The 60,948-nt window shown below is 42.3% G+C and overlaps 4 protein-coding genes across 9 annotated transcripts; 1 reads left to right on the forward strand and 3 right to left on the reverse strand.

Annotated features, from left to right (window-relative positions):
- Positions 1-7,303: 7,303 nt before the first annotated feature.
- On the forward strand, positions 7,304-27,771 carry LOC115159951 (uncharacterized). Of its 6 annotated transcripts, none has more exons than XM_029710093.1 (3): positions 7,304-7,882; positions 23,595-24,371; positions 26,415-27,771. In XM_029710093.1, the coding sequence occupies exon 3, from the start codon at positions 26,730-26,732 to the stop codon at positions 27,690-27,692; it is 963 nt and encodes a 320-aa protein (XP_029565953.1). In that variant the 5' UTR covers positions 7,304-7,882; positions 23,595-24,371; positions 26,415-26,729; the 3' UTR covers positions 27,693-27,771. The 6 variants fall into 6 exon arrangements, with proteins under 6 accessions (XP_029565953.1, XP_029565954.1, XP_029565955.1 ...); XM_029710094.1 differs by having other exon boundaries at positions 23,808-24,371; XM_029710095.1 differs by lacking the exon at positions 7,304-7,882 and having other exon boundaries at positions 22,950-23,915; positions 24,141-24,371.
- LOC115159949 (astacin-like metalloprotease toxin 5) lies at positions 11,227-19,435 on the reverse strand. Its single transcript, XM_029710091.1, has 11 exons — positions 19,279-19,435; positions 19,069-19,134; positions 18,867-18,923; positions 18,654-18,722; positions 18,464-18,513; positions 15,246-15,327; positions 15,022-15,136; positions 14,673-14,845; positions 13,533-13,614; positions 11,624-11,745; positions 11,227-11,512 (listed from the first exon to the last, which is right to left on the reverse strand). Exons 1-11 carry the CDS (start codon positions 19,313-19,315, stop codon positions 11,508-11,510), a joined length of 858 nt encoding a protein of 285 aa, XP_029565951.1. The 5' UTR covers positions 19,316-19,435; the 3' UTR covers positions 11,227-11,507.
- A 4,659-nt stretch (positions 27,772-32,430) lies between the features above and the next one.
- On the reverse strand, positions 32,431-39,980 carry LOC115159952 (astacin-like metalloprotease toxin 5). The gene is made up of 11 exons (XM_029710099.1): positions 39,878-39,980; positions 39,669-39,734; positions 39,467-39,523; positions 39,254-39,322; positions 39,064-39,113; positions 36,461-36,542; positions 36,237-36,351; positions 35,877-36,049; positions 34,737-34,818; positions 32,828-32,949; positions 32,431-32,716 (listed from the first exon to the last, which is right to left on the reverse strand). The coding sequence occupies exons 1-11, from the start codon at positions 39,912-39,914 to the stop codon at positions 32,712-32,714; spliced, it is 858 nt and encodes a 285-aa protein (XP_029565959.1). The 5' UTR covers positions 39,915-39,980; the 3' UTR covers positions 32,431-32,711.
- Positions 39,981-53,150: 13,170 nt separating this feature from the next.
- LOC115159953 (astacin-like metalloprotease toxin 5) lies at positions 53,151-60,699 on the reverse strand. Its single transcript, XM_029710100.1, has 11 exons — positions 60,597-60,699; positions 60,388-60,453; positions 60,186-60,242; positions 59,973-60,041; positions 59,783-59,832; positions 57,181-57,262; positions 56,957-57,071; positions 56,597-56,769; positions 55,457-55,538; positions 53,548-53,669; positions 53,151-53,436 (listed from the first exon to the last, which is right to left on the reverse strand). The coding sequence occupies exons 1-11, from the start codon at positions 60,631-60,633 to the stop codon at positions 53,432-53,434; spliced, it is 858 nt and encodes a 285-aa protein (XP_029565960.1). The 5' UTR covers positions 60,634-60,699; the 3' UTR covers positions 53,151-53,431.
- Between the last annotated feature and the right edge of the window lie 249 nt (positions 60,700-60,948).

A 60,948-nucleotide genomic window follows, 5' to 3' on the forward strand; every position in this document is an offset into this window, starting at 1 on the left:
TTCAGTTGAGAATTACTGCACTAAACTGATGTGTAATTGCGCGACTAAGACCTCCTCTGCAAAAACTTAAAAATTCTATACAAATTTCTTGATGTATCTATTTTGAGCAAGTGTTTCTGGCTATATTGTTACTACGGTGGCTCAAGAGAGACAAACAGTAATATTGCCTCTTTCTCCTAGTTTTTCAAGCCAAGGTCTTTAGGAAGTGTGAGCACAGAAGTTTGCATCGCCTAGCCGAGTTCTGCTAGGAGCAAACTGAACCTATGTATGGGGACGTCTTTACTCTAGAATAGTTATTGCAAATTTTATCAGGCTATGGTGTAAAATAGTCCAAATTAGAGCCATCTTATGGGCAAAAGTGCCATATTTTATTATCTATTGTTAACGTCTTTGATATGCTTATCAATGCACAAGCCCCTTCCTCCCCCACTCCTATCGATCTGATTTCATTGGTCCTCGCAAATCAGACACTTCATTCAGGATATATGAGAAAGCTCCGAGTTAGCCTACCCCAGAGAAGGTTTGTTTTAGAGGATTTGTTGCCTTGGAAATGTACACTGAACAGAAATATACACACATGTAAAGTGTTGGTCCCATGTTTCATGAGCTGAAATAAAAATCTCAAAAATATTCCATATGCAAAAAAAGCTTATTTCTCTCATTTTGTGCACAAATTTGTTTACATTGCTGTTAGTGAGAGTTTCTCCTTTGCCAAGGTAATCCATCCACCTGACAGGTGTGGCATATCAAGAAGATGATTAAATAGCATGATCATTACACAGGTGCACCTTGTGCTGGGGACAATAAAAATCCCCTAAAATACGCAGTTGTGTCACAATACAATGCCACAGATGCCTCAAGTTTTGAGAGAGTGTGCAGTTGGCATGCTGACTGCAGGAATGTCCACCAGAGCTGTTGCTAGATAATTGAATGTTAATTTTTCAACCATAAGGTTCCTCGAACATCATTTTAGAGAATTTGTAGCCACGCTGGGAGGGAGGCTGACAAGTATTTGCATATAATAATGCCTTTTTGTGGGGACAAACTCATTCTGATTGGCTGGGCCTGGCTGCAAGTGGGTGCGCCCTCCAAGGCCCACCCAATGGCTGTGCCCCTGTACAGTCATGTGAAATCCATAGATTAGGGACTAATGAATTCATTTCAATTGACCTCCTTATATGGACTGTAACTAAGTAAATTCTTTGAAGTTGCATTTATATTGGCCTTCCGAGTGGCAAAGCGGTCTGAAGCACTGCATCTCAGTGCAAGAGGCGTCACTACAGTCCCTGGTTTGAATCCAGGCTGTATCACATTCGGCCGTGATTGGGAGTCCCATAGGGTGACGCACAATTGTAAAAAAAAATCTGTAATGTTGCAATTATACATTCATGCAGGAGGAAATACAATGATTGCACTAGTGCATATGCGTGAAAGTGGTCTGCACACAGCACATTATCCCCGGAGATTCCAAACTCGGGCAACGTGTCCCCCATATGACATCACCGTGATGTCATAATGAGTGGGGGAAAAAACACCTGCATCAGAGACAGTGCAAAGGTTTTCATACTCTGCCACATCCTGAAGAGTTACCTTGTTGTACAATGTCTACCATTTACAACTGGAATCTACATTGAAATTACAACACATACAGTATTTATTATGAATACATTTCTTTCTTGTTGTCCCATGATTTTCACTTAGCAAAAAGAGTTAATGTCAACGCGAAACTGATTGTGAGGACGAACAAAGGTACTCTTTACATAGTCCTATATGCATCCCAAATCAACCCTATAAAGTACACTGTCAGCCATGGTCAAAAGTAGTACACTATGTAGGGAATAGGGTCCCATCAGAGGACAAACACTCATGATGCATCATGGACAGTAGCTGTGAAGTGATACACATTGCTACAGTGTGGTTTTTACTATGTTTATGAGCTTACTAGTACTAAATATACTGTATTTCAAACATAGAAGTGGATTAATTGGATAATAGGCCTATGTGGCTCTGGTGATTTGTTGTCTGTCAGGGTGGGTGTGGTCTCCCATGGCACCACATTACATCACAATCGTGATGTCATAAATAATTGTATTCTGATATGATGACAGCCTAAATGGTTTGCCATTTTCGGCAACACTTACAAGTTCAATTCAGGGTCAAAATCATTGCTATATTTTGGATGGTTATTTTTAAGTGATTGATTGGTGGTAAGTAGTTGTGACCACTTCTGATTTAGTGTAAAAAGGCCTACTTTGTGACAATTTAATTTAGATGATTTAAATAATCTAATAATATTTTTAAGCCATATTGTACCTTTTTCAGGATTACTGTAATTGAAGGAACTATGGGAAAGTTCTCCTTCCCAAGGCTCATCATAAGAATGGTTAGAATCTCTTTTCTCTCACCACCCTCATAGTCAAAACTCCAGTGATTTAAAATCATCACTTTGACATACAGGCCTATGAGCTTTTCTAAGATTGAAAATAACAATAACCTCATTACTGACTGCATGTTTGTCATCATTTTCATTTCTAGCCATGGGCAAATCGGACTGCACAGGACAATTTCTGCACAGGAACTACTGAACTCCACAGGCCCAGAACACACCAGCCTCACAACTCCTCACAACTCCCCAGTCTTAATGTAAGTCCCATCTGCAGGCTACATCTACGACCCACTAAGTGGTCCAGACTAATCATGTATGGACAATCAGTGTAAACGTTGTACTAACTACGGCTTGATCTAGTGTCAACATTATACCTTATTGATATTCTATATCAATGAAATACAATGGAAGGTACATAATAATCCAATGAGTAAAATAAAATATACCATGTTCTATTCTCAATATCCCTACTGCCCCAAAGGTGTGTAGGCAGGGCAAGGAGGACACCGATTCAACCCAGAAGAAGAGGAAAAAGAAGAGGCTAAATGAGAAGGGAACCCAGGTTGAACTAGGCATGCGGGAGGATATCCCGTGACCTTGACCTCGCCCATGGAGATTGGCCAAAGAGACATGGAGAACTGAGCGAGGAAACATGAGGGAGAATTAAGGCGCTGTATGGAGAATATTAGGCTGCACCAACTCTTGGAGAAGGTAACAAGAGCAGTTTTCTTCAATCAGACTTTCATAACAGTAGATATACTGTAGTTGCTTTAGATGTTCCCAATCCTGATACACAGAAATGAGATCTAAATAGATAGAATAGTGAAATAAGAATGGCAAGAAAAAACTGCCACATTGGAAGTATCTGAGGAAGGTCTGCAATCTGCACTGGTAGTATTCTGAGGAAGGTCTGCATTCTGCACTGGTAGTATCTCAGGAAGCTCTGAATTCTGCACTGGTAGTATTATTAAGAAGGTCTGCATTCTGCCACTGGTAGTATTCTTAAGACGGTCTGCATTCTGCACTGATAGTGTTCTGAGGAACGTCTGCGTTTTGCACTGGTTGTATTCTTAAGAAGGTCTGCATTCTGCACTGGTAGTATTCTTAAGAAGGTCTGCATTCTGCACTGATAGTATTATTAAGAAGGTCTGCATTCTGCACTGGTAGTATTCTTAAGACGGTCTGCATTCTGCACTGATAGTGTTCTGAGGAACGTCTGCGTTTTGCAATGGTTGTATTCTTAAGAAGGTCTGCATTCTGCACTGGTAGTATTCTTAAGAAGGTCTGCATTCTGCACTGATAGTATTCTTAAGAAGGTCTAGAATCTGCACTGGTAGTATTCTGAGGAAGTTCTACATTCTGCCACTGGTAGTATTATGAGTTCTGTCGGCATTATGCTCTGGTAGTATTCTGAGGAAGGTCTGCATTCTGCACTGGTAGTATTCTGAGGAAGGTCTGCATTCTGCACTGGTAGTATTATGAGTTCTGTCGGCATTATGCTCTGGTAGTATTCTGAGGAAGGTCTGTATTCTGAACTGGTAGTATTCTCAGGAAGCTCTGAATTCTGCACTGGTAGTATTATTAAGAAGGTCTGCATTCTGCACTGGTAGTATTCTTAAGAAGGCCTGCGTTCTGCACTGGTAGTATTCTTAAGAAGGTCTAGAATCTGCACTGGTAGTATTCTGAGGAAGGTCTGCATTCTGCACTGGTAGTATTCTTAAGAAGGCCTGCGTTCTGCACTGGTAGTATTCTTAAGAAGGTCTGTATTCTGAACTGATAGTATTCTGAGGAAGGCCTGCGTTCTGCACTGGTAGTATTCTTAAGAAGGTCTGCATTCTGCAATGATAGTATTCTTAGGAAGGTCTGCATTCTTAGAATAAAGTTGAAGAAGAATGGAAGAATTTCTGAATCGGAATGATTCCAAAAGTGTGGACCTTCCCATTTTCCTAACAGGCTAATATACAGTAATAAAACGTGTTTTCTTTATGATATTTATTACCCATACACATGTAATTGTTTTAAGATAGTAATAACAATGACCATCAAGCTATTAAGTAATAAAAATGTGTCTGTCATATTCTGAGGAAGGTCTGCATTCTGCACTGGTAGTATTCTGAGGAAGGCCTGCGTTCTGCACTGGTAGTATTCTTAAGAAGGTCTAGAATCTGCACTGGTAGCATTGTGAGGAAGGTCTGCATTCTGCACTGGTAGTATTATGAGTTCTGTCGGCATTATGCTCTGGTAGTATTCTGAGGAAGGTCTGTATTCTGAACTGATAGTATTCTGAGGAAGGCCTGCGTTCTGCACTGGTAGTATTCTTAAGAAGGTCTGCATTCTGCAATGATAGTATTCTTAGGAAGGTCTGCATTCTGCACTGGTAATATTCTTAAGAAGGTCTAGAATCTGCACTGGTAGCATTGTGAGGAAGGTCTGCATTCTGCACTGGTAGTATTATGAGTTCTGTCGGCATTATGCTCTGGTAGTATTCTGAGGAAGGTCTGTATTCTGAACTGATAGTATTCTGAGGAAGGCCTGCGTTCTGCACTGGTAGTTTTCTTAAGAAGGTCTGCATTCTGCAATGGTAGTATTCTTAGGAAGGTCTGCATTCTTAGAATAAAGTTGAAAAAGAATGGAGGAATTTCTGAATCGGAATGATTCCAAAAGTGTGAACCTTCCCATTTTCCTAGTAGGCTAATATACAGTAATAAAATGTGTTTTCTCTATGATATTCATTACCCATACACTTGTAATTGTTTTAAGATTGTTATTACTATGACCATCAAGCTATTAAGTAATAAAAATGTGTCTGTCATCATACAGATTGGGGTGGATAAAGGGGTGATCAAGCAGCGCTCCACCTCCTCCATTCTTTGTCCCGTCTCCCCGACACTGCCAGCTTTCCCCCGGTACAACCTCCACAGGTACCTCGCCAACAGCCATTCGGAGCCAGACCAGCATGCTGCCGGCACCCAGAAGGACCCATCTAAGAAACATTCAATCTTTCCCCCTCTGGACACACAGAGCTGCACCTCCCCTGAAAGATGGCCTCATTCAACTTCCAAGACGTCACACCCACACGCTTCACACCGATTTGCTGTCCCATCCCACCCCCTGGTTTCCGGCCCTCCTGCCCGGATGAGACAGACCCATCCGCATGTCCACCCCAGGTCCCCATTGACTGGCCAGGCAAAGGTCAAGGATGAGGTCAAGAGGCCAGAGATTGCAGCGTCTGAGGAATTGTCTGAGGAAGTTCAACGGAGAGGTGCAGAAATTGCGAATATGTATAAAGCACAGCTGATTGAGAGGATGGCCCAAAAGAGAAAGGAAGAGATTCTGAAGAAAAGGGTAAACAACGATGACAAGAACGATGACACTGAGGCCTCCTGCTCCTCTGCAGTAGAACAATCCAATACCCCTGCCACAGCCCCCGAGCGCCCAGCCAGCCCAGACGCCACGCCAGTGGCCGCCCGAGAGGACACTCAGGGGGACACCCAGCAGGACCTGGTAGAGGTTGTGAATGTGCTCAAGAGGCAATCATCTGATCTATACCTGCCTGACGACGTATGTGAGGAGTCACTCACATGGAAATCCATTTACGAGGAGCTGTGCCCGCTCGCTCACAGGGTGAACACAGAAGCTGACTACATCAAGGCGCTCCGCGTCATCACTGAGAAGGCTGTGACTCCCTCGTGCTCGTCTGAGGATGATGTGTCTCAGAGTGTGAGTGAGGACACAAGTCAGGAGGGGAGTAGTGAAAGTGAGGAGAGCATGAGTGGACAACAGCAGAGATGTCTACACAGAGATCCTTATGGTGAGAGGGACAGGAAGGAGATTGATAGTGGTAAAATGGAAGGGAGATATGCAACCGCCAATGCAATGTCTATGATGGCGAGCCGAGGGAAAGAAGAACTTAATGCCATGAGCTACGCAGACAGGATCAAATATTTCAAGGACGAGGCTAAGAGAAATGAAGAGATGATGAAGATCGAAAGGAGGAAGGAAAAAGCCAGGGACGAAGAGCTCAAGAAGTGGGAAAAGAGACAGAAGAAATTGAATGAGGAGGAAAGGAAAAGGACAGAAAATATGGAAAAAAAACAAGTTAGAGGAGCAGAGGAAAAGGGAGAAGGCAGAGATGAAACTAAAGATCGAACATGAGAAAAAGAGACGAGAGCAAGAGAAAAAGAGAGAGAAAAAAGAAAGAAAAAAGCAGGAGATGCAACAGAAGGCCCGTGAAAAAGAAGAGAAAAAGAGGGCAGAGGAAGAGAAAAAGATGGAGAAAAAGAGGGAAGAGAAGTTGAAAAAGATTGAGAAACAGAGGATGGAGGAGGAGAGGAACAGGGAAAAGGAGAGAATGAAGGTGTTGGAGATGCAGCAAAAGGCACGAGAGAAAGAAGAGAAGAGGAGGAAAGAGGAACAGAAAAGAAGATTGAAGATACAGCAGGAACAAGAGAAGGAGGAACAGAAACGGCAGACAAGGATACGAGACGAGGATAAGAAGAGAGCAGAGCTTCAAAAAAAAAAAGATCACGAGGCCAGGTTCAAGATGGAGATGGAGAAACTATATGAGAGAGAAGAGAGGAATGCACAGATTGAAAGAGAAAAGAGGCATGCGCTGTGTCAGAAAAAAGGGCAGACACAGAGAGCAAAACAGGTGGTGGTAAACGAGGTCACATCGTCTACATCTGACGCCTCTGTGCGGAGGGAAGAGAGGGAGCAGCGTCCAGAGACCGCTCTGCGAAGAACAAGGAAGAAGCAGAAGAAATTGGCGGACGAGTCAATGACAACTTTTGAGTAGATGACAAAAGAAAGGGAGCAGACAAAAGAAGAAATGTACAAGTCAATGCTCCTAGATATGTTAATATATGTAAATAAACAAAAACAAATTCGATTGTTTAAAGAGAAAAAAACAAAAACAAAACGAGAAAATGAGCAAAAGCAGGAAAAAACTATAAGGAAGCCAGGCATGAGGGTGAAGAGGAGAAAACATGAGAGAGGAGGAAGGGAGACCAGAGTGGTTTATCAGGAGGGAAGTAGGATATATAGAATAGTTCTGAGGACAGAATCGGTAGGACCATGGGATAAAAGATAAATGAGATCAGCAGTAAAGGAGAGCTGAGTGGATCAAAACAAAGTTATGGAAAACACAAGGGGGAGGCAAGATAAACAGAGACCCAGAGAAAAGAGGTAATAGAGAGGCGATGGAACTAGAATTCCAATGTACGAATGGCCAAAATAACTATCTAAATAACTAAGGATGAGCAGGAAAGGAGAAGACCAAGAGCACAGGAAAAAGAGCCAACAGACATGTCAAAAAGAAATGAAGTCTGCCTCTTCTACTTCTCTTTTAAAGTTGCTTTGGTTTCCTTTTGTCCTCTTTCTAAGCCTGTTCAAGTCTGAGATAGATGAGAAGAGCAGCCAAAGAAACAGATCTGTTGAAGCATCAATTGGAAAGGATGGGAGGGTTGGAGGAGGAGCACAGCTCCATGACTACATTAGGTAAGTGTTTACTATCAAAGCCTGTTCTCTGTAGACAACTGTATTAGTGTTGATAGAAGTTCATTTATGCAATGTCTTTCAACTCAAACACTACAATTCCTGATCTCATGTGATTATTCACCTCATGTGAGTGGGCTTTCGGATGTTTTTTTCTTGAAACAGATTGTGGCATATGAGGTCACTTTATCTGTTGAAGCATCAATAGGAAAGGATCAAAGGGAGGGAGGCAGGAAGAGGAAAACACAGAAGAGCAGATGAGGTAAATGCTTGGGCTTGTGATGAGAGGATAGGGGCTCCAGAACTGGGGTTCATGATTGAAAATGCTCAGACAAATGTATTACTGTGAATCCCATTTGTTCAATGACTATTTGATGAATTCCTGACGGGATAATTGTTTTACAGGAGCACTCTATGTTCTGCTTCCATGTGGATTGACAGCATTGCTTTCATGAGCTGCTGGAGGACACCCTGGAAGAAGAGGGAGAGGGTCTATGATAGGCAGTTTGCCATGGCCATAAATGGGCTTTTGGGTGTTAATTCTTCCTGCATTATATCATACAACTTTACAATAAAAATGAATTGCAAGCATCAGCCTTTTCTGTTTGAGTGTGATCAGCGCAGTGGTAGTAAGATTAGTGTAAACCCATGGAATATTCTGGCCTTCTAGGCAGAGTTCCTCTGTCCAGTGTCTGTGTTCTTTTGCCAAGTGTCTGTGTTCTTTTGCCAATCTTAATCTTTTTATTGGCCAGTCAGATATGGCTTTTTCTTTGCAACTTTGCCTAGAATGCCAGCATCACGGAGTCGCCTCTTCACTGTTGACGTTGAGACTGGTGTTTTGCGGGTACTATTTAAAGAAGCTGCCAGTTGAGGCATCTATTTCTCAAACTAGACACTCTAATGTACTCTTGCTCAGTTGTGCACTGGGGCCTCCCACTCTTTCTATTCTGGTTATTGCCGGTTTGCACGGTTCTGTGGAGTAGTACACAGCGTTGTACGAGATTTTCAGATTTTCAGTTTCAGTTTGAGACTGTAATCGAACCCACAAATGCTGATGCTCCAGATACCCAACTAGTCTAAAGGCCAGTTTTATTGCTTCTTTAATCAGAACAGTTTTCAGCTGTGCTAACGTAATTGCAAAAGGGCTTTCTGATGATCAATTTGCCTTTAAAAATGATACATTTGCATTAGCTAACAATGTGCCATTGGAACACAGAAGTTATGGTTGCTGATAATGGGCCTCTGTACAACTATGTACAGTTGAAGTCGGAAGTTTACGTACACTTAGGTTGGAGTCATTAAAACTCATTTTTCAACCACTCCACACATTTCTTGTTAACAAACTATAGTTTTAACTAGTCGGTTAGGACACCTACTGTGTGCATGACACAAGTAATTTCTCCAACAATTGTTTACAAACGGATTATTTCACTTATAATTCACTGTATCACAATTCCAGTGGTTCAGAAGTTAACATACACTAAGTTGACTGTGCCTTTAATAAACAGCTTGTACAATTGCAGAAAATGATGTCATGGCTTTAGAAGCTTCTGATAGGCTAATTGACATCATTTATTCAATTGGAGGTGTACCTGTAGATATATTTCAAGGCCTACCTTCAAACTCAGTGCCTCTTTGCTTGACATCATGGGAAAATCAAAAGAAATCAGCCAAGACCTCAGAAAAAAATTGTAGGCCTCCACAAGTCTGGTTCATCCTTGGGAGTATTTTCCAAACGCCAGAAGGTACCACGTTCACCTGTACAAGCAATAGTATGCAAGTACAAACACCATCAGACCACGCAGCATCATACCGCTCAGGAAGGAGACGCGTTCTGTCTCCTAGAGATGAGCGTACTTTGGTGCGAAAAGTGCAAATCAATCCCAGAACAACAGCAAAGGACCATGTGAAAATGCTGGAGGAAACATGTACAACGTATCTATATCCACAGTAAAACGAGTTCTATATCAACATAACCTGAAAGGCCGCTCAGCAAGGAAGAAGCCACTTCTCCAAAACCGCCATAAAAAAGCCAACTGCACACGGGGACAAAGACCATACTTTTTAAAGAATTGTCTTCTGCTCTGATGAAAAAAATAAATAAAACTGTTTGGCCATAATGACCATCATTATGTTTGGAGGAAAAAGGGGGAGGCTTGCAAGCCAAAGAACACCATCCCAACCGTGAAGCACGGGGGTTGCAGCATCATGTTGTGGGGGTGCTTTGCTGCAGGAGGGACTGGTGAACGTCACAACATAGATGGCATCATGAGTGAGGAAAGTCATGTGGATATATTTCAGCAACATCAAGACATGTCAGAAAGTTAAAGCTTGGTCGCAAATGGGTCTTCCAAATGGACAACGACTCCAAGCATACTTCCAAAGTTGTGGCAAAATGGCTGAAGGACAACAAAGTCAAGGTATTGGAGTGGCCATCACAGAGCCCTGACTTCAATCCTATAGAGAATTTGTGGGCAGAACTGAAAAAGCGTGTGAGAGCAAGTAGGCCTACAAACCTGACTCAGTTACAACAGTTCTGTCAGGAGGAATGGGCCAAAATTCACCCAACTTATTGTGGGAAGCTTGTGGAAGGCTACCCAAAATGTTTGACCCAAGTTAAACAATTTAAAGGCAATGCTACCAAATACTAATTGAGTGTATGTAAACTTCTGACCCACTGGGAATGTGATGAAAGATATAGAAGCTGAAATAAATCTCGATTATTCTGACATTTCATTCTTAAAATATAGTGGTGATCCTAACTGACCTAAGACAGGGAATTTTTACTAGGATTAAATGCCAGGAATTGTTTAAAACTGAGTTTAAATGTATTTGGCTAAGGCGTATGTAAAACTACAATAGTTATTTACATTGTCGACACCATTTCTGATCAAGTTGATATTTAATGGACAAAAAAGGCGTTCAAAAACAAGGACATTTCTTAGTGACCCCAAACTTTTGAACGGCTGTGTGTATAAATCTTTATGTATATTGGTTTAGCATTCCTTGCTAAAAGGTGGGCCACTTCCATGGTACCGGTTATCCTGAGTTGAGCTCAAGAGTTCACCCAAGTTACCTCGCCAACTCAAGCCTGTTTCGTAGTACACCCTTCTAGAGGGCGAAATTGTTATTTTGGTGAGTCTATGATCCCTGCTGTCTAAGTCCTGTTACAGCATCATCGTTAAATAATTTGTTGCCTAGGTAGTCGGCCAAGTTTAAGGAATAACTCACCATTAATTTAAGTCTCTCCTGCTATGCTAGATCTACTTCTTCTCTGATCCCACCTTGGGATGTATGATGAGCATAGCTGAGAAGGTCCATTATAGAATGAAACAGAACACTGCAAGCAACATCACACTGACTGGATTCTTTTCAGTCTAGGTCATTTTATTTATTTCCAAGACAAGTGCAGTGGTATAGGCCTAATTCAAGGCAGCAAGAGCACACAGGAGCAATTAAACTACTGCCAGACACACGTATAATCCATCAGAAAGCTTTAAGGGACTTGTTCAACTTATTCATTGTTGAGAAGTTAAAATGTCAGTGCCATTTGTGTTGGAATCTTCAGTCGACAGCAGCGGTGTTGAAATCTTCTTCGATGGTGTCATAAATGCTAAACTGTGCATTGTTATTCTGTGAAAGACAGGACATGAACATGGTTAGAATACAGTGCGATAATGACTGCATTTACAAAGGCAGCCCAACTCTGATATTTTTCCTGTCTCTGTGTGTGCATGTCTTTACCACATTGATAGAGTTTGTTGAGGCGTGCTATGTCCAGGGGGCTCAGGTGATTTCTCTGTCCAATCTGGACTCCCCTCTTCTTGGAGTGAATAGTGGGGTTACGGTTTGATGAGAAGTAGTATCTGCCAGGAGAAACCCAACAATTGGGGATTAGAGGACTTGCTACTTTAACACAAGGACTGCGTCACAATGCCACCCTAATCCCCATATAGTGCACATAGTTTGACCAGAGCCCAGGTAAACAATAGTGACCTAAATAGGGAACCATTTGGTACACACAGGGAAATGTTACTGGAGCTGGATACTGTACAGTCGTGGCCAAAAGTTGAGAGAATGACACAAATATGAATTTCTACAAAGTTTGCTGCTTCAGTGTCTTTAGATATTTTTGTCAGATGTTACTATGGAACACGGAAGTATAATTACAAGCATTTCATAAGTGTCAAAGGCTTTTATTAACAATTACATTCAAGTTGATGCAAAGAGTCAATATTTGCAGTGTTGACCCTTTTTCAAGACCTCTGCAATCCGCCCTGGCATGCTGTCAATGAATTTCTGGGCCACATCCTGACTGATGGCAGCCCATTCTTGCATAATCAATGCTTGGAGTTTGTCAGAATTTGTGGGGTTTTGTTTGTCCACCCGCCTCTTGAGGATTGACCACAAGTTGTCAATGGGATTAGGGTCTGGGGAGTTTAATGAACATGGACCCAAATTAGCGATATTTTGTTCCCCGAGCCACTTAGTTATCACTTTTGCCTTATGGCAAGGTGCTCCATCATGCTGGAAAATCCATTGTTCATCACCAAACAGTTCCTGGATGGTTGGTACCATTCTTTATTCATGGCTGTGTTCTTAGGCAAAATTGTGAGTGAGCCCACTACCTTTGCTGAGAAGCAACCCCACACGTGAATGGTCTCAGGATGCTTTACTGTTGGCATGACACAGGACTGATGGTAGCGCTCACCTTGTCTTCTCCGGATGCCCCAAACAATCGGAAAGGGGATTGATCAGAGAAAATGACTTTACCCCAGTCCTCAGCAGTCCAATCCCTGTACCTTTTGCAGAATATCAGTCTGTCCCTGGTGTTTTTCCTGGAGAGAAGTGGCTTCTTTGCTGCCCTTCTTGACATCCTCCAAAAGTCTTCGCCTCACTGTGCATGCAGATGCACTCACACCTGCCCGCTGCCATTCCTGTACTGGTGGTGCCCCGATCCCACAGCTGAATCAACTTTAGGAGACAGTCCTGGCGCTTGCTGGGCTTCAGGGCACCCAAGAAAGTCTTCTTCACAACAATTGAACCGCTCTCCTTGAAGTTCTTGATGATGCGATAAATGGTTGATTTAGGTGCAATCTTACTGGCAGCAATATCCTTGCCTGCGAAGCCCTTTTTGTGCAAAGCAATGATGACGGCACATGTTTCCTTGCAGGTAACAATGGTTGACAGAGGAAGAACAATGATTCCAAGCACCGCCCTCCTTTTGAAGCTTCCAGTCTGTTATTCGAACTCAAGCAGCATGACAGAGTGATCTCCAGCCTTGTCCTCATCAACACTCACACCTGTATTAACGAGAGAATCACTGACATGAGATCAGCTGGTCCTTTTGTGGCAGGGCTGATATGCAGCGGAAATGTTTTGGGGGGATTCAGTTCATTTTCATGGCAAAGAGGGACTTTGCAATTAATTGCAATTCATCTGATCACTCTTTATAACATTCTGGAGTATATGCAAATTGCCATCATACAAACTGAGGCAGCAGACTGAAAATGTATATTTGTGTCCTTCTCAACTTTTGCCCACGACTGTACACAGTCACAAAACTAATATTTACTTATTGCTATCAGTTTAAAAACAAGGTGAGTAAAATTAGGACTTTAGTGGGAATAAGGAGGAGAGGAGTATGACTGACGTTCCGTAGTGCATTATGGAGTCGTAGTCATAGGGCAGGTCCTGAGTGTCTCCTTTCTTCACCTTAAAATTATTTTCTTTTCCTGGAAGTTAAAAAGAGTTACAAGAAGCAGATGTGACTGGTGGACACTGCTGGGTGTGAATGTGATATAGGGGAATGAAAATGGAAATGTAGACGAGTTGAGATGGAAACCATTAAGTTGAACCTCTAGCAGGAGGAAACTCTACAGGATTCAAGGCATGAATATTTCATCTTACCTAATGAAACCCATTGTGGGTGGTAATGTAACAAAACTGCCTTCAAAACAAGCTTACATGTTATCCCAGGATACCCATTACGGGTGGCAACTGTAAAAGGTATATTTTACACCAGGATACCCATTACGGGTGGCAACTGTAAAAGGTATATTTTACACCAGGATACCCATTACGGGTGATAACTGTAGATGACAACGTAGTGTTATTCGCGTCAGGCAAATTTAGCGAACAAGGTTGCTGCGTTCACGCCAGGGAAAATTCACAGGAGTAAACGAATTCAGTTCAATTCTACATCATTGGAAATGAGCCTGAAATACATAGTTATGCATAGTATTGGTCTCAAACTGAAGAACACTGATGGTTACTGGTGTAAGATTCTCTCTGGTGTTTACAGAACTGGTGCTGTGAGATTAGGATATCAGGATTCAAGGTAGCTATGATATTAGGCTATCAGGACCTGCTTAGACAAAGCAATTTCAACAGTAGAGAAAAGGGTTGCAATGTATGGGGAAATGAATGGCTGCACTATTTCCGTTATAATAAGTACATGATAAATGGAACGTTAAGGCATAAATGTATGAAAGACTATTCTTATTTTAAACTAAAGTGGTTCTGTCCTTGTGGTATGTAGTGTTTCATGTTGTGTGGACCCCAGGAAGAGTAACTGCTGCTTAGGCAGTACTTAATAAAATACTAAATGTCAATAGTTATTCTATACGGTCTTCACTCCAGACCACAAAAAGCTGAATCAGGTATGTTAGTGCTGGGCTGCTACTGAAGCCTGCACACTGCAGCTCTTCATGGGACAAATTGACCAGCCCTGCCCCTGATCCACATGCACTGCCCGTGAGGTGGTTTAGTATGTTGTGTTGGTGTGAGTTACCTGGGACCACGTTGTCCCACTGTATGGTGATGTATTGGTCACGGTCTGGCCGTGTGTGCTCGTGGTGCAGGCCCAGGGCATGCATCAGCTCATGACACAGGTTCCCCACGTTACAGGCTCTACCGAAGTACACAGACTGGGCCCCGCCCTGGAAACCTACATACGACGCACAGCTAGAGTTAAGTGAAGAGAGATAAAGGGGAGAGAAGCGGGAGGAGAGAAATGGAGGAGAAAGAGGCGATATGACAGGAAGAGAGGATTGAACACAGGAAAAGGAAGGAGAGGTTGTGAGTTAACTGTAAACTGCTGGGAAGGAGAGAATGTGTTAATGTGCCCACTTTGGACTCACCCTGTCCCAGAGATGAACTCTATGTAGTTCATCTCATTGGTGTATTCGTGGAAGCGGATACACGTCTGGTCTGAAATAAGCTTGAACGCTGCTAGTATAGTTTCCTTTCTGTCCACTGTGTGGATCAGAGACAATCTACCATTAGACGGTGCATATCATTCTCACTGTATTAGAAAACATCTAGTGTTACAGTGTTCATCTCTCCTACTGTATTCGACACTCACCCAGATAATCGTTGATCTTGTAGGGGATAGAAGTGACGCCTTCATTCTCAGGCCAAAGTGACTTCACAGCTAATCGGTCTTCCTGTAGGACAAACACCTAGTCTTTAATCCAGCTGTTGCTAGAGAGTATAGGCCTCAGATTAATTCAATTGTTATTTACGCGTTTCCCCTATGAATGTTTTTAAGTTCTAAAATGGTCAAACTATTTCAGTATTAATGACTAAAACCAGACTAAGTATGTAGAAAAAAAAGAATGGAGCAATATACAGTGTACTTTCCATGACAGACTGACCAGGTGAATGCTATGATCCTTAGAGGTCACCTGTTAAATCAGTGTATATGAAGAGACCGGTTAAAGGAGGATTGTTAAGCCTTGCGACATGGATCATGTCTATATGCCAGTCAGAGGGTGAATGGGCAGGACAAAATATTGAAGTACCTTTGATCAGGGTATGGTAGGTACCAGACTCACCAGTTTGAGTGTGTCAAGAACTGCAACGTTGCTGTGTATTTCACACTCAGTTTCCCGTGTGTGTGAAGAATGGTCCACCACCCAAAGGACATCCAGCCAATGGCAGTCCAGTGGTCGAAAATGGGTGACACGAATTGTGCAGAGCAACAGACGGGCTACAGTTATAGTCAATTGACAGTCCAGTAAAACATTTGTTCCCAAAGACCCCAAAAATGCTCAGCTCGTAGAACCTTGACACAAATGGGGTATGGCAGAGTTCCACTTCTTTCAGCAAAAAACTTGTTGCAGTGGACTAAGGAAACACTGGACACAGGAGAATTGGAAAAGCGTCTGGTATGATAAATGCCGTTTTTTTGCAATTTCACGCTGATGGGAGGACTAGGGTATGAAGAAAACCACATGCATCCATCATGCCGTTTGTCAACATTGCAGGCTGGTGAGTGGCAGTGGTATGCTGTGGGGTGCCTTTTCATGGCACACGTTGGGTCCCATGATAAAAGTTGAGCAACGTTTGAATGTCTTAACATAATTGAAAAATCAGGTGCATCCCTTCATGGCAGCAGTGTATCAGCAGGTTAATGCCCCATGAAACAAGGCTCGGATTGTCCAGGAATGGTTACACGAAAATTACAGTGAATTCAGCTTAGTGCAGTGGCCTGACCAGTCACCAGATCTCAATCCAATTAAGCATCTGAGGGATGAGATGGGAACAAGCCATTTCGGATTAGAGATCCACTACCAGCCAACTGGGCACAATGGTGGGAAGCATTGAGGAAATCATGTGGCCAGCATTCCTGTGGAATGCTTGACACCTTGTAGAGTCCATGCCCTGACGAACTGAGGCTTTTCTGAGGGCAAAGGGGGGGTGCAACTCAATGTTAGGTGTTCCTAATGTTTTGTAGACTATTATTTTTATATATATATATATATATATATATATATTTTAAGATCTTTTAGAAGAGAAATATATATTTTAGAAGAAAAAAGGAAAAAAAATAAATAAATAAATAAACTAAAACCGTGCAATTGGCAACGCCCACTACGATTTAAATTGAGATTGTCACTGGCCGACACACAATAAATCTATTATTTGCATGACTCACTGTGCAACAGTGTTTAACATCAATTTTTTATGACTACCTCGTCTCTGTAACCCACACATACAATTATCTGTAAGGTCTCGAACAAGCAGTGAATTTCAAACAGATTTAACTACAACGACCTATTGGTTTTCAAATAACTTGCATAAGGCACCTATTGGTAGATGGGTAAAAAAAGCAGACATTGAATATCCCTTCGAGCGTGGTGAAGTTAATAATTACACTTTGGATGGTGTTTCAATACACCCAGTCCATACAAAGATACAGGTGTCTTTCCTAAGTCAGTTGCCAGAGAAGAAGGAAACCGCTCAGGGATTTCACCATGAGCCCAATGGTGACTTTAAAACAGGTAGACTTTAATGGCTGTGATAGGAGAAAACTGAGAATGGAACTACATTTTAGTTACAATACTAACCTGATTGACAGTGAAAAGGAAGCCTGTACAGAATAAAATTATTCCAAAACATGCATCCTGTTGGCGTCAAGACACTAAAGTAATACTGCAGAAAATGTGGCAAAGCAATTATCTTTTTGTCCTGAATACAAAGTGTAATGAGAGGCAAATCCAAAAGATTACAGAGTACCACTTCATATTTTCAAGCATGGTGGATGCATCATGTTATGGGTATGCTTGTAATCGTTGCGGACTGGGGAGTTCCAGGATAAAAAAGAAACGGAATGAGATAAGCACAAGCAAGATCCTAGAGGAAATCCTGGTTTAGTCTGCTCTCTACCAGACACTGGGAGCATAATTCACCTTTCTGCAGGACAAGAAACTAAAACACAAGCGCAAATCTGCACTGGAGTTGCTTAGCAAGAAGACAGAATGTTCCCGAGTAGCCGAGTTACAGTTTTGACAAATCTACGGCAAGACCTGAAAATGGTTGTTTAGTAATGATCAACAACCAATTTGACAGCTTGAATAATTTTGAGAAGTTACACAATCCAGATGCGGAAAGCTCTTAGACTTACCCAGCGGGACTCACAGCGCTAATCGCTGCCAAAGGTGCTTCTACAAAGTATTGACGCTGGGATGCAAATAGTTTAGATATTTCCACATTTCATTTCCAATAAACTAGCAAAAATGTCTAAAACATTTTCACTGTCATTATGGGGTATTTTGTGTAGATGGGTTAGAATTTGTGTTTAATCCATTTTGAATTCAGGCTGCTTTCGGAAGGCACTGGACCAGCTTCTGGTATGCACAGACTGAAACGAATGACTGCAAAATCGTTTAAGGTTTCTTTACAAGACAGAATGTTGAATAAAACCACATTTAAACTTACTCTACTGGTGGTCCGTGGTGTTGATCCTTCAGATGGTCAAAACATCCACAGGAAAGTACTGTTAACAACTTTTTAGAGTGGCGGTACTGAAGTTGAAATTTCTATCACCTGGCACTTCAGTATGCATGCATTGTATATTTTTCCTGTGGATATTTTGGCTCAAATTTCAACCATCTGAAGGACCAACACCATGGACAACCGGTAGAGCAAGTTCAAATGTAATTCTGTTCAACAATCTGGCTTGAATGATTTTGCAGTCATTAGCTTCAGGCTGTGTATACCAGAAGGTGGTATCAATCTGATTCATCAGCCTAAAAAAAGATGCAGTAACAGGACAGAAAGCAGGGATAATAGACTCACCGAAACCAGAATGTCTCCCTCCACGATAGCAAGGTCGAACTGTAAGTCCTCTGTAACAGAGAGAGAGGGTCTGAAACAACCACACTGACACAACATGTACTAGTTACAAGTCACTACCTCCAGTGCCATTAAAGTCCAGACCTCGCAGTAGAGGTCCAGGATTGTGCGCTTCATCTAATGAATGCGTTACCTTCTCTGGTTTCAGGCATTTTAACCCAATCATTTTGTCTGTGGCGTGGTCCCATTGAGGCAGTAGAACCTAAAGGCAATTGTTAACATTAAACACATTTTGCAATATTTTATTTTTGATAGATAAGCCATGAACTTGAAGAAAACCAATGGAATTGTTTCTTTAGGCCCATCACACCAAGAGATTGACTTGAGAATCACAGTAGAGGCCTACCTGTGGCAGTGAAAGTCACATTTGTAGAATTGTTGATGGGGTTTGTAGAATTGTCCACTGAAATACAGAAAGAAAATATAAAGAGGAACAGAACAACAGTTTTGCAGTGGGGCTGGCCTACATGAACTAAAAATGGTAAACAGGCCTAGTTTTCAGCCTGTAACCTTACGAAATGAGTGGTCCCCAATGCAGGCCTGCTTACCTGTGGCAGGGAAAGTAGAATTTGAAGTAGTAACATTTGTCAAATTGGTGATGGGAACACTGCCCACTGAAATACAACAAGGGTAACATAATACATGTTACATAATAACATGGTGAACCAATTGGCGTCTACAGTGCAACTGGCCTGGCCTAACTCAAATGGAAAACACTCAAAAGTAGGATGTCACGAAAACAAAATGACTGGTCCTACCTTGGACAAACCAGATGAGAATCAGAAACCAAACCATGTTGAAACAACAATTGTCCCCCAAGATTTGGGAGAAAAAAAAACAACCAGAGAAACAGCACAAACAAATTTCTTCAATAGCTCTCCTTCCAGTCAAATAGTTGGTAGGGCAGCAATCACAAAAGAACAGGTGCCTCCTCCTTCTTCTTCTTCTTCTTCTTCTTCTTCGGTGAGGTTTAAAGATGGTTGGCATCCAATACGTTGCATTATCTCCCTCTACTGAACTATCGTATGAATCCATTACCTTTGTGATACAAAATGGGAAAGGGGGAACCGTGAAAATGTAAAATATATATATATTTAATGACTCTACTAACTAACCCTACACTCATTAAAACCCATCACCTTATTCCACTACTTTAACCCTATCTTAACCTACCCCGGGCCAACGACCCGAGAGGACGAGACACTACCACTCAACACACCCTGTAACTCTTCTGAAATCGAATCTCGTACCCCCAAGTACTTCTCTGCAGCTGCCACCACAACATCTATTTTCTATGACTTACGTGTCATCTCTGCGGTACAGCAGATAACAATTGCTATGAATGCTAAGCCAACCTCACTGAAACATATATCACTCATTGGCCTATCCCTCTGTTCTGGCAAAGATCTACTATTCACAGGGATTCTCTCTGAATCCCTCACCCTCCACTACCTTCTTCACTTCCTCTGCATACAACATCTTCTGCACTACAATGACCCTGGCCACCTAAACCTGCCTCTCTCGCACCAGACACCTCCACTTAGGGTTACCTTCACCGACTCAACGGCACCCACCATCTTTTCCACCCAACTTGAAACAGACCATGGATCAGACAAAAGGCCTGGTTCCACCTTCTTCAAAAATCTTACTCCCACTGAACCAATCGTATCTTTATCATAACCATACCCATCAATGGAAGAATTGGGCTCCAAGCTCCTCACAACAACTTCTAACCCTTCCACTCTGTTTGAACTTGATAGCAATCTTCCTCGACATACCCTCTCCCTTGTCATTGCTATCTTCAACAGATACAAACCCATCCTCTGCCTCCCTCAGTCTTTTCAACCTCCTCTCTCTTTCCCTCCAATCCTCCTCCCTTGACCAGTATAGACAGTGTTAATGTGCATCCATAGTATATAGTGAGCAGTACTGTGCATAATGTAGCAGATGCAGGAATGCCCTCATGCAGGAACACCCCGAAATGTGGGCTGCAGTTGCACACTATTGACAGAAAGACACATCAACCTCAGATAAAGCATCCGAGACAGCAAAACAGCGCTCCTCTGTCTTAGTATGTGTAGGCCATGTATCTGATGCCGTCTGGTCAAAAAGCATATAGCATGTCATACAGCCACAGTTGTAGAGCGGTCAGACTTTCTGGATGTTTAGTTCAGTCCTATGTGTTCTCTGGCCAATCTCTGATATCTTGTCGTGGATCTTGGCTATGATGGTGGGCTCCCCATTGACAGAAAATAAATATCTGCTGTGGGAAACCGTGTAGACAGTGTTAGTGTTCATGTATAGTGCAGTATAGACAGTGGTAATGTGCGTCCATAGTATAGAGTAGTGAACAGTACTGTCCATAATGTAGCATAGAGCCCATGTCGTATGTCCAGAGTGTTCCCAGAGTGGTATACCAAGAAGCAAGCTAGATCTACTCAGGGTCTTTTACATCTAGCCAGCTTCAGCTAGCTTCACATTCCAGCTCAGGCTTCATCCGTACTACGATGGTGGATTTTGCTCGTCCACCTGCCGCAAAAGGCTGTCACATGCTTCCCAGTCGAAACAGTTTAAGCTTATACATTTTGTGAAGTTTTGTTCATTTTGGTGTTTGGTAGGTTTTTTTCAGCTGTTTGCGTACACCAATTTTTGTGTTGAGGCAAGTCGAAGTTTGGTAGTCAAAGTCTACACCCCTTCATCAGTGATTGGTTCACAGTAGGGGTGGGAACTATGGACGGGATTCTTCAATGAAGTGTTTGCTATCATTCACTTGAGAATTACTGCACTAAACTGATGTGTAATTGCGCGACTAAGACCTTCTCTGCAAAAACTTACAAAATTCTATACAGATTTCTTGATGTATCTATTTTGAGCAAGTGTTTCTGGCTATATTGTTACTACGGTGGCTCAAGAGAGACAAACAGTAATATTGCCTCTTTCTCCTAGTTTTTCAAGCCAAGGTCTTTAGGAAGTGTGAGCACAGAAGTTTGCATCGCCTAGCCGAGTTCTGCTAGGAGCAAACTGAACCTATGTATGGGGACGTCTTTACTGTAGAATAGTTATTGCAAATTTGATGTAAAATAGTCCAAATTAGAGCCATCTTATGGGCAAAAGTGCCATATTTTATTATCTATTGTTAACGTCTTTGATATGCTTATCAATGCACAAGCCCTTCCTCCCCCACTCCTATCGATCTGATTTCATTGGTCCTCGCAAATCAGACACTTCATTCAGGATATATGAGAAAGCTCCGAGTTAGCCTACCCCAGAGAAGGTTCGTTTTAGAGGATTTGTTGCCTTGGAAATGTACACTGAACAAAATATACACACATTTAAAGTGTTGGTCCCATGTTTCATTAGCTGAAATAAAAAATCTCAAAAATATTCCATATGCAAAAAAAGCTTATTTCTCTCATTTTGTGCACAAATTTGTTTACATTGCTGTTAGTGAGAGTTTCTCCTTTGCCAAGGTAATCCATCCACCTGACAGGTGTGGCATATCAAGAAGATGATTAAATAGCATGATCATTACACAGGTGCACCTTGTGCTGGGGACAATACAAATCCCCTAAAATGCGCAGTTGTGTCACAATACAATGCCACAGATGCCTCAAGTTTTGAGGGAGTGTGCAATTGGCATGCTGACTGCAGGAATGTCCACCAGAGCTGTTGCTAGATAATTGAATGTTAATTTTTCAACCATAAGGTTCCTCAAACATCATTTTAGAGAATTTGTAGCCACGCTGGGAGGGAGGCTGACAAGTATTTGCATATAATAATGCCTTTTTGTGGGGACAAACTCATTCTGATTGGCTGGGCCTGGCTGCAAGTGGGTGCGCCCTCCAAGGCCCACCCAATGGCTGTGCCCCTGTACAGTCATGTGAAATCCATAGATTAGGGACTAATGAATTCATTTCAATTGACCTCCTTATATGGACTGTAACTCAGTAAATTCTTTGAAGTTGCATTTATATTGGCCTTCCGAGTGGCGAAGCGGTCTGAAGCACTGCATCTCAGTGCAAGAGGCGTCACTACAGTCCCTGGTTTGAATCCAGGCTGTATCACATTCGGCCGTGATTGGGAGTCCATAGGGTGACGCACAATTGTAAAAAAACCTGTAATGTTGCAATTATACATTCATGCAGGAGGAAATACAATGATTGCACTAGTGCATATGCGTGAAAGTGGACTGCACACAGCACATTATCCCCGGAGATGCCAAACTCGGGCAAAGTGTCCCCCATATGACGTCACAGTGATGTCATAATGAGTGGGGGAAAAAACACCTGTATCAGAGACAGTGCAAAGGTTTTCATACTCTGCCACATCCTGAAGGTTACCTTGTTGTACAATGTCTACCATTTACAACTGGAATCTACCTTGAAATTACAACACGTACAGTATTTATTATGAATACATTTCTTTCTTGTTGTCCCATGATTTTCACTTAGCAAAAAATAGTTAATGTCAACGGGAAACTGATTGTGAGGACGAACAAAGGTACTTTTTACATAGTCCTATATGCATCCCAAATCAACCCTATAAAGTACATTATCAGCCATGGTCAAAAGTAGTACACTATGTAGGGAATAGGGTCCCATCAGAGGACAAACACTCATGATGCATCATGGACAGTAGCTGTGAAGTGATACACATTGCTACAGTGTGGTTTTTACTATGTTTATGAGCTTACTAGTACTAAATATACTGTATTTCAAACATAGAAGTGGATTAATTGGATAATAGGCCTATGTGGCTCTGGTGATTTGTTGTCTGTCAGGGTGGGTGTGGTCTCCCATGGCACCACATTACATCACAATCGTGATGTCATAAATAATTGTATTCTGATATGATGACAGCCTAAATGGTTTGCCATTTTCGGCAACACTTACAAGTTCAATTCAGGGTCAAAATCATTGCTATATTTTGGATGGTTATTTTTTAAGTGATTGATTGGTGGTAAGTAGTTGTGACCACTTCTGATTTAGTGTAAAAAGGCCTACTTTGTGACAATTTAATTTAGATGATTTAAATAATCTAATAATATTTTTAAGCCATATTGTACCTTTTTCAGGATTACTGTAATTGAAGGAACTATGGGAAAGTTCTCCTTCCAAAGGCTCATCATAAGAATGGTTAGAATCTCTTTTCTCTCACCACCCTCATAGTCAAAACTCCAGTGATTTAAAATCATCACTTTGACATACAGGCCTATGAGCTTTTCTAAGATTGAAAATAACAACAACCTCATTACTGACTGCATGTTTGTCATCATTTTCATTTCTAGCCATGGGCAAATCGGACTGCACAGGACAATTTCTGCACAGGAACTACTGAACTCCACAGGCTCAGAACACACCAGCCTCACAACTCCTCACAACTCCCCAGTCTTAATGTAAGTCCCATCTGCAGGCTACATCTACGACCCACTAAAGTGGTCCAGACTAATCATGTATGGACAATCAGTGTAAACGTTGTACTAACTACGGCTTGATCTAGTGTCAACATTATACCTTATTGATATTCTATATCAATGAAATACAATGGAAGGTACATAATAATCCAATGAGTAAAATAAAATATACCATGTTCTATTCTCAATATCCCTACTGCCCCAAAGGTGTGTAGGCAGGGCAAGGAGGACACCGATTCAACCCAGAAGAAGAGGAAAAAGAAGAGGCTAAATGAGAAGGGAACCCAGGTTGAACTAGGCATGCGGGAGGATATCCGTGACCTTGAACTCGCCCATTGGAGATTGGCTAGAGAGACATGGAGAACTGAGCGAGGAAACATGAGGGAGATTAAGGCGCTGTATGGAGAAATATTTAGGCTGCACCAACTCTTGGAGGAGGTAACAAGAGCAGTTTTCTTCAATCAGACTTTCATAACAGTAGATATACTGTAGTTGTTTTAGATGTTCCCAATCCTGATACACAGAAATGAGATCTAAATAGATAGAATAGTGAAATAAGAAGGCAAGAAAAAAACTGCACATTGAAGTATTCTGAGGAAGGTCTGCAATCTGCACTGGTAGTATTCTGAGGAAGGTCTGCATTCTGCACTGGTAGTATTCTCAGGAAGCTCTGAATTCTGCACTGGTAGTATTATTAAGAAGGCTCTGCATTCTGCCACTGGTAGTATTCTTAAGACGGTCTGCATTCCTGCACTGATAGTGTTCTGAGGAACGTCTGCGTTTTGCACGGTTGTATTCTTAAGAAGGTCTGCATTCTGCACTGGTAGTATTCTTAAGAAGGTCTGCATTCGCATGATAGGATTCTTAAGTCTAGAATCTGCCTGGTTATTGCAATGGTTGTATTCTTAAGAAGGTCTGCATTCTGCACTGGTAGTATTCTTAAGAAGGTCTGCATTCTGCACTGATAGTATTCTAAGAAGGTCTAGAATCTGCACTGGTAGTATTCTGAGGAAGTTCTACTTCTGCCACTGGTAGTATTATGAGTTCTGTCGGCATTATGCTCTGGTAGTATTCTGAGGAAGGTCTGCATCTGCACTGGTAGTATTCTGAGGAAGGTCTGCATTCTGCACTGGTAGTATTATGAGTTCTGTCGGCATTATGCTCTGGTAGTATTCTGAGGAGGTCTGTATTCTGAACTGGTAGTATTCTCAGGAAGCTCTGAATCTGCACTGGTAGTATTATTAAGAAGGTCTGCATTCTGCACTGGTAGTATTCTTAAGAAGGCCTGCGTTCTGCACTGGTAGTATTCTTAAGAAGGTCTAGAATCTGCACTGGTAGTATTCTGAGGAAGGTCTGCATTCTGCACTGGTAGTATTCTTAAGAAGGCCTGCGTTCTGCACTGGTAGTATTCTTAAGAAGGTCTGTATTCTGAACTGATAGTATTCTGAGGAAGGCCTGCGTTCTGCACTGGTAGTATTCTTAAGAAGGTCTGCATTCTGCAATGATAGTATTCTTAGGAAGGTCTGCATTCTTAGAATAAAGTTGAAGAAGAATGGAAGAATTTCTGAATCGGAATGATTCCAAAAGTGTGGACCTTCCCATTTTCCTAACAGGCTAATATACAGTAATTAAAACGTGTTTTCTTTATGATATTTATTACCCATACACATGTAATTGTTTTAAGATAGTAATAACAATGACCATCAAGCTATTAAGTAATAAAAATGTGTCTGTCATATTCTGAGGAAGGTCTGCATTCTGCACTGGTAGTATTCTGAGGAAGGCCTGCATTCTGCACTGGTAGTATTCTTAAGAAGGTCTAGAATCTGCACTGGTAGCATTGTGAGGAAGGTCTGCATTCTGCACTGGTAGTATTATGAGTTCTGTCGGCATTATGCTCTGGTAGTATTCTGAGGAAGGTCTGTATTCTGAACTGATAGTATTCTGAGGAAGGCCTGCGTTCTGCACTGGTAGTATTCTTAAGAAGGTCTGCATTCTGCAATGATAGTATTCTTAGGAAGGTCTGCATTCTGCACTGGTAATATTCTTAAGAAGGTCTAGAATCTGCACTGGTAGCATTGTGAGGAAGGTCTGCATTCTGCACTGGTAGTATTATGAGTTCTGTCGGCATTATGCTCTGGTAGTATTCTGAGGAAGGTCTGTATTCTGAACTGATAGTATTCTGAGGAAGGCCTGCGTTCTGCACTGGTAGTTTTCTTAAGAAGGTCTGCATTCTGCAATGGTAGTATTCTTAGGAAGGTCTGCATTCTTAGAATAAAGTTGAAAAAGAATGGAGGAATTTCTGAATCGGAATGATTCCAAAAGTGTGAACCTTCCCATTTTCCTAGTAGGCTAATATACAGTAATAAAATGTGTTTTCTCTATGATATTCATTACCCATACACTTGTAATTGTTTTAAGATTGTTATTACTATGACCATCAAGCTATTAAGTAATAAAAATGTGTCTGTCATCATACAGATTGGGGTGGATAAAGGGGTGATCAAGCAGCGCTCCACCTCCTCCATTCTTTGTCCCGTCTCCCCGACACTGCCAGCTTTCCCCCGGTACAACCTCCACAGGTACCTCGCCAACAGCCATTCGGAGCCAGACCAGCATGCTGCCGGCACCCAGAAGGACCCATCTAAGAAACATTCAATCTTTCCCCCTCTGGACACACAGAGCTGCACCTCCCCTGAAAGATGGCCTCATTCAACTTCCAAGACGTAACACCCACACGCTTCACACCGATTTGCTGTCCCATCCCACCCCCTGGTTTCCGGCCCTCCTGCCCGGATGAGACAGACCCATCCGCATGTCCACCCCAGGTCCCCATTGACTGGCCAGGCAAAGGTCAAGGATGAGGTCAAGAGGCCAGAGATTGCATCGTCTGAGGAATTGTCTGAGGAAGTTCAACGGAGAGGTGCAGAAATTGCGAACATGTATAAAGCACAGCTGATTGAGAGGATGGCCCAAAAGAGAAAGGAAGAGATTCTGAAGAAAAGGGTAAACAACGATGACAAGAACGATGACACTGAGGCCTCCTGCTCCTCTGCAGTAGAACAATCCAATACCCCTGCCACAGCCCCCGAGCGCCCAGCCAGCCCAGACGCCACGCCAGTGGCCGCCCGAGAGGACACTCAGGGGGACACCCAGCAGGACCTGGTTGAGGTTGTGAATGTGCTCAAGAGGCAATCATCTGATCTATACCTGCCTGACGACGTATGTGAGGAGTCACTCACATGGAAATCCATTTACGAGGAGCTGTGCCCGCTCGCTCACAGGGTGAACACAGAAGCTGACTACATCAAGGCGCTCCGCGTCATCACTGAGAAGGCTGTGACTCCCTCGTGCTCGTCTGAGGATGATGTGTCTCAGAGTGTGAGTGAGGACACAAGTCAGGAGGGGAGTAGTGAAAGTGAGGAGAGCATGAGTGGACAACAGCAGAGATGTCTACACAGAGATCCTTATGGTGAGAGGGACAGGAAGGAGATTGATAGTGGTAAAATGGAAGGGAGATATGCAACCGCCAATGCAATGTCTATGATGGCGAGCCGAGGGAAAGAAGAACTTAATGCCATGAGCTACGCAGACAGGATCAAATATTTCAAGGACGAGGCTAAGAGAAATGAAGAGATGATAAAGATCGAAAGGAGGAAGGAAAAAGCCAGGGACGAAGAGCTCAAGAAGTGGGAAAAGAGACAGAAGAAATTGAATGAGGAGGAAAGGAAAAGGACAGAAAATATGGAAAAAAACTAGTTAGAGGAGCAGAGGACAAGGGAGAAGGCAGAGATGAAACTAAAGATCGAACATGAGAAAAAGAGACGAGAGCAAGAGAAAAAGAGAGAGAAGAAAGAAAGAAAGAAGCAGGAGATGCAACAGAAGGCCCGTGAAAAAGAAGAGAAAAAGAGGGCAGAGGAAGAGAAAAAGATGGAGAAAAAGAGGGAAGAGAAGTTGAAAAAGATTGAGAAACAGAGGATGGAGGAGGAGAGGAACAGGGAAAAGGAGAGAATGAAGGTGTTGGAGATGCAGCAAAAGGCACGAGAGAAAGAAGAGAAGAGGAGGAAAGAGGAACAGAAAAGAAGATTGAAGATACAGCAGGAACAAGAGAAGGAGGAACAGAAACGGCAGACAAGGATACGAGACGAGGATAAGAAGAGAGCAGAGCTTCAAAAAAAAAGATCACGAGGCCAGGTTCAAGATGGAGATGGAGAAACTATATGAGAGAGAAGAGAGGAATGCACAGATTGAAAGAGAAAAGAGGCATGCGCTGTGTCAGAAAAAAGGGCAGACACAGAGAGCAAAACAGGTGGTGGTAAACGAGGTCACATCGTCTACATCTGACGCCTCTGTGCGGAGGGAAGAGAGGGAGCAGCGTCCAGAGACCGCTCTGCGAAGAACAAGGAAGAAGCAGAAGAAATTGGCGGACGAGTCAATGACAACTTTTGAGTAGATGACAAAAGAAAGGGAGCAGACAAAAGAAGAAATGTACAAGTCAATGCTCCTAGATATGTTAATATATGTAAATAAACAAAAACAAATTCGATTGTTTAAAGAGAAAAAACAAAAAACAAAACGAGAAAATGAGCAAAAGCAGGAAAAACTATAAGGAAGCCAGGCATGAGGGTGAAGAGGAGAAAACATGAGAGAGGAGGAAGGGAGACCAGAGTGGTTTATCAGGAGGGAAGTAGGATATATAGAATAGTTCTGAGGACAGAATCGGTAGGACCATGGGATAAAAGATAAATGAGATCAGCAGTAAAGGAGAGCTGAGTGGATCAAAACAAAGTTATGGAAAACACAAGGGGGAGGCAAGATAAACAGAGACCCAGAGAAAAGAGGTAATAGAGAGGCGATGGAACTAGAATTCCAATGTACGAATGGCCAAAATAACTATCTAAATAACTAAGGATGAGCAGGAAAGGAGAAGACCAAGAGCACAGGAAAAAGAGCCAACAGACATGTCAAAAAGAAATGAAGTCTGCCTCTTCTACTTCTCTTTTAAAGTTGCTTTGGTTTCCTTTTGTCCTCTTTCTAAGCCTGTTCAAGTCTGAGATAGATGAGAAGAGCAGCCAAAGAAACAGATCTGTTGAAGCATCAATTGGAAAGGATGGGAGGGTTGGAGGAGGAGCACAGCTCCATGACTACATTAGGTAAGTGTTTACTATCAAAGCCTGTTCTCTGTAGACAACTGTATTAGTGTTGATAGAAGTTCATTTATGCAATGTCTTTCAACTCAAACACTACAATTCCTGATCTCATGTGATTATTCACCTCATGTGAGCGGGCTTTCGGATGTTTTTTTCTTGAAACAGATTGTGGCATATGAGGTCACTTTATCTGTTGAAGCATCAATAGGAAAGGATCAAAGGGAGGGAGGCAGGAAGAGGAAAACACAGAAGAGCAGATGAGGTAAATGCTTGGGCTTGTGATGAGAGGATAGGGGCTCCAGAACTGGGGTTCATGATTGAAAATGCTCAGACAAATGTATTACTGTGAATCCCATTTGTTCAATGACTATTTGATGAATTCCTGACGGGATAATTGTTTTACAGGAGCACTCTATGTTCTGCTTCCATGTGGATTGACAGCATTGCTTTCATGAGCTGCTGGAGGACACCCTGGAAGAAGAGGGAGAGGGTCTATGATAGGCAGTTTGCCATGGCCATAAATGGGCTTTTGGGTGTTAATTCTTCCTGCATTATATCATACAACTTTACAATAAAAATGAATTGCAAGCATCAGCCTTTTCTGTTTGAGTGTGATCAGCGCAGTGGTAGTAAGATTAGTGTAAACCCATGGAATATTCTGGCCTTCTAGGCAGAGTTCCTCTGTCCAGTGTCTGTGTTCTTTTGCCAAGTGTCTGTGTTCTTTTGCCAATCTTAATCTTTTTATTGGCCAGTCAGATATGGCTTTTTCTTTGCAACTTTGCCTAGAATGCCAGCATCACGGAGTCGCCTCTTCACTGTTGACGTTGAGACTGGTGTTTTGCGGGTACTATTTAAAGAAGCTGCCAGTTGAGGCATCTATTTCTCAAACTAGACACTCTAATGTACTCTTGCTCAGTTGTGCACTGGGGCCTCCCACTCTTTCTATTCTGGTTATTGCCGGTTTGCACGGTTCTGTGGAGTAGTACACAGCGTTGTACGAGATTTTCAGATTTTCAGTTTCAGTTTGAGACTGTAATCGAACCCACAAATGCTGATGCTCCAGATACCCAACTAGTCTAAAGGCCAGTTTTATTGCTTCTTTAATCAGAACAGTTTTCAGCTGTGCTAACGTAATTGCAAAAGGGCTTTCTGATGATCAATTTGCCTTTAAAAATGATACATTTGCATTAGCTAACAATGTGCCATTGGAACACAGAAGTTATGGTTGCTGATAATGGGCCTCTGTACAACTATGTACAGTTGAAGTCGGAAGTTTACGTACACTTAGGTTGGAGTCATTAAAACTCATTTTTCAACCACTCCACACATTTCTTGTTAACAAACTATAGTTTTAACTAGTCGGTTAGGACACCTACTGTGTGCATGACACAAGTAATTTCTCCAACAATTGTTTACAAACGGATTATTTCACTTATAATTCACTGTATCACAATTCCAGTGGTTCAGAAGTTAACATACACTAAGTTGACTGTGCCTTTAATAAACAGCTTGTACAATTGCAGAAAATGATGTCATGGCTTTAGAAGCTTCTGATAGGCTAATTGACATCATTTTATTCAATTGGAGGTGTACCTGTAGATATATTTCAAGGCCTACCTTCAAACTCAGTGCCTCTTTGCTTGACATCATGGGAAAATCAAAAGAAATCAGCCAAGACCTCAGAAAAAAATTGTAGGCCTCCACAAGTCTGGTTCATCCTTGGGAGTATTTTCCAAACGCCAGAAGGTACCACGTTCACCTGTACAAGCAATAGTATGCAAGTACAAACACCATCAGACCACGCAGCATCATACCGCTCAGGAAGGAGACGCGTTCTGTCTCCTAGAGATGAGCGTACTTTGGTGCGAAAAGTGCAAATCAATCCCAGAACAACAGCAAAGGACCATGTGAAAATGCTGGAGGAAACATGTACAACGTATCTATATCCACAGTAAAACGAGTTCTATATCAACATAACCTGAAAGGCCGCTCAGCAAGGAAGAAGCCACTTCTCCAAAACCGCCATAAAAAAGCCAACTGCACACGGGGACAAAGACCATACTTTTTAAAGAATTGTCTTCTGCTCTGATGAAAAAAATAATAAAACTGTTTGGCCATAATGACCATCATTATGTTTGGAGGAAAAAGGGGGAGGCTTGCAAGCCAAAGAACACCATCCCAACCGTGAAGCACGGGGGTTGCAGCATCATGTTGTGGGGGTGCTTTGCTGCAGGAGGGACTGGTGAACGTCACAACATAGATGGCATCATGAGTGAGGAAAGTCATGTGGATATATTTCAGCAACATCAAGACATGTCAGAAAGTTAAAGCTTGGTCGCAAATGGGTCTTCCAAATGGACAACGACTCCAAGCATACTTCCAAAGTTGTGGCAAAATGGCTGAAGGACAACAAAGTCAAGGTATTGGAGTGGCCATCACAGAGCCCTGACTTCAATCCTATAGAGAATTTGTGGGCAGAACTGAAAAAGCGTGTGAGAGCAAGTAGGCCTACAAACCTGACTCAGTTACAACAGTTCTGTCAGGAGGAATGGGCCAAAATTCACCCAACTTATTGTGGGAAGCTTGTGGAAGGCTACCCAAAATGTTTGACCCAAGTTAAACAATTTAAAGGCAATGCTACCAAATACTAATTGAGTGTATGTAAACTTCTGACCCACTGGGAATGTGATGAAAGATATAGAAGCTGAAATAAATCTCGATTATTCTGACATTTCATTCTTAAAATATAGTGGTGATCCTAACTGACCTAAGACAGGGAATTTTTACTAGGATTAAATGCCAGGAATTGTTTAAAACTGAGTTTAAATGTATTTGGCTAAGGCGTATGTAAAACTACAATAGTTATTTACATTGTCGACACCATTTCTGATCAAGTTGATATTTAATGGACAAAAAAGGCGTTCAAAAACAAGGACATTTCTTAGTGACCCCAAACTTTTGAACGGCTGTGTGTATAAATCTTTATGTATATTGGTTTAGCATTCCTTGCTAAAAGGTGGGCCACTTCCATGGTACCGGTTATCCTGAGTTGAGCTCAAGAGTTCACCCAAGTTACCTCGCCAACTCAAGCCTGTTTCGTAGTACACCCTTCTAGAGGGCGAAATTGTTATTTTGGTGAGTCTATGATCCCTGCTGTCTAAGTCCTGTTACAGCATCATCGTTAAATAATTTGTTGCCTAGGTAGTCGGCCAAGTTTAAGGAATAACTCACCATTAATTTAAGTCTCTCCTGCTATGCTAGATCTACTTCTTCTCTGATCCCACCTTGGGATGTATGATGAGCATAGCTGAGAAGGTCCATTATAGAATGAAACAGAACACTGCAAGCAACATCACACTGACTGGATTCTTTTCAGTCTAGGTCATTTTATTTATTTCCAAGACAAGTGCAGTGGTATAGGCCTAATTCAAGGCAGCAAGAGCACACAGGAGCAATTAAACTACTGCCAGACACACGTATAATCCATCAGAAAGCTTTAAGGGACTTGTTCAACTTATTCATTGTTGAGAAGTTAAAATGTCAGTGCCATTTGTGTTGGAATCTTCAGTCGACAGCAGCGGTGTTGAAATCTTCTTCGATGGTGTCATAAATGCTAAACTGTGCATTGTTATTCTGTGAAAGACAGGACATGAACATGGTTAGAATACAGTGCGATAATGACTGCATTTACAAAGGCAGCCCAACTCTGATATTTTTCCTGTCTCTGTGTGTGCATGTCTTTACCACATTGATAGAGTTTGTTGAGGCGTGCTATGTCCAGGGGGCTCAGGTGATTTCTCTGTCCAATCTGGACTCCCCTCTTCTTGGAGTGAATAGTGGGGTTACGGTTTGATGAGAAGTAGTATCTGCCAGGAGAAACCCAACAATTGGGGATTAGAGGACTTGCTACTTTAACACAAGGACTGCGTCACAATGCCACCCTAATCCCCATATAGTGCACATAGTTTGACCAGAGCCCAGGTAAACAATAGTGACCTAAATAGGGAACCATTTGGTACACACAGGGAAATGTTACTGGAGCTGGATACTGTACAGTCGTGGCCAAAAGTTGAGAGAATGACACAAATATGAATTTCTACAAAGTTTGCTGCTTCAGTGTCTTTAGATATTTTTGTCAGATGTTACTATGGAACACGGAAGTATAATTACAAGCATTTCATAAGTGTCAAAGGCTTTTATTAACAATTACATTCAAGTTGATGCAAAGAGTCAATATTTGCAGTGTTGACCCTTTTTCAAGACCTCTGCAATCCGCCCTGGCATGCTGTCAATGAATTTCTGGGCCACATCCTGACTGATGGCAGCCCATTCTTGCATAATCAATGCTTGGAGTTTGTCAGAATTTGTGGGGTTTTGTTTGTCCACCCGCCTCTTGAGGATTGACCACAAGTTGTCAATGGGATTAGGGTCTGGGGAGTTTAATGAACATGGACCCAAATTAGCGATATTTTGTTCCCCGAGCCACTTAGTTATCACTTTTGCCTTATGGCAAGGTGCTCCATCATGCTGGAAAATCCATTGTTCATCACCAAACAGTTCCTGGATGGTTGGTACCATTCTTTATTCATGGCTGTGTTCTTAGGCAAAATTGTGAGTGAGCCCACTACCTTTGCTGAGAAGCAACCCCACACGTGAATGGTCTCAGGATGCTTTACTGTTGGCATGACACAGGACTGATGGTAGCGCTCACCTTGTCTTCTCCGGATGCCCCAAACAATCGGAAAGGGGATTGATCAGAGAAAATGACTTTACCCCAGTCCTCAGCAGTCCAATCCCTGTACCTTTTGCAGAATATCAGTCTGTCCCTGGTGTTTTTCCTGGAGAGAAGTGGCTTCTTTGCTGCCCTTCTTGACATCCTCCAAAAGTCTTCGCCTCACTGTGCATGCAGATGCACTCACACCTGCCCGCTGCCATTCCTGTACTGGTGGTGCCCCGATCCCACAGCTGAATCAACTTTAGGAGACAGTCCTGGCGCTTGCTGGGCTTCAGGGCACCCAAGAAAGTCTTCTTCACAACAATTGAACCGCTCTCCTTGAAGTTCTTGATGATGCGATAAATGGTTGATTTAGGTGCAATCTTACTGGCAGCAATATCCTTGCCTGCGAAGCCCTTTTTGTGCAAAGCAATGATGACGGCACATGTTTCCTTGCAGGTAACAATGGTTGACAGAGGAAGAACAATGATTCCAAGCACCGCCCTCCTTTTGAAGCTTCCAGTCTGTTATTCGAACTCAAGCAGCATGACAGAGTGATCTCCAGCCTTGTCCTCATCAACACTCACACCTGTATTAACGAGAGAATCACTGACATGAGATCAGCTGGTCCTTTTGTGGCAGGGCTGATATGCAGCGGAAATGTTTTGGGGGGATTCAGTTCATTTTCATGGCAAAGAGGGACTTTGCAATTAATTGCAATTCATCTGATCACTCTTTATAACATTCTGGAGTATATGCAAATTGCCATCATACAAACTGAGGCAGCAGACTGAAAATGTATATTTGTGTCCTTCTCAACTTTTGCCCACGACTGTACACAGTCACAAAACTAATATTTACTTATTGCTATCAGTTTAAAAACAAGGTGAGTAAAATTAGGACTTTAGTGGGAATAAGGAGGAGAGGAGTATGACTGACGTTCCGTAGTGCATTATGGAGTCGTAGTCATAGGGCAGGTCCTGAGTGTCTCCTTTCTTCACCTTAAAATTATTTTCTTTTCCTGGAAGTTAAAAAGAGTTACAAGAAGCAGATGTGACTGGTGGACACTGCTGGGTGTGAATGTGATATAGGGGAATGAAAATGGAAATGTAGACGAGTTGAGATGGAAACCATTAAGTTGAACCTCTAGCAGGAGGAAACTCTACAGGATTCAAGGCATGAATATTTCATCTTACCTAATGAAACCCATTGTGGGTGGTAATGTAACAAAACTGCCTTCAAAACAAGCTTACATGTTATCCCAGGATACCCATTACGGGTGGCAACTGTAAAAGGTATATTTTACACCAGGATACCCATTACGGGTGGCAACTGTAAAAGGTATATTTTACACCAGGATACCCATTACGGGTGGTAACTGTAGATGACAACGTAGTGTTATTCGCGTCAGGCAAATTTAGCGAACAAGGTTGCTGCGTTCACGCCAGGGAAAATTCACAGGAGTAAACGAATTCAGTTCAATTCTACATCATTGGAAATGAGCCTGAAATACATAGTTATGCATAGTATTGGTCTCAAACTGAAGAACACTGATGGTTACTGGTGTAAGATTCTCTCTGGTGTTTACAGAACTGGTGCTGTGAGATTAGGATATCAGGATTCAAGGTAGCTATGATATTAGGCTATCAGGACCTGCTTAGACAAAGCAATTTCAACAGTAGAGAAAAGGGTTGCAATGTATGGGGAAATGAATGGCTGCACTATTTCCGTTATAATAAGTACATGATAAATGGAACGTTAAGGCATAAATGTATGAAAGACTATTCTTATTTTAAACTAAAGTGGTTCTGTCCTTGTGGTATGTAGTGTTTCATGTTGTGTGGACCCCAGGAAGAGTAACTGCTGCTTAGGCAGTACTTAATAAAATACTAAATGTCAATAGTTATTCTATACGGTCTTCACTCCAGACCACAAAAAGCTGAATCAGGTATGTTAGTGCTGGGCTGCTACTGAAGCCTGCACACTGCAGCTCTTCATGGGACAAATTGACCAGCCCTGCCCCTGATCCACATGCACTGCCCGTGAGGTGGTTTAGTATGTTGTGTTGGTGTGAGTTACCTGGGACCACGTTGTCCCACTGTATGGTGACGTATTGGTCACGGTCTGGCCGTGTGTGCTCGTGGTGCAGGCCCAGGGCATGCATCAGCTCATGACACAGGTTCCCCACGTTACAGGCTCTACCGAAGTACACAGACTGGGCCCCGCCCTGGAAACCTACATACGACGCACAGCTAGAGTTAAGTGAAGAGAGATAAAGGGGAGAGAAGCGGGAGGAGAGAAATGGAGGAGAAAGAGGCGATATGACAGGAAGAGAGGAAAAATAAAGGATTGAACACAGGAAAAGGAAGGAGAGGTTGTGAGTTAACTGTAAACTGCTGGGAAGGAGAGAATGTGTTAATGTGCCCACTTTGGACTCACCCTGTCCCAGAGATGAACTCTATGTAGTTCATCTCATTGGTGTATTCGTGGAAGCGGATACACGTCTGGTCTGAAATAAGCTTGAACGCTGCTAGTATAGTTTCCTTTCTGTCCACTGTGTGGATCAGAGACAATCTACCATTAGACGGTGCATATCATTCTCACTGTATTAGAAAACATCTAGTGTTACAGTGTTCATCTCTCCTACTGTATTCGACACTCACCCAGATAATCGTTGATCTTGTAGGGGATAGAAGTGACGCCTTCATTCTCAGGCCAAAGTGACTTCACAGCTAATCGGTCTTCCTGTAGGACAAACACCTAGTCTTTAATCCAGCTGTTGCTAGAGAGTATAGGCCTCAGATTAATTCAATTGTTATTTACGCGTTTCCCCTATGAATGTTTTTAAGTTCTAAAATGGTCAAACTATTTCAGTATTAATGACTAAAACCAGACTAAGTATGTAGAAAAAAAAGAATGGAGCAATATACAGTGTACTTTCCATGACAGACTGACCAGGTGAATGCTATGATCCTTATTGAGGTCACCTGTTCAATCAGTGTATATGAAGAGACCGGTTAAAGGAGGATTGTTAAGCCTTGCGACATGGATCATGTCTATATGCCAGTCAGAGGGTGAATGGGCAGGACAAAATATTGAAGTACCTTTGATCAGGGTATGGTAGGTACCAGACTCACCAGTTTGAGTGTGTCAAGAACTGCAACGTTGCTGTGTATTTCACACTCAGTTTCCCGTGTGTGTGTGAAGAATGGTCCACCACCCAAAGGACATCCAGCCAATGGCAGTCCAGTGGTCGAAAATGGGTGACACGAATTGTGCAGAGCAACAGACGGGCTACAGTTATAGTCAATTGACAGTCCAGTAAAACATTTGTTCCCAAAGACCCCAAAAATGCTCAGCTCGTAGAACCTTGACACAAATGGGGTATGGCAGAGTTCCACTTCTTTCAGCAAAAAACTTGTTGCAGTGGACTAAGGAAACACTGGACACAGGATAATTGGAAAAACGTCTGGTATGATAAATGCCGTTTTTTTTGCAATTTCACGCTGATGGGAGGACTAGGGTATGAAGAAAACCACATGCATGCATCCATCATGCCGTTTGTCAACATTGCAGGCTGGTGAGTGGCAGTGGTATGCTGTGGGGTGCCTTTTCATGGCACACATTGGGTCCCATGATAAAAGTTGAGCAACGTTTGAATGTCTTAACATAATTGAAAATCAGGTGCATCCCTTCATGGCAGCAGAGTATCAGCAGGTTAATGCCCCATGAAACAAGGCTCGGATTGTCCAGGAATGGTTCCACGAAAATTACAGTGAATTCAGCTTAGTGCAGTGGCCTGACCAGTCACCAGATCTCAATCCAATTAAGCATCTGAGGGATGAGATGGAACGAGCCATTTCGGATTAGAGATCCACTACCAGCCAACTGGGCACAATGGTGGGAAGCATTGAGGAATTCATGGGGCCAGCATTCCTGTCGAATGCTTGACACCTTGTAGAGTCCATGCCCTGACGAACTGAGGCTTTTCTGAGGGCAAAGGGGGGTGCAACTCAATGTTAGGTGTTCCTAATGTTTTGTAGACTATTATTTATATATATAAATATTAAATTGAGATTGTCGTCACTGGCCGACACACAATAAATCTATTATTTGCATGACTCACTGTGCAACAGTGTTTAACATGAATTTTGAATGACTACCTCGTCTCGTGACTACCTCGTAACCCACACATACAATTATCTGTAAGGTCTCGAACAAGCAGTGAATTTCAAACAGATTTAACTACAACGACCTATGAGAAGGAAACCACTCAGGGATTTAAGATCCCAGAGGAAATCCTGGTTTAGTCTGCTCTCTACCAGACACTGGGAGCATAATTCACCTTTCTGCAGGACAAGAACCTAAAACACAAGGGCAAATGAGTTGCTTAGCAAGAGTTGCTTAGCAAGAGAGCACTGGAGTTGCTTAGCAAGAAGACAGAATGTTCCCGAGTGGCCGAGTTACAGTTTTGACAAATCTACGGCAAGACCTGAAAATGGTTGTTTAGTAGTGATCAACAACCAATTTGACAGCTTGAATAATTTTGAGAAGTTACACAATCCAGATGCGGAAAGCTCTTAGACTTACCCAGCGGGACTCACAGCGCTAATCGCTGCCAAAGGTGCTTCTACAAAGTATTGACGCTGGGATGCAAATAGCTGAGATATTTCCGCATTTCATTTCCAATAAACTAGCAAAAATGTCTAAAACATTTTCACTGTCATTATGGGGTATTTTGTGTAGATGGGTTAGAATTTGTGTTTAATCCATTTTGAATTCAGGCTGCTTTCGGAAGGCACTGTACCAGCTTCTGGTATACACAGACTGAAACTAATGACTGCAAACTCGTTTAAGGTTTCTTTACAAGACAGAATGTTGAATAAAACGACATTGAAACTTACTCTACTGGTGGTCCGTGGTGTTGATCCTTCAGATGGTCAAAATATCCACAGGAAAGTACTGTTAACACAACTTTTTAGAGTGGCGGTACTGAAGTTGAAATTTCTATCACCTGGCACTTTAGTATGCATGCATTGTATATTTTTCCTGTGGATATTTTGGCTCAAATTTCAACCATCTGAAGGACCAACACCATGGACAACCGGTAGAGCAAGTTAGAATGTAATTCTGTTCAACAATCTGGCTTGAATGGTTTTGCAGTCATTAGCTTCAGGCTGTGTATACCAGAAGGTGGTATCAATCTGATTCATCAGCCTAAAAAAAGATGCAGTAACAGGACAGAAAGCAGGGATAATAGACTCACCGAAACCAGAATGTCTCCCTCCACGATAGCAAGGTCGAACTGTAAGTCCTCTGTAACAGAGAGAGAGGGTCTGAAACAACCACACTGACACAACATGTACTAGTTACAAGTCACTACCTCCAGTGCCATTAAAGTCCAGACCTCGCAGTAGAGGTCCAGGATTGTGCGCTTCATCTAATGAATGCGTTACCTTCTCTGGTTTCAGGCATTTTAACCCAATCATTTTGTCTGTGGCGTGGTCCCATTGAGGTAGTAGAACCTAAAGGCAATTGTTAACATTAAACACATTTTGCAATATTTTATTTTTGATAGATAAGCCATGAACTTGAAGAAAACCAATGGAATTGTTTCTTTAGGCCCATCACACCAAGAGATTGACTTGAGAATCACAGTAGAGGCCTACCTGTGGCAGTGAAAGTCACATTTGTAGAATTGTTGATGGGGTTTGTAGAATTGTCCACTGAAATACAGAAAGAAAATATAAAGAGGAACAGAACAACAGTTTTGCAGTGGGGCTGGCCTACATGAACTAAAAATGGTAAACAGGCCTAGTTTTCAGCCTGTAACCTTACAAAATGAGTGGTCCCCAATGCAGGCCTGCTTACCTGTGGCAGGGAAAGTAGAATTTGAAGTAGTAGCATTTGTCAAATTGGTGATGGGAACACTGCCCACTGAAATACACAAGGGTAACATAATACATGTTACATAATAACATGGTGAACCAATTGGCGTCTACAGTGCAACTGGCCTGGCCTAACTCAAATGGAAAACACTCAAAAGTAGGATGTCACGAAAACAAAATGACTGGTCCTACCTTGGACAAACCAGATGAGAATCAGAAACCAAACCATGTTGAAACAACGATTGTCCCCCAAGATTTGGGAGAGAAAAAAAACAACCAGAGAAACAACACAAACAAATTTGTTCAATAGCTCTCCTTCCAGTCAATAGTGGGTAGGGCAGCAATCACAAAAGAACAGGTGCCTCCTCCTTCTTCTTCTTCTTCTTCTTCTTCGGTGAGGTTTAAAGATGGTTGGCATCCAATACGTTGCATTATCGCCCTCTACTGAACTATCGTATGAATCCATTACCTTTGTGATACAAAATGGGAAAAGGGGAAACGTGAAAATGTAAAAATATATATATATTGAATGACTCTACTAACTAACTCTACACTCATTAAAACCCATCACCTTATTCCACTACTTTAACCCTATCTTAACCTACCCCGGGCCAACGACCCGAGAGGACGAGACACTACCACTCAACACACCCTGTAACTCTTCTGAAATCGAATCTCGTACCCCCAAGTACTTCTCTGCAGCTGCCACCACAACATCTATTTTCTATGACTTACGTGTCATCTCTGCGGTACAGCAGATAACAATTGCTATGAATGCTAAGCCAACCTCACTGAAACATATATCACTCATTGGCCTATCCCTCTGTTCTGGCAAAGATCTACTATTCACAGGGATTCTCTCTGAATCCCTCACCCTCCACTACCTTCTTCACTTCCTCTGCATACAACATCTTCTGCACTACAATGACCCTGGCCACCTAAACCTGCCTCTCTCGCACCCGACACCTCCACTTAGGGTTACCTTCACCGACTCAACGGCACCCACCATCTTTTCCACCCAACTTGAAACCGACCATGGATCAGACAAAAGGCCTGGTTCCACCTTCTTCAAAAATCTTACTCCCACTGAACCAATCGTATCTTTATCATAACCATACCCATCAATGGAAGAATTGGGCTCCAAGCTCCTCACAACAACTTCTACCCCTTCCACTCTGTTTGAACTTGATAGCAATCTTCCTCGACATACCCTCTCCCTTGTCATTGCTATCTTCAACAGATACAAACCCATCCTCTGCCTCCCTCAGTCTTTTCAACCTCCTCTCTCTTTCCCTCCAATCCTCCTCCCTTGACCAGTATAGACAGTGTTAATGTGCATCCATAGTATATAGTGAGCAGTACTGTGCATAATGTAGCAGATGCAGGAATGCCCTCATGCAGGAACACCCCGAAATGTGGGCTGCAGTTGCACACTATTGACAGAAAGACACATCAACCTCAAATAAAGCATCCGAGACAGCAAAACAGCGCTCCTCTGTCTTAGTATGTGTAGGCCATGTATCTGATGCCGTCTGGTCAAAAAGCATATAGCATGTCATACAGCCACAGTTGTAGAGCGGTCAGACTTTCTGGATGTTTAGTTCAGTCCTATGTGTTCTCTGGCCAATCTCTGATATCTTGTCGTGGATCTTGGCTATGATGGTGGGCTCCCCATTGACAGAAAATAAATATCTGCTGTGGGAAACCGTGTAGACAGTGTTAGTGTTCATGTATAGTGCAGTATAGACAGTGGTAATGTGCGTCCATAGTATAGAGTAGTGAACAGTACTGTCCATAATGTAGCATAGAGCCCATGTCGTATGTCCAGAGTGTTCCCAGAGTGGTATACCAAGAAGCAAGCTAGATCTACTCAGGGTCTTTTAAATCTAGCCAGCTTCAGTTAGCTTCACATTCCAGCTCAGGCTTCATCCGTACTACGATGGTGGATTTTGCTCGTCCACCTGCCGCAAAAGGCTGTCACATGCTTCCCAGTCGAAACAGTTTAAGCTTATACATTTTGTGAAGTTTTTGTTCATTTTGGTGTTTGGTAGGTTTTTTTCAGCTGTTTGCGTACACCAATTTTTGTGTTGAGGCAAGTCGAAGTTTGGTAGTCAAAGTCTACACCCCTTCATCAGTGATTGGTTCACAGTAGGGGTGGGAACTATGGACGGGATTCTTCAATGAAGTGTTTGCTATCATTCAGTTGAGAATTACTGCACTAAACTGATGTGTAATTGCGCGACTAAGACCTCCTCTGCAAAAACTTAAAAAATTCTATACAAATTTCTTGATGTATCTATTTTGAGCAAGTGTTTCTGGCTATATTGTTACTACGGTGGCTCAAGAGAGACAAACAGTAATATTGCCTCTTTCTCCTAGTTTTTCAAGCCAAGGTCTTTAGGAAGTGTGAGCACAGAAGTTTGCATCGCCTAGCCGAGTTCTGCTAGGAGCAAACTGAACCTATGTATGGGGACGTCTTTACTCTAGAATAGTTATTGCAAATTTTATCAGGCTATGGTGTAAAATAGTCCAAATTAGAGCCATCTTATGGGCAAAAGTGCCATATTTTATTATCTATTGTTAACGTCTTTGATATGCTTATCGATGCACAAGCCCCTTCCTCCCCCACTCCTATCGATCTGATTTCATTGGTCCTCGCAAATCAGACACTTCATTCAGGATATATGAGAAAGCTCCGAGTTAGCCTACCCCAGAGAAGGTTTGTTTTAGAGGATTTGTTGCCTTGGAAATGTACACTGAACAGAAATATACACACATGTAAAGTGTTGGTCCCATGTTTCATGAGCTGAAATAAAAAATCTCAAAAATATTCCATATGCAAAAAAAGCTTATTTCTCTCATTTTGTGCACAAATTTGTTTACATCGCTGTTAGTGAGCGTTTCTCCTTTGCCAAGGTAATCCATCCACCTGACAGGTGTGGCATATCAAGAAGCTGATTAAATAGCATGATCATTACACAGGTGCACCTTGTGCTGGGGACAATAAAAATCCCCTAAAATACGCAGTTGTGTCACAATACAATGCCACAGATGCCTCAAGTTTTGAGAGAGTGTGCAGTTGGCATGCTGACTGCAGGAATGTCCACCAGAGCTGTTGCTAGATAATTGAATGTTAATTTTTCAACCATAAGGTTCCTCGAACATCATTTTAGAGAATTTGTAGCCACGCTGGGAGGGAGGCTGACAAGTATTTGCATATAATAATGCCTTTTTGTGGGGACAAACTCATTCTGATTGGCTGGGCCTGGCTGCAAGTGGGTGCGCCCTCCAAGGCCCACCCAATGGCTGTGCCCCTGTACAGTCATGTGAAATCCATAGATTAGGGACTAATGAATTCATTTCAATTGACCTCCTTATATGGACTGTAACTAAGTAAATTCTTTGAAGTTGCATTTATATTGGCCTTCCGAGTGGCAAAGCGGTCTGAAGCACTGCATCTCAGTGCAAGAGGCGTCACTACAGTCCCTGGTTTGAATCCAGGCTGTATCACATTCGGCCGTGATTGGGAGTCCCATAGGGTGACGCACAATTGTAAAAAAAAATCTGTAATGTTGCAATTATACATTCATGCAGGAGGAAATACAATGATTGCACTAGTGCATATGCGTGAAAGTGGTCTGCACACAGCACATTATCCCCGGAGATTCCAAACTCGGGCAACGTGTCCCCCATATGACATCACCGTGATGTCATAATGAGTGGGGGAAAAAACACCTGCATCAGAGACAGTGCAAAGGTTTTCATACTCTGCCACATCCTGAAGAGTTACCTTGTTGTACAATGTCTACCATTTACAACTGGAATCTACATTGAAATTACAACACATACAGTATTTATTATGAATACATTTCTTTCTTGTTGTCCCATGATTTTCACTTAGCAAAAAGAGTTAATGTCAACGCGAAACTGATTGTGAGGACGAACAAAGGTACTCTTTACATAGTCCTATATGCATCCCAAATCAACCCTATAAAGTACACTGTCAGCCATGGTCAAAAGTAGTACACTATGTAGGGAATAGGGTCCCATCAGAGGACAAACACTCATGATGCATCATGGACAGTAGCTGTGAAGTGATACACATTGCTACAGTGTGGTTTTTACTATGTTTATGAGCTTACTAGTACTAAATATACTGTATTTCAAACATAGAAGTGGATTAATTGGATAATAGGCCTATGTGGCTCTGGTGATTTGTTGTCTGTCAGGGTGGGTGTGGTCTCCCATGGCACCACATTACATCACAATCGTGATGTCATAAATAATTGTATTCTGATATGATGACAGCCTAAATGGTTTGCCATTTTCGGCAACACTTACAAGTTCAATTCAGGGTCAAAATCATTGCTATATTTTGGATGGTTATTTTTTAAGTGATTGATTGGTGGTAAGTAGTTGTGACCACTTCTGATTTAGTGTAAAAAGGCCTACTTTGTGACAATTTAATTTAGATGATTTAAATAATCTAATAATATTTTTAAGCCATATTGTACCTTTTTCAGGATTACTGTAATTGAAGGAACTATGGGAAAGTTCTCCTTCCCAAGGCTCATCATAAGAATGGTTAGAATCTCTTTTCTCTCACCACCCTCATAGTCAAAACTCCAGTGATTTAAAATCATCACTTTGACATACAGGCCTATGAGCTTTTCTAAGATTGAAAATAACAATAACCTCATTACTGACTGCATGTTTGTCATCATTTTCATTTCTAGCCATGGGCAAATCGGACTGCACAGGACAATTTCTGCACAGGAACTACTGAACTCCACAGGCCCAGAACACACCAGCCTCACAACTCCTCACAACTCCCCAGTCTTAATGTAAGTCCCATCTGCAGGCTACATCTACGACCCACTAAAGTGGTCCAGACTAATCATGTATGGACAATCAGTGTAAACGTTGTACTAACTACGGCTTGATCTAGTGTCAACATTATACCTTATTGATATTCTATATCAATGAAATACAATGGAAGGTACATAATAATCCAATGAGTAAAATAAAATATACCATGTTCTATTCTCAATATCCCTACTGCCCCAAAGGTGTGTAGGCAGGGCAAGGAGGACACCGATTCAACCCAGAAGAAGAGGAAAAAGAAGAGGCTAAATGAGAAGGGAACCCAGGTTGAACTAGGCATGCGGGAGGATATCCGTGACCTTGACCTCGCCCATTGGAGATTGGCCAAAGAGACATGGAGAACTGAGCGAGGAAACATGAGGGAGATTAAGGCGCTGTATGGAGAAATATTTAGGCTGCACCAACTCTTGGAGGAGGTAACAAGAGCAGTTTTCTTCAATCAGACTTTCATAACAGTAGATATACTGTAGTTGCTTTAGATGTTCCCAATCCTGATACACAGAAATGAGATCTAAATAGATAGAATAGTGAAATAAGAAGGCAAGAAAAGAACTGCACATTGGAAGTATTCTGAGGAAGGTCTGCAATCTGCACATTGGAAGTATTCTGAGGAAGGTCTGCATTCTGCACTGGTAGTATTCTGAGGAAGGTCTCCATTCTGCACTGGTAGTATTCTCAGGAAGCTCTGAATTCTGCACTGGTAGTATTATTAAGAAGGTCTGCATTCTGCACTGGTGGTATTCTTAAGACGGTCTGCATTCTGCACTGATAGTGTTCTGAGGAACGTCTGCGTTTTGCACTGGTTGTATTCTTAAGAAGGTCTGCATTCTGCACTGGTAGTATTCTTAAGAAGGTCTGCATTCTGCACTGATAGTATTATTAAGAAGGTCTGCATTCTGCACTGGTAGTATTCTTAAGACGGTCTGCATTCTGCACTGATAGTGTTCTGAGGAACGTCTGCGTTTTGCAATGGTTGTATTCTTAAGAAGGTCTGCATTCTGCACTGGTAGTATTCTTAAGAAGGTCTGCATTCTGCACTGATAGTATTCTTAAGAAGGTCTAGAATCTGCACTGGTAGTATTCTGAGGAAGTTCTACATTCTGCCACTGGTAGTATTATGAGTTCTGTCGGCATTATGCTCTGGTAGTATTCTGAGGAAGGTCTGCATTCTGCACTGGTAGTATTCTGAGGAAGGTCTGCATTCTGCACTGGTAGTATTATGAGTTCTGTCGGCATTATGCTCTGGTAGTATTCTGAGGAAGGTCTGTATTCTGAACTGGTAGTATTCTCAGGAAGCTCTGAATTCTGCACTGGTAGTATTATTAAGAAGGTCTGCATTCTGCACTGGTAGTATTCTTAAGAAGGCCTGCGTTCTGCACTGGTAGTATTCTTAAGAAGGTCTAGAATCTGCACTGGTAGTATTCTGAGGAAGGTCTGCATTCTGCACTGGTAGTATTCTTAAGAAGGCCTGCGTTCTGCACTGGTAGTATTCTTAAGAAGGTCTGTATTCTGAACTGATAGTATTCTGAGGAAGGCCTGCGTTCTGCACTGGTAGTATTCTTAAGAAGGTCTGCATTCTGCAATGATAGTATTCTTAGGAAGGTCTGCATTCTTAGAATAAAGTTGAAGAAGAATGGAAGAATTTCTGAATCGGAATGATTCCAAAAGTGTGGACCTTCCCATTTTCCTAACAGGCTAATATACAGTAATAAAACGTGTTTTCTTTATGATATTTATTACCCATACACATGTAATTGTTTTAAGATAGTAATAACAATGACCATCAAGCTATTAAGTAATAAAAATGTGTCTGTCATATTCTGAGGAAGGTCTGCATTCTGCACTGGTAGTATTCTGAGGAAGGCCTGCGTTCTGCACTGGTAGTATTCTTAAGAAGGTCTAGAATCTGCACTGGTAGCATTGTGAGGAAGGTCTGCATTCTGCACTGGTAGTATTATGAGTTCTGTCGGCATTATGCTCTGGTAGTATTCTGAGGAAGGTCTGTATTCTGAACTGATAGTATTCTGAGGAAGGCCTGCGTTCTGCACTGGTAGTATTCTTAAGAAGGTCTGCATTCTGCAATGATAGTATTCTTAGGAAGGTCTGCATTCTGCACTGGTAATATTCTTAAGAAGGTCTAGAATCTGCACTGGTAGCATTGTGAGGAAGGTCTGCATTCTGCACTGGTAGTATTATGAGTTCTGTCGGCATTATGCTCTGGTAGTATTCTGAGGAAGGTCTGTATTCTGAACTGATAGTATTCTGAGGAAGGCCTGCGTTCTGCACTGGTAGTTTTCTTAAGAAGGTCTGCATTCTGCAATGGTAGTATTCTTAGGAAGGTCTGCATTCTTAGAATAAAGTTGAAAAAGAATGGAGGAATTTCTGAATCGGAATGATTCCAAAAGTGTGAACCTTCCCATTTTCCTAGTAGGCTAATATACAGTAATAAAATGTGTTTTCTCTATGATATTCATTACCCATACACTTGTAATTGTTTTAAGATTGTTATTACTATGACCATCAAGCTATTAAGTAATAAAAATGTGTCTGTCATCATACAGATTGGGGTGGATAAAGGGGTGATCAAGCAGCGCTCCACCTCCTCCATTCTTTGTCCCGTCTCCCCGACACTGCCAGCTTTCCCCCGGTACAACCTCCACAGGTACCTCGCCAACAGCCATTCGGAGCCAGACCAGCATGCTGCCGGCACCCAGAAGGACCCATCTAAGAAACATTCAATCTTTCCCCCTCTGGACACACAGAGCTGCACCTCCCCTGAAAGATGGCCTCATTCAACTTCCAAGACGTCACACCCACACGCTTCACACCGATTTGCTGTCCCATCCCACCCCCTGGTTTCCGGCCCTCCTGCCCGGATGAGACAGACCCATCCGCATGTCCACCCCAGGTCCCCATTGACTGGCCAGGCAAAGGTCAAGGATGAGGTCAAGAGGCCAGAGATTGCATCGTCTGAGGAATTGTCTGAGGAAGTTCAACGGAGAGGTGCAGAAATTGCGAACATGTATAAAGCACAGCTGATTGAGAGGATGGCCCAAAAGAGAAAGGAAGAGATTCTGAAGAAAAGGGTAAACAACGATGACAAGAACGATGACACTGAGGCCTCCTGCTCCTCTGCAGTAGAACAATCCAATACCCCTGCCACAGCCCCCGAGCGCCCAGCCAGCCCAGACGCCACGCCAGTGGCCGCCCGAGAGGACACTCAGGGGGACACCCAGCAGGACCTGGTTGAGGTTGTGAATGTGCTCAAGAGGCAATCATCTGATCTATACCTGCCTGACGACGTATGTGAGGAGTCACTCACATGGAAATCCATTTACGAGGAGCTGTGCCCGCTCGCTCACAGGGTGAACACAGAAGCTGACTACATCAAGGCGCTCCGCGTCATCACTGAGAAGGCTGTGACTCCCTCGTGCTCGTCTGAGGATGATGTGTCTCAGAGTGTGAGTGAGGACACAAGTCAGGAGGGGAGTAGTGAAAGTGAGGAGAGCATGAGTGGACAACAGCAGAGATGTCTACACAGAGATCCTTATGGTGAGAGGGACAGGAAGGAGATTGATAGTGGTAAAATGGAAGGGAGATATGCAACCGCCAATGCAATGTCTATGATGGCGAGCCGAGGGAAAGAAGAACTTAATGCCATGAGCTACGCAGACAGGATCAAATATTTCAAGGACGAGGCTAAGAGAAATGAAGAGATGATGAAGATCGAAAGGAGGAAGGAAAAAGCCAGGGACGAAGAGCTCAAGAAGTGGGAAAAGAGACAGAAGAAATTGAATGAGGAGGAAAGGAAAAGGACAGAAAATATGGAAAAAAACAAGTTAGAGGAGCAGAGGAAAAGGGAGAAGGCAGAGATGAAACTAAAGATCGAACATGAGAAAAAGAGACGAGAGCAAGAGAAAAAGAGAGAGAAAAAAGAAAGAAAAAAGCAGGAGATGCAACAGAAGGCCCGTGAAAAAGAAGAGAAAAAGAGGGCAGAGGAAGAGAAAAAGATGGAGAAAAAGAGGGAAGAGAAGTTGAAAAAGATTGAGAAACAGAGGATGGAGGAGGAGAGGAACAGGGAAAAGGAGAGAATGAAGGTGTTGGAGATGCAGCAAAAGGCACGAGAGAAAGAAGAGAAGAGGAGGAAAGAGGAACAGAAAAGAAGATTGAAGATACAGCAGGAACAAGAGAAGGAGGAACAGAAACGGCAGACAAGGATACGAGACGAGGATAAGAAGAGAGCAGAGCTTCAAAAAAAAAAAGATCACGAGGCCAGGTTCAAGATGGAGATGGAGAAACTATATGAGAGAGAAGAGAGGAATGCACAGATTGAAAGAGAAAAGAGGCATGCGCTGTGTCAGAAAAAAGGGCAGACACAGAGAGCAAAACAGGTGGTGGTAAACGAGGTCACATCGTCTACATCTGACGCCTCTGTGCGGAGGGAAGAGAGGGAGCAGCGTCCAGAGACCGCTCTGCGAAGAACAAGGAAGAAGCAGAAGAAATTGGCGGACGAGTCAATGACAACTTTTGAGTAGATGACAAAAAAAAGGGAGCAGACAAAAGAAGAAATGTACAAGTCAATGCTCCTAGATATGTTAATATATGTAAATAAACAAAAACAAATTCGATTGTTTAAAGAGAAAAAACAAAAAACAAAACGAGAAAATGAGCAAAAGCAGGAAAAAACTATAAGGAAGCCAGGCATGAGGGTGAAGAGGAGAAAACATGAGAGAGGAGGAAGGGAGACCAGAGTGGTTTATCAGGAGGGAAGTAGGATATATAGAATAGTTCTGAGGACAGAATCGGTAGGACCATGGGATAAAAGATAAATGAGATCAGCAGTAAAGGAGAGCTGAGTGGATCAAAACAAAGTTATGGAAAACACAAGGGGGAGGCAAGATAAACAGAGACCCAGAGAAAAGAGGTAATAGAGAGGCGATGGAACTAGAATTCCAATGTACGAATGGCCAAAATAACTATCTAAATAACTAAGGATGAGCAGGAAAGGAGAAGACCAAGAGCACAGGAAAAAGAGCCAACAGACATGTCAAAAAGAAATGAAGTCTGCCTCTTCTACTTCTCTTTTAAAGTTGCTTTGGTTTCCTTTTGTCCTCTTTCTAAGCCTGTTCAAGTCTGAGATAGATGAGAAGAGCAGCCAAAGAAACAGATCTGTTGAAGCATCAATTGGAAAGGATGGGAGGGTTGGAGGAGGAGCACAGCTCCATGACTACATTAGGTAAGTGTTTACTATCAAAGCCTGTTCTCTGTAGACAACTGTATTAGTGTTGATAGAAGTTCATTTATGCAATGTCTTTCAACTCAAACACTACAATTCCTGATCTCATGTGATTATTCACCTCATGTGAGCGGGCTTTCGGATGTTTTTTTCTTGAAACAGATTGTGGCATATGAGGTCACTTTATCTGTTGAAGCATCAATAGGAAAGGATCAAAGGGAGGGAGGCAGGAAGAGGAAAACACAGAAGAGCAGATGAGGTAAATGCTTGGGCTTGTGATGAGAGGATAGGGGCTCCAGAACTGGGGTTCATGATTGAAAATGCTCAGACAAATGTATTACTGTGAATCCCATTTGTTCAATGACTATTTGATGAATTCCTGACGGGATAATTGTTTTACAGGAGCACTCTATGTTCTGCTTCCATGTGGATTGACAGCATTGCTTTCATGAGCTGCTGGAGGACACCCTGGAAGAAGAGGGAGAGGGTCTATGATAGGCAGTTTGCCATGGCCATAAATGGGCTTTTGGGTGTTAATTCTTCCTGCATTATATCATACAACTTTACAATAAAAATGAATTGCAAGCATCAGCCTTTTCTGTTTGAGTGTGATCAGCGCAGTGGTAGTAAGATTAGTGTAAACCCATGGAATATTCTGGCCTTCTAGGCAGAGTTCCTCTGTCCAGTGTCTGTGTTCTTTTGCCAAGTGTCTGTGTTCTTTTGCCAATCTTAATCTTTTTATTGGCCAGTCAGATATGGCTTTTTCTTTGCAACTTTGCCTAGAATGCCAGCATCACGGAGTCGCCTCTTCACTGTTGACGTTGAGACTGGTGTTTTGCGGGTACTATTTAAAGAAGCTGCCAGTTGAGGCATCTATTTCTCAAACTAGACACTCTAATGTACTCTTGCTCAGTTGTGCACTGGGGCCTCCCACTCTTTCTATTCTGGTTATTGCCGGTTTGCACGGTTCTGTGGAGTAGTACACAGCGTTGTACGAGATTTTCAGATTTTCAGTTTCAGTTTGAGACTGTAATCGAACCCACAAATGCTGATGCTCCAGATACCCAACTAGTCTAAAGGCCAGTTTTATTGCTTCTTTAATCAGAACAGTTTTCAGCTGTGCTAACGTAATTGCAAAAGGGCTTTCTGATGATCAATTTGCCTTTAAAAATGATACATTTGCATTAGCTAACAATGTGCCATTGGAACACAGAAGTTATGGTTGCTGATAATGGGCCTCTGTACAACTATGTACAGTTGAAGTCGGAAGTTTACGTACACTTAGGTTGGAGTCATTAAAACTCATTTTTCAACCACTCCACACATTTCTTGTTAACAAACTATAGTTTTAACTAGTCGGTTAGGACACCTACTGTGTGCATGACACAAGTAATTTCTCCAACAATTGTTTACAAACGGATTATTTCACTTATAATTCACTGTATCACAATTCCAGTGGTTCAGAAGTTAACATACACTAAGTTGACTGTGCCTTTAATAAACAGCTTGTACAATTGCAGAAAATGATGTCATGGCTTTAGAAGCTTCTGATAGGCTAATTGACATCATTTTATTCAATTGGAGGTGTACCTGTAGATATATTTCAAGGCCTACCTTCAAACTCAGTGCCTCTTTGCTTGACATCATGGGAAAATCAAAAGAAATCAGCCAAGACCTCAGAAAAAAATTGTAGGCCTCCACAAGTCTGGTTCATCCTTGGGAGTATTTTCCAAACGCCAGAAGGTACCACGTTCACCTGTACAAGCAATAGTATGCAAGTACAAACACCATCAGACCACGCAGCATCATACCGCTCAGGAAGGAGACGCGTTCTGTCTCCTAGAGATGAGCGTACTTTGGTGCGAAAAGTGCAAATCAATCCCAGAACAACAGCAAAGGACCATGTGAAAATGCTGGAGGAAACATGTACAACGTATCTATATCCACAGTAAAACGAGTTCTATATCAACATAACCTGAAAGGCCGCTCAGCAAGGAAGAAGCCACTTCTCCAAAACCGCCATAAAAAAGCCAACTGCACACGGGGACAAAGACCATACTTTTTAAAGAATTGTCTTCTGCTCTGATGAAAAAAATAAATAAAACTGTTTGGCCATAATGACCATCATTATGTTTGGAGGAAAAAGGGGGAGGCTTGCAAGCCAAAGAACACCATCCCAACCGTGAAGCACGGGGGTTGCAGCATCATGTTGTGGGGGTGCTTTGCTGCAGGAGGGACTGGTGAACGTCACAACATAGATGGCATCATGAGTGAGGAAAGTCATGTGGATATATTTCAGCAACATCAAGACATGTCAGAAAGTTAAAGCTTGGTCGCAAATGGGTCTTCCAAATGGACAACGACTCCAAGCATACTTCCAAAGTTGTGGCAAAATGGCTGAAGGACAACAAAGTCAAGGTATTGGAGTGGCCATCACAGAGCCCTGACTTCAATCCTATAGAGAATTTGTGGGCAGAACTGAAAAAGCGTGTGAGAGCAAGTAGGCCTACAAACCTGACTCAGTTACAACAGTTCTGTCAGGAGGAATGGGCCAAAATTCACCCAACTTATTGTGGGAAGCTTGTGGAAGGCTACCCAAAATGTTTGACCCAAGTTAAACAATTTAAAGGCAATGCTACCAAATACTAATTGAGTGTATGTAAACTTCTGACCCACTGGGAATGTGATGAAAGATATAGAAGCTGAAATAAATCTCGATTATTCTGACATTTCATTCTTAAAATATAGTGGTGATCCTAACTGACCTAAGACAGGGAATTTTTACTAGGATTAAATGCCAGGAATTGTTTAAAACTGAGTTTAAATGTATTTGGCTAAGGCGTATGTAAAACTACAATAGTTATTTACATTGTCGACACCATTTCTGATCAAGTTGATATTTAATGGACAAAAAAGGCGTTCAAAAACAAGGACATTTCTTAGTGACCCCAAACTTTTGAACGGCTGTGTGTATAAATCTTTATGTATATTGGTTTAGCATTCCTTGCTAAAAGGTGGGCCACTTCCATGGTACCGGTTATCCTGAGTTGAGCTCAAGAGTTCACCCAAGTTACCTCGCCAACTCAAGCCTGTTTCGTAGTACACCCTTCTAGAGGGCGAAATTGTTATTTTGGTGAGTCTATGATCCCTGCTGTCTAAGTCCTGTTACAGCATCATCGTTAAATAATTTGTTGCCTAGGTAGTCGGCCAAGTTTAAGGAATAACTCACCATTAATTTAAGTCTCTCCTGCTATGCTAGATCTACTTCTTCTCTGATCCCACCTTGGGATGTATGATGAGCATAGCTGAGAAGGTCCATTATAGAATGAAACAGAACACTGCAAGCAACATCACACTGACTGGATTCTTTTCAGTCTAGGTCATTTTATTTATTTCCAAGACAAGTGCAGTGGTATAGGCCTAATTCAAGGCAGCAAGAGCACACAGGAGCAATTAAACTACTGCCAGACACACGTATAATCCATCAGAAAGCTTTAAGGGACTTGTTCAACTTATTCATTGTTGAGAAGTTAAAATGTCAGTGCCATTTGTGTTGGAATCTTCAGTCGACAGCAGCGGTGTTGAAATCTTCTTCGATGGTGTCATAAATGCTAAACTGTGCATTGTTATTCTGTGAAAGACAGGACATGAACATGGTTAGAATACAGTGCGATAATGACTGCATTTACAAAGGCAGCCCAACTCTGATATTTTTCCTGTCTCTGTGTGTGCATGTCTTTACCACATTGATAGAGTTTGTTGAGGCGTGCTATGTCCAGGGGGCTCAGGTGATTTCTCTGTCCAATCTGGACTCCCCTCTTCTTGGAGTGAATAGTGGGGTTACGGTTTGATGAGAAGTAGTATCTGCCAGGAGAAACCCAACAATTGGGGATTAGAGGACTTGCTACTTTAACACAAGGACTGCGTCACAATGCCACCCTAATCCCCATATAGTGCACATAGTTTGACCAGAGCCCAGGTAAACAATAGTGACCTAAATAGGGAACCATTTGGTACACACAGGGAAATGTTACTGGAGCTGGATACTGTACAGTCGTGGCCAAAAGTTGAGAGAATGACACAAATATGAATTTCTACAAAGTTTGCTGCTTCAGTGTCTTTAGATATTTTTGTCAGATGTTACTATGGAACACGGAAGTATAATTACAAGCATTTCATAAGTGTCAAAGGCTTTTATTAACAATTACATTCAAGTTGATGCAAAGAGTCAATATTTGCAGTGTTGACCCTTTTTCAAGACCTCTGCAATCCGCCCTGGCATGCTGTCAATGAATTTCTGGGCCACATCCTGACTGATGGCAGCCCATTCTTGCATAATCAATGCTTGGAGTTTGTCAGAATTTGTGGGGTTTTGTTTGTCCACCCGCCTCTTGAGGATTGACCACAAGTTGTCAATGGGATTAGGGTCTGGGGAGTTTAATGAACATGGACCCAAATTAGCGATATTTTGTTCCCCGAGCCACTTAGTTATCACTTTTGCCTTATGGCAAGGTGCTCCATCATGCTGGAAAATCCATTGTTCATCACCAAACAGTTCCTGGATGGTTGGTACCATTCTTTATTCATGGCTGTGTTCTTAGGCAAAATTGTGAGTGAGCCCACTACCTTTGCTGAGAAGCAACCCCACACGTGAATGGTCTCAGGATGCTTTACTGTTGGCATGACACAGGACTGATGGTAGCGCTCACCTTGTCTTCTCCGGATGCCCCAAACAATCGGAAAGGGGATTGATCAGAGAAAATGACTTTACCCCAGTCCTCAGCAGTCCAATCCCTGTACCTTTTGCAGAATATCAGTCTGTCCCTGGTGTTTTTCCTGGAGAGAAGTGGCTTCTTTGCTGCCCTTCTTGACATCCTCCAAAAGTCTTCGCCTCACTGTGCATGCAGATGCACTCACACCTGCCCGCTGCCATTCCTGTACTGGTGGTGCCCCGATCCCACAGCTGAATCAACTTTAGGAGACAGTCCTGGCGCTTGCTGGGCTTCAGGGCACCCAAGAAAGTCTTCTTCACAACAATTGAACCGCTCTCCTTGAAGTTCTTGATGATGCGATAAATGGTTGATTTAGGTGCAATCTTACTGGCAGCAATATCCTTGCCTGCGAAGCCCTTTTTGTGCAAAGCAATGATGACGGCACATGTTTCCTTGCAGGTAACAATGGTTGACAGAGGAAGAACAATGATTCCAAGCACCGCCCTCCTTTTGAAGCTTCCAGTCTGTTATTCGAACTCAAGCAGCATGACAGAGTGATCTCCAGCCTTGTCCTCATCAACACTCACACCTGTATTAACGAGAGAATCACTGACATGAGATCAGCTGGTCCTTTTGTGGCAGGGCTGATATGCAGCGGAAATGTTTTGGGGGGATTCAGTTCATTTTCATGGCAAAGAGGGACTTTGCAATTAATTGCAATTCATCTGATCACTCTTTATAACATTCTGGAGTATATGCAAATTGCCATCATACAAACTGAGGCAGCAGACTGAAAATGTATATTTGTGTCCTTCTCAACTTTTGCCCACGACTGTACACAGTCACAAAACTAATATTTACTTATTGCTATCAGTTTAAAAACAAGGTGAGTAAAATTAGGACTTTAGTGGGAATAAGGAGGAGAGGAGTATGACTGACGTTCCGTAGTGCATTATGGAGTCGTAGTCATAGGGCAGGTCCTGAGTGTCTCCTTTCTTCACCTTAAAATTATTTTCTTTTCCTGGAAGTTAAAAAGAGTTACAAGAAGCAGATGTGACTGGTGGACACTGCTGGGTGTGAATGTGATATAGGGGAATGAAAATGGAAATGTAGACGAGTTGAGATGGAAACCATTAAGTTGAACCTCTAGCAGGAGGAAACTCTACAGGATTCAAGGCATGAATATTTCATCTTACCTAATGAAACCCATTGTGGGTGGTAATGTAACAAAACTGCCTTCAAAACAAGCTTACATGTTATCCCAGGATACCCATTACGGGTGGCAACTGTAAAAGGTATATTTTACACCAGGATACCCATTACGGGTGGCAACTGTAAAAGGTATATTTTACACCAGGATACCCATTACGGGTGGTAACTGTAGATGACAACGTAGTGTTATTCGCGTCAGGCAAATTTAGCGAACAAGGTTGCTGCGTTCACGCCAGGGAAAATTCACAGGAGTAAACGAATTCAGTTCAATTCTACATCATTGGAAATGAGCCTGAAATACATAGTTATGCATAGTATTGGTCTCAAACTGAAGAACACTGATGGTTACTGGTGTAAGATTCTCTCTGGTGTTTACAGAACTGGTGCTGTGAGATTAGGATATCAGGATTCAAGGTAGCTATGATATTAGGCTATCAGGACCTGCTTAGACAAAGCAATTTCAACAGTAGAGAAAAGGGTTGCAATGTATGGGGAAATGAATGGCTGCACTATTTCCGTTATAATAAGTACATGATAAATGGAACGTTAAGGCATAAATGTATGAAAGACTATTCTTATTTTAAACTAAAGTGGTTCTGTCCTTGTGGTATGTAGTGTTTCATGTTGTGTGGACCCCAGGAAGAGTAACTGCTGCTTAGGCAGTACTTAATAAAATACTAAATGTCAATAGTTATTCTATACGGTCTTCACTCCAGACCACAAAAAGCTGAATCAGGTATGTTAGTGCTGGGCTGCTACTGAAGCCTGCACACTGCAGCTCTTCATGGGACAAATTGACCAGCCCTGCCCCTGATCCACATGCACTGCCCGTGAGGTGGTTTAGTATGTTGTGTTGGTGTGAGTTACCTGGGACCACGTTGTCCCACTGTATGGTGACGTATTGGTCACGGTCTGGCCGTGTGTGCTCGTGGTGCAGGCCCAGGGCATGCATCAGCTCATGACACAGGTTCCCCACGTTACAGGCTCTACCGAAGTACACAGACTGGGCCCCGCCCTGGAAACCTACATACGACGCACAGCTAGAGTTAAGTGAAGAGAGATAAAGGGGAGAGAAGCGGGAGGAGAGAAATGGAGGAGAAAGAGGCGATATGACAGGAAGAGAGGAAAAATAAAGGATTGAACACAGGAAAAGGAAGGAGAGGTTGTGAGTTAACTGTAAACTGCTGGGAAGGAGAGAATGTGTTAATGTGCCCACTTTGGACTCACCCTGTCCCAGAGATGAACTCTATGTAGTTCATCTCATTGGTGTATTCGTGGAAGCGGATACACGTCTGGTCTGAAATAAGCTTGAACGCTGCTAGTATAGTTTCCTTTCTGTCCACTGTGTGGATCAGAGACAATCTACCATTAGACGGTGCATATCATTCTCACTGTATTAGAAAACATCTAGTGTTACAGTGTTCATCTCTCCTACTGTATTCGACACTCACCCAGATAATCGTTGATCTTGTAGGGGATAGAAGTGACGCCTTCATTCTCAGGCCAAAGTGACTTCACAGCTAATCGGTCTTCCTGTAGGACAAACACCTAGTCTTTAATCCAGCTGTTGCTAGAGAGTATAGGCCTCAGATTAATTCAATTGTTATTTACGCGTTTCCCCTATGAATGTTTTTAAGTTCTAAAATGGTCAAACTATTTCAGTATTAATGACTAAAACCAGACTAAGTATGTAGAAAAAAAAGAATGGAGCAATATACAGTGTACTTTCCATGACAGACTGACCAGGTGAATGCTATGATCCTTATTGAGGTCACCTGTTCAATCAGTGTATATGAAGAGACCGGTTAAAGGAGGATTGTTAAGCCTTGCGACATGGATCATGTCTATATGCCAGTCAGAGGGTGAATGGGCAGGACAAAATATTGAAGTACCTTTGATCAGGGTATGGTAGGTACCAGACTCACCAGTTTGAGTGTGTCAAGAACTGCAACGTTGCTGTGTATTTCACACTCAGTTTCCCGTGTGTGTGTGAAGAATGGTCCACCACCCAAAGGACATCCAGCCAATGGCAGTCCAGTGGTCGAAAATGGGTGACACGAATTGTGCAGAGCAACAGACGGGCTACAGTTATAGTCAATTGACAGTCCAGTAAAACATTTGTTCCCAAAGACCCCAAAAATGCTCAGCTCGTAGAACCTTGACACAAATGGGGTATGGCAGAGTTCCACTTCTTTCAGCAAAAAACTTGTTGCAGTGGACTAAGGAAACACTGGACACAGGATAATTGGAAAAACGTCTGGTATGATAAATGCCGTTTTTTTGCAATTTCACGCTGATGGGAGGACTAGGGTATGAAGAAAACCACATGCATGCATCCATCATGCCGTTTGTCAACATTGCAGGCTGGTGAGTGGCAGTGGTATGCTGTGGGGTGCCTTTTCATGGCACACATTGGGTCCCATGATAAAAGTTGAGCAACGTTTGAATGTCTTAACATAATTGAAAATCAGGTGCATCCCTTCATGGCAGCAGAGTATCAGCAGGTTAATGCCCCATGAAACAAGGCTCGGATTGTCCAGGAATGGTTCCACGAAAATTACAGTGAATTCAGCTTAGTGCAGTGGCCTGACCAGTCACCAGATCTCAATCCAATTAAGCATCTGAGGGATGAGATGGAACGAGCCATTTCGGATTAGAGATCCACTACCAGCCAACTGGGCACAATGGTGGGAAGCATTGAGGAATTCATGGGGCCAGCATTCCTGTCGAATGCTTGACACCTTGTAGAGTCCATGCCCTGACGAACTGAGGCTTTTCTGAGGGCAAAGGGGGGTGCAACTCAATGTTAGGTGTTCCTAATGTTTTGTAGACTATTATTTATATATATAAATATTAAATTGAGATTGTCGTCACTGGCCGACACACAATAAATCTATTATTTGCATGACTCACTGTGCAACAGTGTTTAACATGAATTTTGAATGACTACCTCGTCTCGTGACTACCTCGTAACCCACACATACAATTATCTGTAAGGTCTCGAACAAGCAGTGAATTTCAAACAGATTTAACTACAACGACCTATGAGAAGGAAACCACTCAGGGATTTAAGATCCCAGAGGAAATCCTGGTTTAGTCTGCTCTCTACCAGACACTGGGAGCATAATTCACCTTTCTGCAGGACAAGAACCTAAAACACAAGGGCAAATGAGTTGCTTAGCAAGAGTTGCTTAGCAAGAGAGCACTGGAGTTGCTTAGCAAGAAGACAGAATGTTCCCGAGTGGCCGAGTTACAGTTTTGACAAATCTACGGCAAGACCTGAAAATGGTTGTTTAGTAGTGATCAACAACCAATTTGACAGCTTGAATAATTTTGAGAAGTTACACAATCCAGATGCGGAAAGCTCTTAGACTTACCCAGCGGGACTCACAGCGCTAATCGCTGCCAAAGGTGCTTCTACAAAGTATTGACGCTGGGATGCAAATAGCTGAGATATTTCCGCATTTCATTTCCAATAAACTAGCAAAAATGTCTAAAACATTTTCACTGTCATTATGGGGTATTTTGTGTAGATGGGTTAGAATTTGTGTTTAATCCATTTTGAATTCAGGCTGCTTTCGGAAGGCACTGTACCAGCTTCTGGTATACACAGACTGAAACTAATGACTGCAAACTCGTTTAAGGTTTCTTTACAAGACAGAATGTTGAATAAAACGACATTGAAACTTACTCTACTGGTGGTCCGTGGTGTTGATCCTTCAGATGGTCAAAATATCCACAGGAAAGTACTGTTAACACAACTTTTTAGAGTGGCGGTACTGAAGTTGAAATTTCTATCACCTGGCACTTTAGTATGCATGCATTGTATATTTTTCCTGTGGATATTTTGGCTCAAATTTCAACCATCTGAAGGACCAACACCATGGACAACCGGTAGAGCAAGTTAGAATGTAATTCTGTTCAACAATCTGGCTTGAATGGTTTTGCAGTCATTAGCTTCAGGCTGTGTATACCAGAAGGTGGTATCAATCTGATTCATCAGCCTAAAAAAAGATGCAGTAACAGGACAGAAAGCAGGGATAATAGACTCACCGAAACCAGAATGTCTCCCTCCACGATAGCAAGGTCGAACTGTAAGTCCTCTGTAACAGAGAGAGAGGGTCTGAAACAACCACACTGACACAACATGTACTAGTTACAAGTCACTACCTCCAGTGCCATTAAAGTCCAGACCTCGCAGTAGAGGTCCAGGATTGTGCGCTTCATCTAATGAATGCGTTACCTTCTCTGGTTTCAGGCATTTTAACCCAATCATTTTGTCTGTGGCGTGGTCCCATTGAGGTAGTAGAACCTAAAGGCAATTGTTAACATTAAACACATTTTGCAATATTTTATTTTTGATAGATAAGCCATGAACTTGAAGAAAACCAATGGAATTGTTTCTTTAGGCCCATCACACCAAGAGATTGACTTGAGAATCACAGTAGAGGCCTACCTGTGGCAGTGAAAGTCACATTTGTAGAATTGTTGATGGGGTTTGTAGAATTGTCCACTGAAATACAGAAAGAAAATATAAAGAGGAACAGAACAACAGTTTTGCAGTGGGGCTGGCCTACATGAACTAAAAATGGTAAACAGGCCTAGTTTTCAGCCTGTAACCTTACAAAATGAGTGGTCCCCAATGCAGGCCTGCTTACCTGTGGCAGGGAAAGTAGAATTTGAAGTAGTAGCATTTGTCAAATTGGTGATGGGAACACTGCCCACTGAAATACACAAGGGTAACATAATACATGTTACATAATAACATGGTGAACCAATTGGCGTCTACAGTGCAACTGGCCTGGCCTAACTCAAATGGAAAACACTCAAAAGTAGGATGTCACGAAAACAAAATGACTGGTCCTACCTTGGACAAACCAGATGAGAATCAGAAACCAAACCATGTTGAAACAACGATTGTCCCCCAAGATTTGGGAGAGAAAAAAAACAACCAGAGAAACAACACAAACAAATTTGTTCAATAGCTCTCCTTCCAGTCAATAGTGGGTAGGGCAGCAATCACAAAAGAACAGGTGCCTCCTCCCTCTTCTTCTTCTTCTTCTTCTTCGGTGAGGTTTAAAGATGGTTGGCATCCAATACGTTGCATTATCGCCCTCTACTGAACTATCGTATGAATCCATTACCTTTGTGATACAAAATGGGAAAAGGGGAAACGTGAAAATGTAAAAATATATATATATTGAATGACTCTACTAACT

This window comes from Salmo trutta, chromosome 23, assembly GCF_901001165.1.
Source record: "Salmo trutta chromosome 23, fSalTru1.1, whole genome shotgun sequence".
In the NCBI taxonomy this organism is placed as follows: Eukaryota; Metazoa; Chordata; class Actinopteri; order Salmoniformes; family Salmonidae; genus Salmo; species Salmo trutta.

Excerpts from the sequence above, each read along its gene's own strand:
- LOC115159953 (XM_029710100.1), bottom strand. The coding sequence starts at position 60,633 with ATGGTTTGGTTTCTGATTCTCATCTGGTTTGTCCAAG. Across the intron at positions 60,454-60,596 it reads TCTCATCTGGTTTGTCCAAG|TGGGCAGTGTTCCCATCACC; the intron begins GTAGGACCAGTC and ends TGTGTATTTCAG. Across the intron at positions 57,263-59,782 it reads AGGGAGACATTCTGGTTTCG|GAAGACCGATTAGCTGTGAA; the intron begins GTGAGTCTATTA and ends TTTGTCCTACAG.
- LOC115159951 (XM_029710093.1), top strand. The coding sequence starts at position 26,730 with ATGAGACAGACCCATCCGCATGTCCACCCCAGGTCCCCATTGACTGGC.
- LOC115159949 (XM_029710091.1), bottom strand. The coding sequence starts at position 19,315 with ATGGTTTGGTTTCTGATTCTCATCTGGTTTGTCCAAG. Across the intron at positions 18,924-19,068 it reads TTCTACTTTCCCTGCCACAG|TGGACAATTCTACAAACCCC; the intron begins GTAAGCAGGCCT and ends TCTGTATTTCAG. Across the intron at positions 18,723-18,866 it reads TGTGACTTTCACTGCCACAG|GTTCTACTGCCTCAATGGGA; the intron begins GTAGGCCTCTAC and ends AATTGCCTTTAG.
- LOC115159952 (XM_029710099.1), bottom strand. The coding sequence starts at position 39,914 with ATGGTTTGGTTTCTGATTCTCATCTGGTTTGTCCAAG. Across the intron at positions 39,524-39,668 it reads TTCTACTTTCCCTGCCACAG|TGGACAATTCTACAAACCCC; the intron begins GTAAGCAGGCCT and ends TCTGTATTTCAG. Across the intron at positions 36,352-36,460 it reads CAAGATCAACGATTATCTGG|TGGACAGAAAGGAAACTATA; the intron begins GTGAGTGTCGAA and ends TGATCCACACAG.